The sequence below is a fragment of the Girardinichthys multiradiatus genome, chromosome 5 (genome assembly GCF_021462225.1).
Source record: "Girardinichthys multiradiatus isolate DD_20200921_A chromosome 5, DD_fGirMul_XY1, whole genome shotgun sequence".
Taxonomy (NCBI): domain Eukaryota; kingdom Metazoa; phylum Chordata; class Actinopteri; order Cyprinodontiformes; family Goodeidae; genus Girardinichthys; species Girardinichthys multiradiatus.
In genome coordinates this window covers 1169339-1234581 of record NC_061798.1, presented here as the reverse complement: position 1 = coordinate 1234581, position 65243 = coordinate 1169339, and the positions used below count along the sequence as shown (strand labels likewise).

The following is a 65243-nucleotide window of genomic DNA, read 5'->3' as shown; positions in this document are numbered from 1 at the left end:
TCAAGATGGTGCAGTCGTTTTTGTTAGACACGGAGGCACCTGTGTCAGAGTGCATCAACTCAGATTGAGAAAAGTTACTCACGAGAATGAAGAACCTCAAATTGCCTGCAATGAGGAGAACATTCAAGGACAACATACAGTGGACATCATTCAAGAGAATGTAGGAGAAGAGACTATTGCAGTAAATCCTGAGAATCATCCTTTGCCTGCTCCTGTAAATGCAGAGGCAGAGAGACAGCACACTGGGAACACCATTATAAAGACAGGTCAAATTGTGACATTCAGAAATGCAGAGGGTGTCTCACGAAAAGCTAAAGTGTTGGGGCGTGCCGGCAAAGCAACTGGGAAATACAAGAACTGGTTTAACTTGGAGCTGTTGGAGCCGGCAGAAGTGGCTGGCAACAGTGAATCAGCTGATATGTCACAGTTGGAGGATTTTCAAGTCCAAGCAGATGCTGAGGATATGGATACACACGAGGATGTTTTTGTGAGTAACGACTTGTCGTTTGATGAAGCAAAGAAAAATGAAATAATAAGCTGGAAACAAAACCAAGTGTTTGAAGAAATTGAGGACAAAGGACAAAAGTGTGTCTCCACTCATTGGGTGTGCACTCTGAAAGAAACTGAAAATGGTATAATACCTAAAGCAAGACTTGTTGCACGAGGATTTGAGGAGCTACGAGTTTCTGACATACAAAAGGACTCTCCAACCTGTGCCTCAGAGTCACTGAGACTCCTAGTGGCAGTTATATGTCAAAAACATTGGGAACTTCACTCTATGGACATTAAATCTGCCTTTTTACAAGGAATGCAACTGTCCAGAGACATTTTTATCAAACCTCCTCCAGAGGCCAAGAGCACAGGTGTGCTTTGGAAACTAAAAAAATGTGTGTATGGTTTAGCTGATGCTTCACTGTATTGGTATAACAGGGTAAAAAGCATCATGATTGAAGCAGGAGGCATTGTGTCTAAGGTTGATCCTGCAGTTTTCTATTGGCTGGATGAGCTAAAAAATGTAACTGGTGTACTTGCTTCTCATGTTGATGATTTTATATGGGGTGGATCACACATGTTTTCAGAGTCAGTCATACCTCACCTGAGGTCAAAGTTTAATGTCGGTCGTGAAGCACATAATAGCTTTTCCTATGTGGGGGTAGATCTTGTCACTGAAGGTAAGAAGGTACAAATACACCAAGAAACATACATTCAGCACTTGGAGTCCATACACCTCTCACCCTCACGAGCAGCAGAGTCAGCTTCACCTCTCACCGAAAAGGAGACAGAGCAGCTCAGATCTAAGATAGGCCAACTTCTGTGGGTGGCGAGACAGAGCAGGCCTGATGTCATGTTTGATGCTAGTAATTTAGCATCTTGTCTCAAACATGCTACAGTACAGACCATTAATGAAGCAAACAGAGTTGTGTGTAAGCTCAAGGCCAAGTCAGTTGAATTGAATTTTCAACATATTGGGGAAGACAGTAACTTAAAGATAGTTACATTTACTGATGCATCTTTTGGAAATCTTTCAGATGGGGCACTCAAGGCGGGCACTTCATTGTTTTGATGGGTGACAATGGGCAGTTCTCTCCCATTTCATGGCAGTCAAAGAGAATTAAGAGAATTGTCAGAAGCACTCTGGCAGGTGAAACACTTGCTATGTCTGAGGGGATTGATAATGCCATTTTTCTTTCCACACTCTTTTCTGAACTCAGTACTGGTAGTACTGCATGTCCTCCACCTATAATCTGTGTGACTGATAATTTCTCTCTTGTTGATGCACTTAAGTCAACTAAGTCTGTTGCAGAGAAAAGGTTACGGCTGGAAATCAGTTCAATTAAAGAGCTGATTCAAACTAAGAGAGTTCATCAAGTGTTGTGGTCTCAAACAAAAGACCAACTTGCAGACTGCTTAACAAAGGAGGGAGCATCCACAACCTCACTTCTTAAGGCTCTTTATGAAGGCCTTTGGAAAATTCAATAAATTCATTCACAAGATGTTTCACATTCTATCAGGTTGAAACTGTTCTAACAAAGATCTTTAACGGCTGTGTTTTCTCATAAGTCTTAAAAATGTATGTATCTTTGTTTTTTTTGTTTTTTTTAGAAAAGGTGGGAGATTGTTAATCCTTTGTTTGGTTCGTATTACATGTTCATCCGCTAGGGGCACTGTGGGGAGGGTGTGAAAGTGAAGCTACTGGAGGTAGCAGTGTCGGAGTTGTTCTGGAGGAATGCTCATGGCGGAATAAAGTTACGAAAGGATAAACAAGTTGTTTTCTTTGACTAACAAGTGGTCCAAAGTACTTTTTTCGGATGAAAGCAAATTCTGCATGTCATTCGGAAATCAAGGTGCCAGAGTATGAAGGAAGACTGGGGAGAAGGAAATGCCAAAATGCCAGAAGTCCAGTGTCAAGTACCCACAGTCAGTGATGGTCTGGGGTGCCGTGTCAGCTGCTGGTGTTGGTCCACTGTGTTTTATCAAGGGCAGGGTCAATGCAGATAGCTATCAGGAGATTTTAGAGCACTTCATGCTTCCATCTGCTGAAAAGCTTTATGGAGATGAAGATTTCATTTTTCAGCACGACCTGGCACCTGCTCACAGTGCCAAAACCACTGGTAAATGGTTTACTGACCATGGTATCACTGTGCTCAATTGGCCTGCCAACTCTCCTGACCTGAACCTCATAGAGAATCTGTGGGATATTGTGAAGAGAACGTTGAGAGACTCAAGACCCAACTCTCTGGATGAGCTAAAGGCCGCTATCGAAGCATCCTGGGCCTCCATAAGACCTCAGCAGTGCCACAGGCTGATTGCCTCCATGCCACGCTGCATTGAATCAGTCATTTCTGCCAAAGGATTCCCGACCAAGTATTGAGTGCGTATTGAGTGCATAACTGTACATGATTATTTGAAGGTTGACGTTTTTTGTATTAAAAACACTTTTCTTTTATTGGTCGGATGAAATATGCTAATTTTGTGAGATAGGAATTTTGGGTTTTCATGAGCTGAATGCCAAAATCATCCGTATTAAGACAATAAAAGACCTGAAATATTTCAGTTAGTGTGCAATGAATATAAAATATATGAATGTTAAATTTTCATCATGACATTATGGAAAATAATGAACTTTATCACAATATGCTAATATTTTGAGAAGGACCTGTATATTTCCTGTAGTATGTGTGTGTTCAACAAAAGAACGGTGCAGGGGAGAGAAAAACAGAAGTGTTCCTGACTACACAGAGACAACATTTCTCCCCGGCCGGGTGAATCAGCTTCAACCTCTTGTCCGTGTTTTGTTTTCTTAGACATTTAAGTTTAGTTTTTCTCGTTTTATTTAGAATTAAGATGCTTTGACCAAATAAACGAACACGCAGGAGTTTAGAAGGACAACTCCAACAACTTGGTGACCCCAGACGTGATTTGGGAAAAGCGAGGACTTTTGGCTAAATTAGAACTTCACCAAAAAACTGACACCGGGGTACCCCCGCACTTCTTACATGGTAAGCAGAAACCTGTTTAAAACGAACTCTGCACTTTTGGCATTGTCGATAGGCCTAAATTCTTGGTGTCAGATGTCTGAGTAAGTGAAATGTTCTGCTAAATTTAAAATGTGTAGACCAGTGTGTTAAGATAATATAAAAGAGGTCAAGTAAAGTAAAGTGAGAAAATAAGGTTTGAGGCTTGTAGTTTGAAGATTCTACAAATTCTGTTTCCTGAGTTTGGCAACTCCACATGCTTTCTGACGAGAATTCATGATTTCGCTGGGTTGAAGTCCCGGAGGGTGGGAACCTCCGAAGTGTAAACAGTTTTCTTGAGTTTTGAAAGAAGGTTGTTCATTGTATTCTGGAGTCAGAATGCTAAGACCGGGCAAAATCACAAAGGTTTGAATGCTGTGTTTTATTCGAGTTCTGTCTCAATAAAACCAGATTACAGATGTGGTAATTCATGAAACACATAGTCTGACGTCCCGTGAAGCTATAAGTTACTGTGAACAGTTTGTATTAATCTGTAAGACCAGTAACAGTGAGAGCATGATTGTGAGTTATAAATGACATTTGTAACAAGACCAACATGAGAAAACTATGAGCTGAATAGGATAATTCAGCAAGACTAGTCAGAAACTGGAGCGCATTTAGTGCACTCCAATAATAGATAAAAGTGCACAAACATAAAGACACATAAAATAAATGAGCTGTCCTCGGAAGAATAATCTGTGAGACAGACTTGTTAGGAGGAGTGTGTGAAAAATACGGTGTGACTGGAGAGAGGCGCAGCGGTTCGCCAGACTTTCATTGCGGGTGAATGAATGTAGCATTCCTGTATGGAAACCTAAGTGGTGTCAACAATGACAGGGTGCTGATCGCTGTTTGGATTGTAAGTGGGGAAACTGAGGTGTCTTGAGACGTGTTTATGTCACTCTACCATGGACACAGCGTGCCATATTTTCTGGACGGCCTCAGTTGACCAGTGAATGAACAGAGTGGAGTGAAGAAAGGTGTGAATACTTTTCAGAGTGCCAATACTTTTTGAGTGCTAATACTTTTTTGAGTGCTAATACTTTTTTGAGTGCTAATACTTTTGTGAGTGCTAATACTTGTTTGGGTGCGAAAACTTGTTTGGGTGTGAATACTTTTGTAAGGTGTGAAAACTCTTTAGGGTGCTAATTGTTATACTACCAACAATACCATGATAAAATGCAAAAGATTCATTTTACAGGCAAATAATTCCATATTTGGCTCAGATTGTGCGCATTCTTAATTTTTCCTCTTTGAGAGGAGTTAAATTTCAGCTCTGTGAGGCCACCTTGACAAAGAGATGCAGCTGCCTGAGAACAGAGATAACACTTCTGCACAAAAGGCAGAAGCCTGTCTCTGCGGAGAGATGGGGATTGTAACTCTACCCTGCATGTGTCGGGCCAAAACTGGACTCCAGACGTTTAGTGATTCTCTAGAAGTAGAGCCTTTGATATGGTGATTATGTGTTTGAATGTTATCTTGTCAATCAATAAGCAGTTTTGTCTACATTCTGCCACAATCTGCCTTTTGAAAATGTTTTGAATCTTGCTCTTTATGTAAAAAAAAAAGAAATATTGGCTAAAGTCTGCAGACACAAAATGAACCTGGATTGAAGCTCTAACTATGTTTATTTAATCTGAGATCCTCTCCAAATGCAACAGTATATGTCAGTCTACATGAGATACTAACAACTTCACCTACTGGTATAATATAAAGATCTAATTGAATATGTGAAACAAACAATGATGAAAGTTTTTCAACAGGTGATGCTCACCCAGGAGGAAGACAGTGTTCCTGGGAAATGCAGCTCATTCATTAACAATCAATTTTTCTCCAATAGGCGGAAGTTTTGCTGACTAATCATAGGCTGGATCTATGAAACATTATGAGCTCAGACCAAATGACCAAGGTTCTGACTGACTTATGAACCTCACTGACCTGACAATGATAACATGACACCCAACAGACAACACCTTTAAGGTGGACCCCACTAAGACCACCTTATTGATTCTTGGTGAATAAAAAAAAGAATTGAAGCGTTCAAAACAGACCTAGTGGAAACAAAAGGGGTTATGAGAAAACGATGTGCATTTTAAGAATAATAGAAGTCAAATTATGTTAAAATCTTTGCAAATAAAATTACTCTGACAGAGAAATAAGTAAGTAGTGTGTGAATGTGTGTGAATGGGAATGACTGATTTCATTGTAATGCATCTTTGAGGGACTTTAAAAGCACTAATAAAGGTCTGATGTTCTGATGATCATTGCCAAACTTATATCTTAATAAGGTTTCCAGAATCTTTTCCGAAAAATCATATAGAGATAGCAAAGGTTCTACCTGTATTAAAAATACTGATAACCATAAGAAAGTTCATAGACCCGTCTTCAATTTTTCACAATTCTTTTACAAACACGGTATTTAAACTTTCATGTGGCCAAATGTCTGTATTTGACTTTCTGTTTTTGTGAAATAAATGTTTGTTTCATGTTATGTAAAAATTAGAGTCCTGAACAGTACCATAATAATATTAGGTCAGTTCTCTATGGTAAAACGAAAAGATTTTAACAGACGTTTAGACTTTTTCCAGTCAGGTTCAAAATGATTGAATTACACTCAAACTTAACATAAGATGAAATGAACTGGACTGAAATAGAGAAAACTTGAGTTAATTGAAACAAACTTTAGTTACTTGAACTAAATACAAAGCTGACTGAAACTGTATGTTGTATCTATAAAACTGGGTAAGACAAACTAAGATTATAAAATATAATATGCCCTTCATTTTTTGTGTTCATCAGTGAGTGAGTTTTTATTTTGTATTTTAAATAAGAACTAAACCAAGCATTATTTAAATTAACAGCAACTACCAAAAATAGTTATCTCATTTTTAAATGTAATAAGGACAGCGGCTACAGTGACACATTGGGAAGACCCACGTGTAAAGGGGGGAATATGTCACATCTGGTAAAGCATTAATCCTACACTATAAATTTTTCTGACTATGCAAAGAATCTTTGCAGATCATGCATAATTTGTTGCAAACACGGGGGAAAAAATATTGCCTAGTGGTAATAGATTAACCTAGTTACACATTTCTTCCCCACATATGGTATCCCATAGATTATAAGGTCAGATAATGGAACTCATTTTGTAAATAGTGTAATAGAACTAAGTTCTAAAGCATTAGGGTTTCAGTTAAAGATTAAGGAAAACAATAGAAGAAACAGGGAGGCCATGGCCGGAATGCCTATCCCTGGTTAATTATGGATGAGAATAACTCCAAATCAAACTGGTCTTACTCCATTTGCCACCTACTGTACATCATTGTATAACTCCACCCACTATATTCTGAGTCTGAGATCACGTGACACCAAGTAGCTGATGTAACTTCGTATTCTCAAAGAAATAGTACATGGCAGACCGTTTTCTCTGCCCTCAGACATGAATGAAATAGAGAAAGCACAACAGGAATGGGACAGCTGTTTAAAAAGCCATATTAACAGGAGTTCCTGTTGACATGTGTCAAAAGATGAAAAATAATCCTGATTTGCAGGGAACAGACTTCACAAAGTGGGAAAAACATTTAATTCACCTTTTACATACAGCTCAGGAGGCAGAGAAAAAGAAAAGAGGAGAAAGAGCAGCTGCAGAATCAGCTCCTTAAATTGCAGCTGCAAGAGGCCAAAGAAAAAATTAAAGAAGAGAAAAATGATATACCGTATTTTCCGCACTATAAGGCGCACTTAAAAACCATTAATTTTCTCAAAAAATGACAGTGCGCCTTGTAATCCGGAGCGCCTTATATATGTATTATATATATGGTTAATTGGTTGATCCATACTGGTTGTACACGGCGCTCTGTCAAAATGTTTCACTACGACTGGTAAACTACAAAGCCGCACCGCTTGCAGCATTACGGCTATCGTAGTCAGGGGTGTTGCCGAAGTAATAGCGGTAAACACCTGTACTGTGCTTACTCCTAGTCCAACACCACTTGTGTGTGTATAACAACCCCAAAATTGCACCTTTCAAGAGACACGCTTACGATGCTGAGTTCAAACTCAAGGCTGTCAGCTACGCAGTCGAACATGGGAATAGAGCAGCAGCGAGAGAATTCAACAGTTAACGCTACTATATTGTGAATGTACTAATGTTTGATTTAGTGCATCAAACTGTTTCTTTTACGTGTTTACCGAATCAGGGAAAAGTTCCCTTTCACGTTTTAACCAACGTTAGATTTCAACTTCATCTTCATAGACTCCAATGTGCGGTTGGCTCTATTCAATAGAATTCTATGTAGAGGAGACCTTACCATGAGAGTGAATGGAGTTATCAGAACGCTGGTTTGTAGTGTATTAATAAAGTTTGACTGACTGACTTATCTGACTGTTTTGTTGACATTCTCTTTAGCACAGCTCCATCTAGTGGATGCATAACGCAACCCCAGTCAAACGTTTGACTGCAGTAGCTTCTATTCTATGCGCCTTATAATCCGGTGCGCCCTATATATGAAAAAAGTTCTAAAATAGGCCATTCATTGAAGGTGCGCCTTATAATCCGGTGCGCCTTATAGTGCGGAAAATACGGTAACTGAAAATGTAATGTTAGCTGCAGCTCAAACTGTTCCTCCAGCAGCACACTCCCCTATGTCTATGACTGATCAGTGGCAAGGAGGGGGAACTCCCTCCTGCACCCTATACATTTGAACAATTACAGGTACAGTGTCCCCGATCATGGAGGGGGAAGGCATGTTGGTGGTCGGCTGGTGTGGAGCACCCAGAGGAAGGGGTGGAGCCAGCAGGGCTCTGGGAGATGTGTGCTACAACTGTGCAGCGTGGGCACAGCAGATCCCATGTTGCCTGCAAAGGTGGGAGAGAACTGTCTGCATTTTTTTGTGGACACTGGAGCTACTCATTCCATCATGACACAGCAACCTCCGAAACCACTGCTCTCTACCAAGACTGTTTCTGTGATGGGCTTCTCAGGGGCTGCACAAATTCTGCCTGTGACTGTATCACTTCCTGTTTTGATTGGGACTCAGAGAGTAACTCACCCTTTTGTGCGTTCACCCAGCACACCTGTTAATTTGCTGGGCAGAGACTTATTAGTGAAGCTGGGAGCATCAGTGTTGTGTGGTACTGATGGGTTAACAATAACTTTTTCAGATGGTTCCTTTTTGGCATGTGGACTAATGCTTCAGCATGGACAATATTTTTACAGCCAGTTGCAGAGGCATATGCTGACATCTACTGGAGACTGTTGACCGAACCTCCAAGCAGCATCTTCTCGGTGTATCAGCTGTGGAAACCCTGGATTCAAAGTCTCTGCCTCTACACCTCTCCGCCTGACCCGCCCCATGTCACTCTGTTCTACGACCGTTGTCACACAGAATGGTACCAGATTTGTTTAATGAAACAATAGAAGGTAGGACATGGTTTATTTCATCCAAAAATATTTATGTGGCTCCTGAGGGTGTGGCTGCAGCAGTTGATTTAACACCTGACCAAGCAGAATGGTATTTACTGTCAGATGAAGATGTTCCTCACGTTTCTCTTTCTTTGCAACCTGAGCATCAAGCTAAGGAATAAGGGATGTATGTATGTATGTGTGTGTGTGTGTGTGTGTGTGTGTGTGTGTGTGTGTGTTCCTGCCAGGGCTCTTGTGTGTGTCTGAGTTGGAGACAGGGAGAGAAGAAAGGCACAGTCACATACAGACATATACAGTGGAAGATATACAGAGCTATAAATAGGAGTGAATCAGCCAATCAGCAAAGAGTGTCAGTGTAACTTGACACCTCCAGCATTTGCAGCACCTCACTATCGTCTCCCTGTGGCCTGGGCTTTTAACATGGAGGCATATGCTCCCGAACTACCGCCCATAACTCGGAAACTGTAAGGGCTATCGACGTCATTCTTGGACCGTTTTTCTCAGAACGGACAGGGGAACGAGAATGTTAACACTTTTTTCTTGAAAATATAACATTAAAGACACAACTCTAGGTGAAAGGAAAGGGAAAAATGGAGAAAAACACAAAAATGTCTGAACATGCTCTCGAACAACGTCTAATAATTCAGAAACTATAAGGGCTATCGATTTAATTCATGCAGCAGTCCTTGCTGAACAATTATGGAGCTTCTCAAGTTTCTACAAAAATCTGTCTGGGAGGTGTGACCCTGTGAAAAAGTGGGTAATTTTGACCATTTTTAACCTGAGTGAAGGTGTATTTTTCATTCTCAAACAAACCTACTTCACGAGGAAACCTTAAAAGGTATCCAACATATTTTTGGACCGTAGGTATCAGCAGGGATCGGTGAACAATCTTGGAGATTTTCATGTGTAGGAGATGTGACTATGTAGAAAAGTGGATAATTTTGAAATTTTCCAATTTCTTTCTAGTTCTGATTGAGTTTGGACCTGGTTCTGATAGTGGGTTCCTAACTGGTCCTGATGGAGAATTCCCACTATGGATCAGACCACGTTTCCTTTTTAATGGTCACCAGGAACCTGTAGGGCTTCAGAAACATCATTTTGCAGATTATTAACATTTTGTATGTCTCCAGACTGTAATATCTTCCTCATGTAGTCTGCTAACGTCACATCTTGTTGTGGATCTTTTAGCTCTTTTTGTAGATCAATGATATAATAAGGTCTGCCATGTATTATTTCAAAAGGTGTTAGTCCACCCTGAGCTGATGGGGTTATCCTCATATTAAGTTTTACTATGTCTAAACATTCCACCCAATTTCTTTTTGTTTCTTCCATTGTTTTTGTAAGCTTACTTTTAACTGTCCCATTTGTTGTCTCTATCAACCCTGTACTCTAGGGGTGGTAGCTACAATGTGTTTTCAGGTCAATCAAAACATTTACCAAGTTGTTGTATGAGTTTGTTAACAAAATGTGTTCCATTATCACTATAAATCCTTCTTGGAATTCCAAGTAGGTATTATAAATTTACAAAACGCCTTTTTCACTGTTATAGCATCTGGTCCTTTGCAGGGAAAGATTTCCTTGGGGGTTATGTTTCAGAAATGTCAAACAAGATGCACAAGTTTTTGCTTTTTAATAAGTATTAAATCCATATGTAGTGAATTGTCTGTTTACTAGGCCAACTATCCCCCCTGTTGAGACATGGCTCTGCCCATGGCTCACATTTGCAGCTCATTGAAACATGGATTTAGGCTACTAGTGTGTTTTTGTCGCCATGGTTTTGTAGCTACAAAGATGTCATGCAACCATTCCTACAATCTACTGTTTGAATAAATGGTTGTTCATAGTTTGGGAGTGCTAGAATAGAAGCTGAACAGAAGCTGTTCAAAGTTTTTAGTTGATAAAAGCCCACACTTGTAGAGGGTGCTGGCCAAGAACTCAGTGTTCTCGTGAATTTTGCAGAGACATGTCTTTCTATCATTCTTGTGGGTTGTACAACCCAAAAGGGCCTTGACTTGCAGAAAAAGGAAAAGGACACCTGGTCAAGATTTTCAGTCCGAAACCTTCTGTAGAGGTTTTTGCAAGTATCCAATAACAGCCTTTTCTGCTTCTTTTGCTTCTTTTTAGTGACTGTGTCTTTCTTACCAGTTGTCACTCGTGTGACATCTTCTCTTAAGAAGAAGGCTGCCAACTTCTCCTTTGCAGCTACCCTTATATTCCTTGCTTTCCAGTGAAATGATGTGATCTCACCCTGCAACTTTGTTCTGCTCTATGAAAATCCAAAGGACTTCTGTGCAAGTGTCTGTAATTTATACTTTTAAATGATGTTTCCCACGGTGACTCTGGTAAGCATCTGTTTTTCTCTGTCTTGTTGTGTGTTTTGATATTTATTTCGTATTTCTTTCACAACTGAAGCATGCAGCAGTAGATTCCTGCGTATACTCAGAGGGACAGAATGATCCAGGATCCTGTCAAGGTTTGCTTGGGGTGATTAGTGATAGGTCTTGGGCTGACTCCAAGACCTATCTTGTCTGTATTTTTCTGTTTTTGCTTTTTGTTTTGCCAGAAGAACTGTAAGCTTTTCAATTTCTTTTTCCAGCCTTTGTTTAATTCTTCTTTTTTCACATTGGCCTAACTTTCTTTGCTTAAAACAGAAAAAAATCACAACACATATTTAACATGCATTTCTAGTCTCACGTTTTAAGAATGAACCTACAGTAACAAATAATCCAATGCAGAGTTCTGCAGGTGAAGGGCTTGTAAGTACATTGGAAGTAGGCCTATTGCGAGTATTGTGTGTATTGGGTCAAGATGAAGGACTTGTTGGTGTATTTGGGGGTATTAGGTGTATCGGGTATATGGGGTGAAGATGGTATTACTGCCATGGCCTTTCCCATGGCCTTTTCCCTGGCTTTTGCCTATCTTTCTCTTTCTTTCACTCCACTTTTTCCTCTGGCCACGCTTTTCTTGCTCAGTAAGGTCTACAATTCTTTTCTTTTTTCCTGTCACTCTGTCCTGCTGCCATTTTTCTCGTTCTTTTTGCAGGTACCTAGCTCTCCTCTCTGGGTTTGCATCACGCTTTGCCCTGTACCGACGCTGCAGCTCCACTGCACTAAGCGCTGGTGCCATTTCCTAACAAATGCGTACAATTTCATCATTTTTTTTCAACAAAGCTTTTTTTCCATAATGTATTCTATTGTATTACACTGTTAAAATACATAGATACACATCTGTACATAAAAAAAATATTATGATAATTCAAATTATTACTCTTCACCCATATTTCCCCCGTCAGGTCCCCATTCCATACAGTTGGGTTCAGAGACCTAACAGGGTGAAACCCAACAGGGTGGAATTTTTTTAGCTAATCTAGCTGAAGCTATTAAACTGATCAACAATTAGCTAGCCAACCTTCAACAGAATAACAAACCTTTAATAACTTATTCTAATATGCTTTAATTTTTTTTTCAAGTGAATAAACATATCCCATATTTTCACATAACAGAGTGGAATTTTAAGGTTGACTCATACAGCTGTTGTTTTGGAATAAATCGGATCCAATCCAATCCAATCGTCCAGGTAAACAAAAACAAAAATGTTCAGAAAGACTCTGAGAACGTCATTAACTAAGGCCTGAAAAACTGCTGGTGCATTGCAAAGACTGAAAGGCATTACCAGGTATTCAAAGTGTCCAAGTGGTGTCTTGAAGGCCGTTTTCCACTCATCCCCCTGGCGGATTCTGACAAGGTGATAGGCATTTCTAAGATCTAATTTGGTGAAAATGGTTGAGCCATGTACTGGTTTGAAAGCAGGGGTAATGAGAGGAAGAGAATATTTGTTCTTGATATTTATCTGGTTTAAACCCCTATAATCAATACAGGGACGCAAAGATCCATCTTTTCTACCCACAAAGAAAAAACCCACTCCCAAAGGAGAGGAGGAGTGGCGAATTATACCCGTTGCCAAGGACTCATTCACGTACTTCTCCATAGTCTGATTCTTTGGACTAGAAATGTTATAGAGTCGGCTGGACGGTAGGGAGGGGCCACCGGGAGAAGGTCAATAGCACAGTCGTATGGTCTGTGAGGTGGTAAGGACGATGCTCTGGCTTTACTAAAAACCTGTCTCAGGGAGTGTTATGGTTTGACATCCTGGACCGGGAAATCATCAGCTGCACAGAAGATGGGAGAGGAGTAAGACCAGAGGAAATAAACAGTTATTGTCAAGCCAGCTGGTTACTATGCTTACAGGTGGGTGGAAGCTGAACCTCCAGGGGGATGAGAGATGTGGGGTCTGGGAGCGTGACACAGGAGCTGTTCTGAGGAGGTAGATCTTTCCAAGGGTTAGCCACTCGAAGACACATCCTTAGGAGCTCTGATCCAGGATTGTGTGAGGAGTGTAGGGTGATGGTGTGGAGCATAGGTTGGAGGTACTTGCGTGAGAGCTTGTCGGAGGGTGGACAGGGTTCGCTGATGACTTGTGCCAGAAGGTCAAAGAGCCAGGAAGCGGCCAGCTTGAACTTTGTCCGGAGGAGATAACTGGAGACTTGAATCCTTGTCCGGAAGCCAGAGAACACTCTTTAAGAAGAGTCTGGAAAGAAACTTGAATTCAGCCAGGTCTGGAAGCAACCTGAGGAGGAGGACACACTTGAATTAATCAAAGTACTTGAAGAAACAGGAAAGTAAAACTAGAGCTTGAGCTTGGCGAGAGTTTGTTACCACTGGTGGCTAATACTCAGGAGTCGAAGTGCTGGCAGCTTCCAGCCTAAATACACCTCCAGGTAATAGCCAATGTGAAACATCTGTCACCTCTGCACCTGTGAGCTCCAACACCATCTAGTGACCAAGCAGAGTAAATAGCAGGCAAACACAAACAAACAGCAAACTCACAGACCCCAACAGGTGTAACATGTTTAAGATAAAAAAAGTAGGAAAAAAAATCCCAATTGAGGCTTACCTCCTGTTCCACAGTTGAATCCCTCCAAAATCAAATTATGTCACTTCCTGTAAATGGCTTTTCTGGAATTGTGGTCCTTTTTTGAAGACATATACACACATTCTAACAGGGTGGAAATAACTACTGGGTCATATAGAAAATGGATAAAATAGCAAACAGGAAAAAAAGTTCCACCCAATTAAATTGCATAATGTGATAAAGTTGAGTCTAGTTTATCAAGTTATTTAAGAAAAAATAAAAGTTTTGGAATCATATGGCCTAAATTTACTGAGAAGGTTTATTACTTTGCACTGCAGACACAATAAAACTGAGCGTGTTTGCCTCCAAAAAGGTGTGTAAAATACAAATAAACATTATAAATGCACTTTATTTATGTTCAAGTTGAACACACCTAAAAAACACTATAAAACACTTAAGTGCATAATCAAAGTACTTTGCCGTGAATAGTCGGCGCATTCAATAAAAAATCTGCATAAGAGAAATATGCGGACACAAAATGTTGCTGCAAAAAATAATCACCTTATTATAAGATTAATTATAATTATTTTATAGTATAAAGGAATCATGAGTTGAGTTCATCGCGCCACCGCATTTGCGTACCACAAATAGGTTGCACATATATAAATGTATATTCATAAAAGCATTTTTACTTGGAGCTGGTGCCCTTATAGCAGTATGAGTGCTTGAGTGGGATAACTGTTAAATACCCGACCTATCACTCAGCTTCATCTGAAAAGTTCTGGTTGAAAGGACGATAGCGTAGTGAGAACTGGTACCAGAGACGCACAGTATCTCTTGATTTCCCTCTGTAACACTGAGGCCAGCTTTGTGCAGAGCTCCAAAATAATTGCCCGGGCAATCTAAACCGGCCAATAAGCCACACATAATCATGTGCCAGCAGATCAGTACGATCTGTGAAAAAAAAAACACTCTTTCCAACTTCTTCCTTTGGAGATGTCCTCCAGCTGTGCCACCGTTCCACAATAATATGCAACTTTATGCAGCTATTTATGGACATTTGATTATCTCCAGCTTGTCCACCTTAGGAATCATCAAACCTGACTTGTTTGGAATTAATCTTCTGATCTGACCCAGTTTTCTTTTTCAGTGAGAATTGAAGGGCCCCTAAGATGATTCACAGGCATTTATGCTTCTCAGCGCACCAACCGATGCACATTTACATCTGCAGGTGACAAAAACAGGACCTTTTTACAGTTTCTACCCGACTAAAGTTGTTTTCATCATTTTCTTACGTAATTGTATGAGTCTAAATGTGATTCAGTTTCATCGCTCAGGTTTAAACCATAAAAGCTCAAACCCATGAACATCAGGTTTGATGCTCAATTAATTAAATAAAACTGGATGGAGTCATATTTCAGTGGATTTAGGTGAGTTTATTTTGCTGTAGTTTATTATCGTCGATTAAAAAAGTTTGCGTGGCTTCTGCACATTTTCACGGCAGGTCAAAGGTTTGTGTGGATTTACGCCAACTTTCAAGTCATTTTACTTTCATGTTAATTTTTGTACATGCCAAGTTGTGCGTAACAGTGGAATGATGGCAGCTTTGGCACAGCTAGAGGATGGAAGACGTCAGGGGGAGCGTTTTATTCAGAAATCGTACTGACCTGCTGGCACATGATGATGCATGGCTTATTAGCCGGTTTAGATTGCCCTGGGCAATTGTTTTGGAGTTCTGCACAGAGCTGGCTTCAGTGTTACAGAACGAAACCAGGAGGAACCGTGCATCAGCCGTGTTCTCACTAAGCTCCTTTCAACCGTCAGCCATCCATGAGCCGGGCCATGCCAGCCATATGGGTCGGCCTCATCCGTATGTTGCTCAGATATATAACGTTCCCCTAAACTGTTGCTCTCATTTGCAGCGAGGGGTCGATTTTTTAATATAATTGGAGCTATGGGCTGCCCTGATACATAAGGGTCCCATCTGTAAGTGAATATGAATTTATGAATAGAAAGCCTTTTCATTCAACAAATGCGCAACCTACTTATGACGCCCTTATGTGTCTCACTAATTCAATTGCACATTGGCCTCCTCAACTCATGATTCCTTTATACTATAATAATTTTAAGTGTTGAGAACAAACCTCAGACTGCGCAATGACTGGCTTCCAGGTGATTTTCTAATTTTTATATGGCATCCTAAACTGTTTTAAAGATTTAAAGTACTTAACATAGTGTGTGTGGTGACAGTTTTTCTAATAGAAATATCTGAGGAATATTCACGTCATTATAATGATCAGCATTGAGCTATAATTGGGCTTAGTGCAGCAGTTATAGTGCCGTGTAGATTTGACGCAGACATTGTAGAACTTAACGGGTTCGAGCCAACAACCTTTTTATTTTATGTCAGAGTTGCTGATGTCATTCAAGAAGTTGTTGGTTTGCTGTACCTGACTACAAACATCCCTCATGATCTGCAGACACACTCTCTTAGCATATTCCGCCGACAGGAACCGATTCTTTGACTGTCACAGCATCGTTGCCATGGTTATTTGGACACGTGATGGGTGACTTCCGGCTATTTATACTACTTTGCATATGTATTTAGGGGCGGTCCAAGTGCCATGTGCAACTATGTCAAATCCACCGCAAATTGGGATGTATGAAGGCTACGTGTGCAGTGACATGTTTAGCACAGTTTCGTACATCTGATTTTTTTTCATGTGCCATAATTTCTCCCTACCGCAGTCTTTTAGTATGAAAGCTGCTCACTCTTTCGTACATGAGGCCGCTGGTCCCTTGATGCACTGCTGGGATAAATTCCATGCTTGTTCTCTTGACCAAAGTTCAACAACCAGTTACAGCCTTTTACCTCCACTTCAGAGTCAACTTCCCAGGGGTAGCTGAGAAGAGTGACCCCCTGATCATTCGATGTCACCCATCCTCCGTTATCTTTTCCTTAAAATAGGGATGACCACCCTGGTCTAACAAGCGTTGCCATAGTCTCCTATTCAACACTGAAGAGGCATGCAGCCACTCCACACAGTTCAGAGCATTCATCATCTTGTAACATCTTGTCCATTCCTGGCACCCTGTCTCCAGGTAGCTTTTAACAGCCTCAGATATATCTGTATGGCCCACCCTATAACCACAAACCTCCCTCTACCTGAAGGCATTTATTCTAGTTTCCTTCATGTGCCTAAAGCTGTTCCCCAGAGATCAGTTTTGGGACCACTTTTACTCACTGAATAAACTAACAATATATCATAAAGTATGTCATGTTAGGTTGTTGCATAAAACCCTCATAAAGCTCTCCACCAACTTTGACAATCGTATACTATTAGGTATGTGTTCCAAACTAGATTTAAATTGTGAATTTATGCTGATCTCTAACTCAAACTCAAAGTCCTCAAAAGCTTTCATCTCTTTTCAAAGTTTTGAGACATAGTGCCAGCATGGACACAAATACTTGATGTTTCACTGATTATTCTCGCCCTTCTGAATCTCACATTAAGCAGCTGAAAAAAATAAATTGCTGAAACATGACCTCTTCTGCAGAATTAAGTCTTGTCCCTATGTCTCTGTAAATGTGTATATTTTCCTTATTAAAACATCATATGGAACAAAAACATATAAAATGACACAAATAGCTAAAAGCCAGCATGATGGCAGCAGAAATTCAAAACATATACTATACACAAAGATTATGCATGACTTTTCATACTCAGAGCCAGTTAAAAAAGGTACAGGAAAAAATGAAAATAAGAAGCATTGGACAGACAAGGCATGTGAAAGATGGAATAATGCAAAAGAAGATAATGTTATAGTAAACTAAAACAGCTTTGTACTGTTCATGGGAATAAACCTGCAAAAACTATAAATAATTGTGAAAACCGCTGAGAAATATCCTGGAATTTTACAACGGCAGGCAGTGGAAGAAATACCAAGCAATTAATCACACAGCTCACCGTCTCGGGTTGAATGCTCTTGATGGGATTAATTATTTCAGGTGGAAACACTGAATACAGTATATTAATATATTATATAGGAAAATGAACTGAAGAAATAAAATATATAATAAATCTGTAACAATAGTTCATGTACGATTCATGTTCTTTCCCAGGTAGTGTCTTCCAAAAACAGCAAAAAAAAAAACAACAAACAAACAAACAAAGAAACCCCACAATTGCTACGTAGATCTTAAGACGTGGTTATTTATAGAACCGTTTCTTCACATTAAAGCGCTGTCTTCTTCATGCGTTTATTGACCACAGTACTGCAGGTGGCAGCAGAGGCACGGACTGATGTGACGGCGATAGAAGAAGAAAACATTCTCATGTTCCTTCGCAGAAAACTGGGGCTACAAACACTGAGTACAGACAGACAACACTAACAGGGCTTTTATCGTGCATGCAACAAGGTAAGTTAACACGAAACAACATTGAGCTGAGCTTAAAGGTGGTGGCGATGCACACCTGGGATGTTTGTGTTGGCCGTAAATAGATGCTGCTTCTCGTTGTTTTCTATTTTGGATAAATTTCTAAATATGATCAGAATCACTGATACCTGTGGGCTGCAGTATAAAGTTGTAATAGCAGATGAATGTCTCTATGTGGCACTGAAGTCTGCCGGACTTAAAATTAAATGTGTAATACAAAGGAATTTGTCATTCTGATCATTTAAATTAAACTGATAACTAACACTTTTAACTGTGTTATAGACCTAGCACCCCATTAACCATTCTTCTCTAAATTAAGTAAGTGATAATAAAATCACATGGACATCTAACAAAACCATCATGAAACCACACATGAAACCTTGGTCTTCTTGCTTTTCCATCTATCCACCTTGACGGAGGCTGACAAAATTCACAGTCTTTGGCCCCATTATTTCAACATTTTTCTCTATATTGCACAAATGTGAGAAAGATCAACCTCACCAAAGCTTACATGTGGTACATTGGTAGCATCTGTATGTGTTACAGATCATATCAGTCTCATTAAATAAAATATATTTTTATCGGTTTGAAACCTTTGAAATTATATCTGTCTGAATGGTAAATTCTATTTTTCTTGGAGCCTAAGTTGTGCACATTGAAATTAAGGAATATATTATAAAATACATTTATTCTCAGAATGAGAATATTAAAACTTAAATTGAAAAGTCAGTGATAATATTGCTTCCAGACATGAACAAACATTAAATGTAACTGCTTAAAGGGAATTCTTAACAGGTTGGAGAGTGAACATTCAGGTTTCTTTAGCTGATTAAAATCTAACTTTATAAATGGTCGCTCTTTCTCTTTTTGGAAAGGTACACTTGATTTCCTCACATAGTTTAGATTTCCAATTACCTGATTTAACTTAAGAAAATGTTTTGAAAATAAATTATAAAATCAGAGGAAGGCCTTCAAAGTGCGACAAGTTCTGATGCCTGAAAAAACTCATCAGTAGCCTACACAAATAAAAAGCTCAACATTGTCTCTTTCATCCTTGGAGGTTTCTTTTATGCTCTCCTGCCTGGCACTAGTTTATTGTAAAATTATGTAGATGCGTTGTTATCTTAATTATTATATACGGACTTATACTAGTCATAATAATAAGAGTTTTAAATTTAAATATCGTGAAACCTTAAAATTTACTTTATTTTGAATAACCAACACCGCCGGCTCCTTCCTGCCTGCAAAGCTGCTGCAGTTGTTTGTAGAGGGATGCGAAAGAATTCCACATCCTCCATTCCTCCTGTGTTCTGTTCCGACCAACGGAGCAACTCCGTTGTTATGGTTATTAATGAGAACGGTTCCCCATTCTCCGTGACTACTCCGAACGTCACCGTCAACGAACCCGCTCTCCTTCGTTTTCCGTCAAATTACGCAACAACTCCAATTTTCTGGGAATAAGGAATAAAATCTACTACATTCTTCTTTAGTTTTGCTTACTTTGGTGCATCATAGTATCAGAAGACTTTAACCTGTTTCCTGATCATCAGAGAGGTAATGGTGTTTGGGCTGTTGAACTTTAGTTTTCTTTGTTAACGTTTATAACCAGCTATATGACATTATTAACATCTTTGTGGTATCATCAATCAGCTTGCAATTAATTTTATTGATATGTGTATTTCTTAGATTGGTCACCATGACAACAAAGCGTGGACTGATAACGGACACATTTAAGGTGGTGAAGAAATCAAGGAGAGGGGGAATGAGAGAGAAGAGTCCCACACCTCCTTTATTACAGCAAGGTGAGATTGTGCACTGTGCTCGTAGTTTAAACTGTTGCTTGCCTTAAATAATGAGACCTTTTAATATTTTAACATATTGGTTTCTATAGGTATACATCAACACTATTTTTTGTAAATCTAATCAAATAGTTTTGTACAAAATGAACAGAGCTTTGCGATTGTGGCTTTCAATTATTCTATAACATTGCTAAGCCTATGCTGGTCCAACTTCTTAGCCGGAAATATTGTAGGTTTTCTTTATTTGTCAAAATTATTTTATTAACAGAAACAAAGAAATTGCTAGTGTAAAGCAAATATTTGTTAAAGGTGATAGGAGTAGTGCATCTCTTTTGTTTTGATGCAGATCTGTTTTCAATTTTTTCTGAATCTTCTTATTTGGCCAGATGTTGCTTCAACTATCAGAGAGGAGGAGATGCAGAAGCTCAGACTGTTTGACCTGGACTGGAGATTTGGGCCCTGCGGTATTCCTTAAGTTGCACTGGATCCATGAGCAGGAAAAGTTTAAATCTGTCGCATTCTGAGGTTTAGGTTGACCAAAGCGCACACAAGAGCTAGGCAGCAGCATGTTTAAAGGAGTCTTCTTCTTTATTCAAAGAATAATCCAAAACGTAGCAGAAACAGTGTAGGCACAAACACAAGACGAAAATCCAAAAACTTACAAAATTTACTCTGCTGGAACATAGTAGACACCATACTTTGGCGAGGGTAGTGACCCGACCAGGGTGGGTGGATGGAGGCCTTGGAAGGGGGACAAGAGTCCAAAAACCAAAATAAATCCAAATGGTAGAAGAAACTAGAGTCCATAATCCAGAAAACGAAAACAAAGTCCAGGAGGCCGGTGGCGAAGAAGACGATGGTCCTGGAAACTGGCTGCGAAGGAGCCAGTGATGAAGGAGCTTACGATCAGGCGGCCTGCTGCGAAGGAACCAGCGACGAAGGAGCTTAAAGTCCGGAGGCCTGCAGCGTAGGAGCCAGCGGCGAAGAAGCTGACGGTCAGGAGCCCTGCAGCGTAGGAGCCAGTGTCTAGGCGGTTTGCGGTGTAGGAGCTGGTGTCTAGGCGTTCTTCGGCGTAGCTAGGTTAACTCACGAAGCGAGATCCTTGGAGGTCTATGGTGAGGCCAGGTTAACCCACGAAACAAGGTCCTTGGAGACTTGAGCCTGGCGTCTGGCTTGGACCCAGGCAGAAACCCAGAAGACTTGAACCTGGCGTCCGACTTGAACCCAGGCAGGAACCTAAAAGACTTGGACCTGGCGTCCGACTTGGACCCAGGCAGAAACCCTGAAGACTTGGACCTGGCGTCTGGCTTGGACCCAGGCGTAGCGTCGTCAGGTGTGGAGTCAGGCGTAGAGTCAGCCATAGAGTCAGGCATAGAGTCAGGCGGTCTAAAGTCAGACAGGCGTTGTAAAGACATCCTCCAGTGGAAAACTAGGAGGTGCTCAGGACCTAGTCATTGAGGCGGTCCGTCCCTGGGCTCCTCTGGAACCTGGTCAGTCGTGCCTGGAACATGGTCAGTCAGCTCAGGAGCACAGTCCATCTGGCCAGAAGCCATGGTCAGAGGCGGTTCGTCCTCGAACCCCTCTCGAGAGTCAGGAACTTGGGTCTGAGGCGGTCCGTCCTCGGACCCCTCACTGGACTCTGGAGCGAAGGTGTGAGGCGGTTCATCCTTGAACCCCTCACTGGACTCTGGAGCGAAGGTGTGAGGCGGTTCATCCTTGAACCCCTCACTGGACTCTATAACGAAGGTGTGAGGCGGTTCATCCTTGAACCTTGAGACAGGAGGCACCGGCGTTGAATGGCAACTTCAGCTTTCTCTATCTCCTGGAGTAACATGGGCGAACGTACTATTTCTGCCTCATCTCCGTACTTCTCCCTTCATTTCTCCTCCTGCTATCGCTCCCACTTCTGTAGCTCTTTCTCTTTGTCTGCTTGGTCCGGTTGGCTGGTTCCTAAATAATAATAATAATAACTAGAAACCTGCAAGCAGCTTTGAAAGCCCTCGCACCCCTCAGCGCAACTCGGGCTGTTGAGCGACCGCATTAGCCTGGCATCACCTCATACACGCCACCGACGATGACACTGCTTCACTTCAACACGTCGTCACTAAGTGGTACTGTGAGCAACATGTCATATGATCTTCGGTCATGCAGAGTTTCGGTCTGGCAAAAAGCATTCAAAATTTCGAGTAAATTGGACCTTCCAGAAGGACGCTGCAGTCGCTTGTTTGTTTGTGGGCGGGGCTAAAACAACATCATCAATTGACTGTGTCAAAATGTCCATCATTAACTCATGATCATGTATAATACATTTCAAGTGGATCCGATGATGAATGAGGGAGATATAGCCCTTGAAGTGTCCTAGGGGGCGCTATTGATCCAAATTTAAATGTAATCCAATAGAGCTGTTTGGGGGCTGACAAAGATCAAGCATATTCAGTTTGGAGTGAATGGGACCATGCATGTGTAATTTAGAGGCAAACATATGGCAGTGGCGTGACATCAGAATTCGCCACGCCATCATGGCCACACTCTCCAGCTAAAGCAGTCAGTCCTGGCGACTGTCTAAGACCATCATGTTATCTGTTACTTGGGACAGTTTCACATTGATTATGTGAAGAAAATCAAAAATTGACTCTCTAAAGGAAAATGGGACACTTGCTGTTCTCAGGGGGCGGGGCTTCGATGATGTCAGCATCTGACAAGTGAATATTGTTCAGGCCTAGAGGCAGATCAATCCCAGAAGGTTTCATTTGTCTGTGACTTTCCTTGTAGGAGCTATATCAATTTAGTGTTTTATGGCGAGAAGTCATATTTTGAGGCGTGGCCACGCCCACACGCTTTCATGTATCAAAAAGCTTTTGATAACTTTTGATCCCCAGTCCCTTAAGAGTATACTGAGTGATTTTCAAGTCTCTAAGTCAAAAGCTGTAGGAGGAGTTCGCTCAGATATGCGGGTTAGAAACGGCCAAAACAGGGTCAAAATGGCAACTTCAATCCAAGATGGCCGACTTCCTGTAGGGTTTGGCCCAATGCTCCAAGATACTTTTTTGTAGGTCCTGCGACGTTACATATGTGTACCAAATTTCAGAATCCTCGGTCATAGCATGGCTTGGGGCTGATTTTTTGAAATTTTCTAGGGGGCGCTGTGTACGAATTAGGCCACGCCCACCGAATATGTCATCAGATCTCTGTTGGGGACTGGACAAGGATCAATCACATTGAATTTGGTGCAGATCAGATGATCTATGTGGAAATTAGAGGCAAACGTATGGCCATGGCGTGACGTCTGACTTCGCCGTGCCGCCATGGCCACGCCCTTTTTTGAAAAGTCACTGTGCTTCAAACGAAGTTATACCCACTAGTTATCTGTTTTCTGACTCACTTTCAATTTGATTGGTTCAAGAGGGTCAGAGAGGCACCTTTCCAAGTGAAAAAAGTGACTTCCTGTTCTGAGGGGGCGTGGCTTTGGTGATGTCAGCATATGACCCCATAGGATCGTCGGGAACCGGAAGGTCCTCCTTCATGCCAACTTTGTTGTGATTTGGAATTTGTTTGGGAAAGTTATTGCAATTTTTGACTTTCGGAGCGAATGCCAAGTTCGTGCCCCGGCCACGCCCCCTAAACATGGCCGAAAACTCAGGATTTTGATAACTTTTAATCCCCCATGCCTTAACTGCATATTGACCAAATATGAAGCCGATAGCTGAAAATCCCTAGGAGGAGTTTGTTAAAGTTCGAGGTGAGTAAAAGTGAAAAACGGGCAAAAATTGGCCTTTGACCCAAAATGGGCGACTTCCTGTGCATTTTAGGGCATACCCCCAAGAGACTTTTTTTCTTGGTTTGAGAAGTTCTAGCATTGTGCCAAATTTCAGATCTGTACGACTTACGGTTTGGCCTATCTCACGTTTGGGGGCGTGGCTAAGTGGGCCATGCCCACTGACGACGACATTAAAGAACAAAAATTTCACGCGGGGGACAATTTTGGGTAAAATTTGGTGAGTTTTGGGATATGGCAAAGTCCCCATATTGCGCCGCCAAAAGTCCCCGGAAGAATAATAATAAGAATTCGAACGATTACAATAGGCCTTCGCAGCTGCTTTGCTGCTCGGGCCTAATTAAACCATAACAAGAAATAGGAAAGAAACCACAAAAGGAACTAGGAGCGAGGAGAGAGAAAACAACAAACACTAGGAGGCAGTAGAAGGAAATAAACAAACAACAATGACTAGAAAACCAAACTAAAGTCAAAACACAAACCACAACACAAAATCATTGTTTTACATTTATTTTTTACCAACCTGCATCTGGCCAGAGTTGTTGCTTTACAACGACATGATTCATTTACAATAATTACGAAACACTGATTAACACACTTACTTTTCTGTTATTATCATCAGGAAAACTCATATTGGATATCTACAGCACAAACAAAAAATGTTTTTTGTAAACATTTCGTTACAACAACAAAAAAAAAAAAAACGATAATCAGTCCAGAAGTAAAGGGAATTCATACCTTGACTGTCTAATCATAAGAGAATATTCATATAATGTAGAAGATGCGTAAACAGCGGAGTAGACGATGGCAGGACACGATGGAGAAGAGGATAACTGGGGGCTCTTAGGAAACTGGAGCTGTGGTCTCTCCTCCTGAAGAGCCATCTACATAAAACCATGAAGTCGGAGGTTGGATTTACATAAAAGCCAATGCTTTATATTCACTGTTAGTTACCACATATAGAAGGTGGCATGAAATCCCAGAGTGCTGGGCAGGGATCAGGCAGCGTTTAGTGGGGAAGTCCCAGTCCAACCGCCCGCTTAGATTAGCTTAACTTAGCAGCCAGAACAGCCTGTAAGCGGAGCCCCGCTGCTCCAAAAACTCTGAAAGAACATTTCAACATAGGCTCATTCTTGACTGCCCAGATGAAGTTTTGAGGTCTACTTTCTCACTTAAAAACATCTTAAAACTACTTTTGGTGACAAATTAATGGTATGAAAACAATTAATTTGTATACTCACCGCCGCAATTACCACTGCTAGTGGCGGAATGCAACTGCTGCACACAACCCTGCCCTTTTAAAAATCCCGGGGAAATCTGATAAGTCCTTCCTCAGACCAGGACCTTTTACCCATGAATGTAAGGCCCTGGGAAAGCAAAATTACCTGGGTAAATTTGTATCAAAAAGTCTGGGGCTTTCCACAAGCAATGAAAAAGGGGCTATTGCTACAAAGCCCTGCAAAAGTATTCATACCCCTTTTCATATTTTCTCATGTTACCACCACTTCCCTGTGTGGTTTTAAATTTTTTTGTCACAGACTAACCCAAAGTAGTGCATATTTGTGAAGTAGAAGGAATATAAAAATAAAATTCTTAATTCCTAATTCCCCTTTTACTCTGATACCTCTAAACAAACTCCAGTGCTAACTACTTGTTTTAAAGTCATTTCTTTAGTAAATAGAGTCCACATATGTAATTTAAGAAGATAAAATTAGAGTTGCACAATATTGCAATTACCATCTCAATATTAATGTGTTCAATATCACAATCCCAAAGGGCTGCATTAATTCAATATTTGATAGGACATTGGATTTCAAGCGCCATGCATGCACGTTTTGCATAATGATAATATTTTTGGCCTGTTGGATATGCTTTACTGCCCTCGATGTCCACACCTGATGTTTTTTTAAGTGTCCCAGATACTAAAGCCTAAAGAGAGGTGGGACATTGTAATGAAGGACACGAAAGAAAAAGTATTTGAAAATATGGGTTCATTCTAACATTTTATCTCAATATTCAACAGTAGTTCGTTCGTTCGTTTGTCGTCTTCCGCTTATCCAGGACCGGGTCGCGGGGGCAGCAGACTCAGCAGAGACGCCCAGACGTCCCTCTCTCCAGACACCTCCTCCAGCTCCTCCAGGGGGAGCCCAAGGCGTTCCCAGGCCAGCCGAGAGACATAGTCCCTCCAGCGTGTCCTGGGCCGTCCCCTGGGCCTCCTCCCGGTGGGACGTGCCTGGAACACCTCCCGAGGAAGGCGTCCAGGAGGCATCCGGTATAGATGCCCGAGCCACCTCAACTGGCTCCTCTCAATGTGGAGGAGCAGCGGCTCTACTCCGAGCTCCTCCCGGATGGCCGAGCTCCTCACCCTATCTCTAAGGGAGTGCCCGGCCACCCTACGGAGGAAGCTCATTTCAGCCGCTTGTATCCGTGATCTCGTTCTTTCGGTCATGACCCAAAGTTCATGGCCATAGGTGAGGGTAGGAACGTAGACCGACCAGTAAATTGAGAGCTTTGCTTTTCGGCTCAGCTCTCTCTTCACCACAATGGACCGGCACAGCGCCCCCATTACTGTGGCAGCTGCACCGATCCGTCTGTCGATCTCCCGCTCCATTCTTCCCTCACTCGTGAACAAGACCCCGAGATACTTAAACTCCTCCACTTGAGGCAGGAACTCCCCTCCAACCTGAAGAGGACAAGCCACCCTTTTCCGGTCGAGTACCATGGCCTCGGACTTGGAGGAGCTGATCCTCATCCCAGCCGCTTCACACTTGGCTGCGAACCGCCACAGCGCATGCTGTAGGTCTTGGCTAGAGGGGGCCAGCAGGACCACGTCATCCGCAAAAAGAAGAGACGAAATCCACTGGTCCCCAAACCAGACCCCCTCCGGCCCTTGGCTGCGTCTAGAAATCCTGTCCATAAAAGTTATGAACAGGACCGGCGACAAAGGGCAGCCCTGCCGGAGTCCAACATGCACTGGGAACAGGTCCGACTTAGTGCCGGCAATGCGGACCAAACTCCTGCTCCGCTCGTACAGGGACCGGATGGCCCCTAATAAAGGGCCCCCGATTCCATACTCCTGGAGCACCCCCCACAGGGCATCACAAGGGACACAGTCGAATGCCTTCTCCAGGTCCACAAAACACATGTGAACCGGTTGGGCAAACTCCCATGAACCCTCGAGCACCCTGTAGAGGGTATAGAGTTGGTCCAGTGTTCCACGGCTGGGACGAAAACCACACTTTTCCTCCTGAAGCCGAGGTTCGACTATCGGTCGGACTCTCCTCTCCAATACCCTGGCGTAGGCCTTACCAGGGAGGCTGAGGAGTGTGATCCCCCTGTAGTTGGAACACACCCTCCGGTCCCCCTTCTTATAAAGGGGGACCACCACCCCAGTCTGCCAGTCCAGAGGCACTGTCCCCGACCGCCACGCAATGTTGAAGAGGCGTGTCAACCATGACAGCCCTACAACATCCAGACACTTGAGGTACTCAGGGCGGATCTCATCCACCCCCGAAGCCTTGCCACCGCGGAGCTTTTTAACCACCTCGGTGACTTCAGCCTGGGTGATGAAAGAATCCAACCCCGAGTCCCTAGCCTCTGTTTCCACCACGGAATGCGTGATGGCAGGATTGAGGAGATCCTCGAAGTACTCCTTCCACCGCCCGATAATGTCCTCAGTCGAGGTCAGCAGTCTCCCGCCCCCACTATAAACAGTGTTGGCAAAGCACTGCTTCCCCCTCCTGAGGCGCCGGACGGTTTGCCAGAATCGCTTCGAGGCCAACCGGTAGTCCTTCTCCATGGCCTCACCGAACTCTTCCCATGCCCGAGTTTTTGCCTCTGCCACAGCCCGGGCCGCAGCACGCTTGGCCTCACGGTACCCGTCAGCCGCCTCAGGAGTCCCACAAGCCAACCACAGCCGATAGGACTCCTTCTTCCTTTACTGCCGGTGTCCACCTTACGGCCGCAGCTATGGGCAGCAGCATCGACAATAGATGCAGAGAACATGGTCCACTCGGACTCTATGTCTCCAACATCCCCCGGGATCTGGTCGAAGCTCTCCCGGAGGTGGGAGTTGAATACATCCCTGGCCGAGGGCTCTGCCAGGCGTTCCCAGCAGACCCTCACTATGCGCTTGGGCCTGTCGAGTCTGTCCGGCTTTCTCCTCCTCCAGCGGATCCAACTCACCACCAGGTGATGATCAGTGGACAGCTCAGCCCCTCTCTTCACCCGAGTGTCCAAAACATGCGGCCGAAGGTCTGATGATACGACAACAAAGTCGATCATCGACCTCCTGCCTAGGGTTTCCTGGTGCCAAGTGCACTGATGGACACCCTTACGTTTGAACATGGTGTTCGTTATGGACAATCCGTGACTAGCACAGAAGTCCAATAACAAAACACCACTCGGATTCAGATCGGGGAGGCCATTCCTCCCGATCACGCCTCTCCAGGTGTCACTGTCGTTCCCCACGTGGGCGTTGAAGTCCCCCAGCAGAATAATGGAGTCCCCGGGAGGGGCACTATCCAGCACCCCCGACAGGGACGCCAAGAAGGCAGGGTACTCTGCACTACCACTCGGCCCGTAGGCTGAAATGATAGTCAGAGACCTCTCCCCAACCCGAAGGCGCAGGGATACAACCCTCTCATCCACTGGGGTAAACCCCAACACGAGACGGCTGAGCTGGGGGGCAACAAGCAAACCCACACCAGCCCGCCGCCTCTCCCCGTGGGCCACTCCAGAGTAGAAGAGAGTCCAACCCCTCTCAAGGAGATGGGTTCCAGAGCCCACGCTGTGCGTGGAGGCGAGCCCGACTATTTCTAGTCAATATCTCTCGACCTCCCGCACAAGCTCAGGCTCCTTCCCCCCCAGCGAGGTGACATTCCACGTCCCTAGAGCCAGCCTAAGCATCCGGGGATCGGGCCGTTGAGGTCTCCACCTTCGTCCGCCACCCAATCCTCTTTGCACCGGTCCCTCACGGTTCCCCCTGCAGGTGGTGGGCCCACTGGGGGATGGCCTCGCGTCTCTCGTTCGGGCTTGGCCTGGCCGGGTCCCGCGAGGAGCAACCCGGCCACCAGGCGCTCTCCGACGAGTCCCGACCCCAGGCCTCGCTCCAGGGTGGGACCCCGGCTCCGCCGTACCGGGCGACGTCACGTGCCTCGATATTGTGTTCTTCATGAGGGGTTCTTGAACCATTCTTTGTCTGACCCATCACCTAGAACCTGTTACAATTCAACTAGATATCCATATGTTCTGTGAAGACCTCGGATGTGAACATTAGTGCACAAACAGCATAATGAAGATCAAGGAACACAGCAGGTAGCAGGACAACGAAAGTGGTCAGAGTTAATGGGAAGGTGAATAGAGATGCCTCGAGTGGAACCTCAACTTTCAGCAGGACAACGAACCTACACAATCGTTCTTTGATCTACTGATCTACTGATCTTAGTTAAAAGTAAATACTGTGAGTAAATGCCATTAATTAATTCAATTATTCTCTTTTGTTTTCAGGCATCAACAGGCTACAGAGGTGGGAGAGAGCCAAGCTTCATGGTCTCCACCCATCTGAGGAAATCAGAGAGCTGCTGTTGCAAACACATGCTGACCCTGAGTACTCCCTGAGGTGACTGACACACACAAACACACACACACGTGCGTATAGAGCCTGTGCTGTTGCAGCTCAAAACTGCAAAATGCTTTACCATTGAATGCATGTAAAAACGGCTCCTTCACCTCCTCAAGTTGCTGTATTTGGGTCATCACTTTAATGAAAATGGGGAAATCTTGTAAAACAGAGGTGGGCAACTTCTGTCCTCAAAGGGTTGGTGTTGGATGGGTGCAAAAACTTGTTATCACTCATGTAAAAACCTTGGGTTGGAAGGCACCTGCACTATGCCTTCCTCCCTGTGTGTGTGAGATCATTGTTATCTCTGTGTGAACCAGCCTCCTTTCCGTCTCACACACACACACCCTGTCTGAACTGTCTGTTGAACTGTGTATATAAATAAAGAGATAGGGTGTCAAAACTTTGTAGTTTCACTGCAAAGTGGGCTACCCTTGTCACAAGTAACTATGACTGTATCGTTCTTACCTCTGAGTTGACTAAATAATACCTAACATTTATTGGTCCTTCGAAGCCGGATTAATTCAATAACCTTATTTCTCTTTGCTTTAACAGTGACTCTGGGATCCGTGGGGGAAGCCTGACGTCGAGCGAAGCACCGCTGCACAGCCTCCTTTAGCCGGAGTGGCTGAAAGTCCCGGTGTGTGTGAATTCACACCTGGCCAGTGGTTTATTGCCTTCCTCTGCGCGGGGTGACTCTCCAGGGTCCAAAGAGTCACCAAGAAGTCAACTCCGAGGTGAGACAGTTTTAAAATACAGTTCATAGGAAAAGTACTTAACAGTCGTTGGTAGTGCGTCGCCGGTAAGGACGCTGCATTAGGATGGTTTTATTCCACCGTGAAAGGAATAGTGACAAATTTGGTACAATTCCGCCGTGAAGGGGATTAAAGAAAACGACTGAGGATTATTCTCCTGGGAGGGAATAGAGTAAGCGCTATATAAATAAAAGAAGAAAAGTACTTAAAAGTCGTTGGTAGTGCGTCGCCGGTAAGGACGCTGCATTGGGATGGTTTTATTCCACCGTGAAAGGAATAGTGACAAATTAAGGTAGGGCCCCGCCAAGAAGGGGGCCAAATAAAACGACTAAGGGTTATTCCCCTGCGTGGGAATAGAATAAGCGCTATAAAAGTAAAAAGAACGGAGTAAATTGAGCTCATAAAATAACACCAAGTTAACTTAGAAAAATTACAAGGTACCTGAAACTAACTGTGTGACTGTGTTGTGTGTGTTTGGAGGACTAAGCATTTTAATAGAATCAGCAGGATTCTGCTAGTCCTGTGTTTTCTTTTGCCCAGATTAAAACTACGTACTGGTGACTTTGGAGATTCAGGTCGGATTTCATTCCAGAAAATTAACACCGCTGCGAATTAGTCGCAGTAGAAGGGCGTGTTAATGTCCTCTCCTTAAAGTCTCATGCCAGTGACCTTTTATCTGGGACATTTATACTATAATTAAACTAACATAAAACATAATGGGGAAGAAACAAAGTAAACTAATTGACTTAGAAGGGGAGGTAAAGTTTATGGAGAACTATGTAAAAGGAGCAGGTATGATCTGTCATAGATGGAATAAAAAATAAAAAACATGGGTTTTTGGGAAAATTAGATACAAAGGATGTCTTAAAATTACAAGGGGATCTAAAATTAGCAATAATGAAAACTAAAAAGAGAAAAATAACAAAGAACAATGGGGGAAGAACAGAGAAAAAGCTCTGATTTAACAGGAATATGTGCACGATGGCATAAAAATACGGATTTTCAGGTAACTTAATTATCACTGAAATCCTAAAACTACACGGGGATCTTAAACTGGAGATTATGCATTCAAAAGATTCAAGAGACAATAAAAAACCTTGCCAGATTATAATTTCAAAGGGGACTTTTCAGTCCCTGAGTGCTCACAGTTGATAAACAGATTAAAACAAAAAGATGAATTAAAAAAACAACAATAAGAGCAGCTTTTAACTGACATAGCCATAATACTGAGGCCTTAAGAAAAGCACAGGAAAAAACTTTCAGCTTAACTGAAAACAAATAAAGGGGGGCGGACTGCCACCCATCCCAGTTTAGAATACCAAGGTAGCCCCAAATTATAAAGACTAAGAGCTGGTTTTAGAGGACGTGGTAAAAGAAGTTAAAAGAGGAGGTGACAATGTGGACAACATGGAAACTGTCCAACTGGACAACCCAGTGAACAATGACTAGAGAAGGGAGAACAGAATGTTGTTAAAGAAGTAATCTGAGAGTAAAAGATTTTGTAGGCAAGCATTAGTGAGAAACAGGTGCTTTAAAAATCATTCTATGGTGTTATACTACCAACAATATCATGATAAAATGCAAAAGATTCATTTTACAGGGAAATAATTCCATATTTGGCTCAGATTGTGTGCATTCTTGATTTTTCCTCTTTGAGAGAAGTTAAATTTCAGCTCTGTGAAACGACCTTGACAAAGAGATGCAGCTGCCTGAAAACAAAGATAAAACTTCTGCAAACAGCAGAAGTCTGTCTCTGCTGAAAGGTCTGAAAAAAAAAAAAAAAAAAAATTGTAACTCTACCCTGCATGTGTCAAACTCAAGGTCCGCGGGCCAAAACCGGACCCCAAAAGTTTAGTGATTCTCTAGAAGTAGAGCCTTTTAATATGGTGATTGTGTGCTTGAATGTTATTTTGTCAATCAATAAGCAGTTTTGTCTACATTCTGCCACAATCTGCCTTTTGAAAATGTTTTGAATCTTGCTCTTTATGTATAAAAAAAAAAGAAAGAAAAGAAAAATTGGCTAAAGTCTGCAGACACAAAATGAACCTGGATTGATGCTCTAACTAAGTTTATTTAATCTGAGATCCTCTCCAAATGCAACAGTATATGTCAGTCTACATGAGATACTAACAACTTCACCTACTGGTATAATATAAAGATCTGATTGAATATGTGAAACAAACAATGATGAAAGTTTTTCAACAGGTGATGCTCATCCAGGAGGAAGACAGTGTTCCTAGGAAATGCAGCTCATTCATTAACAATCATTTTTTCTCCTATAGGTGGACGTTTTGCTGACTAATCATAGGCTGGATCTATGAAACATTATGTGCACAGAACAAATGACCAAGGTTCTGACTGACTTATGAACCTCACTGACCTGACAATGATAACATGACACCCAACAGACAACACCTTTAAGGTGGACCCACTAAGACCACCTTATTGATTCTTGGTGAATAAAAAAGAATTGAAGCGTTCAAAACAGACCTTGTGGAAACAAAAGGGGTTATGAGGAAACAATGTGCATTTTAAGAATAATAGAAGTCAAATTATGTTCAAATTTTTGCAAATAAAAATTACTCTGACAGAAAAATAAGTAAGTAGTGTGTGAATGTGTGTGAATGGGAATGACTGATTTCATTGTAATGCATCTTTGAGGGACCTTAAAAGCGCTAATAAAGGTCTGATGTTCTGATGATCTTTGCCAAATTTATATCTTAATAAGGTTTCCAGAATCTTTTTCAAAAAATCATTTAAAGATGGCAAAGGTTCTACCTCTACTGAAAATACTGATAACCATAAGAAAGTTCATAGACCCGTCTTGAATTTTTCCTAATTCTTTTACAAACAGGTTATTTAAACTTTCATGTGGCCAAATGTCTGTGTTTGACTTTCTGTTTTTGTGAAATAAATGTCTGTTTCATGTTATGTAAAAATTAGAGTCCTCAACATTACCATAATAATATTAGGTCAGTTCTCTATGGTAAAACAAAAAGATTTTAACAGATATTTAGACTTTTTCCAGTCAGGTTCAAAATGATTGAATTAGACTCAAACTTAACATAAGATTAAATTAACCTTAACAGAATTACTGGACTGGACTGAAATAGATAAAACTTTAGTTAATTGAAACAAACTTTAGTTACTTGAATTAAATACAAAGCTGACTGAAACTGTATGTTGTATCTATAAAACTGGGTAAAACAAACTAAGATTATAAGATATAATATGCCCTTCATTTTTTGTGTTCATCAGTGAGTGAGTTTTTATTTTTATTTTTAATAAGAACTAAACCAAGCATTATTTATAATAATAGCAATTACCAAAAATAGTGATCTCATTTTTAAATGTAATAAGGACTTACTTTATAATATATGATAAAAAAGAATAATAAGAATTTGGAAAAACAGAGGCTTTAAACCTCTGCAGGAACAGCACTGACACCGTCAAAAGTGGATCCTAATACAGGAATCTGGAAGCTCATTCTGGCGTGGATAGTCAAAGTCCATCCAAGGATACATTTAGATGAGGCAGAGGGACAAATACAGGGCTTAGCTGAGAGCAAAGAGAGCAACATGCATCCTGCCCTATCTGCTGTCCCACCTGAACTGTGGTCCCAATCATCAACTGATGTAGGGCTTATAAAGGGGTTCCCACCATACAAGGTTAAACTAATATCTGAAAAAAGGCCATTAGTCCGTCAATACCCCTTAAAGCCAGAAGCTGAAGAAGGTACTAAGCCAGTAATACAAGATATGTTGAAGTCAGGAATATTAAGAGAAGCACCTGACGCTACATGCAAGACATATCACACTGACATCACTATTATTATCACAGCCAAACATAACTCTAAAAAGATGTGCCCTTTAAATCCAAGTACTCTAATACCTACTGCAGAAGATGGAAAACCACATTCTTATAAAGCAAAAGTTGAAGAAGACACAAAACCCAGAAGAGACATTTCTCAAACCCTTATACCAGATTCATGTGTTGTGTTTGTAGATGGCTCAGCATCTAAAGATGAAAATGGAAAGAATAGAGTTGGTTATGCAATAACAACCATCGACAGAATAATATAAGCTAAATCTCTACCCAATACATGCTCAGCCCAAACAGCAGAATTATATGCTGTAGTAAGAGCATGTGAATTACATGAGGGACAAATACTTACTATATACACAGACAGCCAATACGTGTTCGGATCAGTACATCACCATGATAAGATTTGGCAAAATAGAGGTTTTAAAACATCATCAGGGACAGAACTAACTCATTTCAACCTATTAAAGAGAAAATGTCAGATCTGCTATTTATAGACACAGACGTGCTGAAAGACGCCCAACAGTCAGCACCCAAGACAGAAATAAAGGCCTGGCTAAAGAGAGGAGCACAGAAAAAAGATGACATCTATCAGATAGAAGATAAACCAATCCTCCCAAAACATTTATACAACACAGCGGCTACAGTGACACATTGGGAAGACCCACGTGTCAAGGGGGGAATATGTCACATCTGGTAAAGCATTAATGCTACACTATAAATATTTCTGACTATGCAAATCATTTTTGCAGATCATGCATAATTTGTTGCAAACACGGGGGAAGAAATATTGCCTAGTTGTAATAGATGAACCTAGTGACACATTTCTTCCCCACATATGGTATCCCACAGATTATAAGGTCAGATAATGGAACTCATTTTGTAAATAAATTAATAGACTAAGTTCTAAAGCATTAGGGTTTCAGTTAAAGATTAAGGAAAACAATGGAAGAAACAGGGAGGCCATGGCCCGGATGCCTATCCCTGGTTAAATTATGGATAAGAATAACTCCAAATCAAACTGGTCTTACTCCATTTGCCACCTACTGTACATCATTGTATAACTCCACCCACTGTGTTCTGAGTCTGAGATCACGTGACACCAAGTTGCTGATGTGAATTTGTATTCTCAAAGAAATAGTACATGGCAGACCGTTTTCTCTGCCCTCTGACATGAATGAAATAGAGAAAGCACAACAGGAAACTTCATTAGCTGAGTGGATGAATAAAATGTTGCAGACAAAAGAAGAACAAATGTCCAGTGGTCTGCCGATAATCTCTGCTCCTATCCCACAGAATGAGGCCTGGAGACCTGGTCCTGATTAAGACACTCCACCGGAAGGATTGGAGCACTCCTTGGTGGAAAGGGCCGTTTCAAATACTCCTGACAACGCCCACAGTTCTGAAAATAGCAGAGAGGCCTTCCTGGATCCATAAAAGCCACTGTAAGCCAGTTTTGCCGTTACAGGAGCCAAACCAACCGACGGGGTAGCAGAGGAAGTCCGGGTTCAAAGATGGCCCAGCGTCTCAAACCGGTGAAGAAAACAGCTGATCTGCGCCCAATTATAAAATGGCTCTCTGTAACATGTGGACAGGACTGATAAGCCTGAGCTTAATTCTGGTAGCAGGACTCTTTCTCTATCTAAAGCAGGATCCACAGGAGGTGATACCGAACCAGAAGAGATGGACATCAGACGGGACCCATCTCAGAACACTGACGGAAGAACATGACGCACATCCATTCCTACAGAATTTCTGGTATTGTTCATGGTGGCATATGCAACACTGAACCAGGTAGAAATGCACGAAAATGAAGGGGACGATTATGATGACATGTTGTAAATAAATCACATCAAAAGCCTGAGTGTACTCATACATTGTATTTCATAAAATAACCTTACAGCAGAAAATCGGAAGAAGTTGTTGCTTAAGTGAAATGAGAAAAAGTACAATGATGACATAAACAGGGCAGATTTTTTAATTCTTTTATTTTTATGATTTCAAGTATTATTCTTTTATTTTTATGATTTCAAGTATTATTCTTTTATTTTTATGATTTCAAGTATTATTCTTTTATTTTTATGATTTCAAGTATCATTCTTTTATTTTTATGATTTCAAGTATCATTATTTTATTTTTATGATTTCAAGTATCATTATTTTATTTTTATGATTTCAAGTATTAATCAACATTTAACTTTTAATGGTCGCCGAGGGCGGCGGGGCCGTATGAGTATTTCCCACAAAATATAATCTGTTTACCGTCCGTGGGTTTTCGCTCATACAAAGTATTTTTCTTACTCGTTTTTATATTAAATGTTTTTACTTGTGATAAAAGGAGGGACTGTTGGATGGGTGCAAAAACTTGTTATCACTCATGTAAAAACCTTGGGTTGGAAGGCACCTGCACTATGCCTTCCTCCCTGTGTGTGTGAGATCATTGTTATCTCTGTGTGAACCAGCCTCCTTTCCGTCTCACACACACACACCCTGTCTGAACTGTCTGTTGAACTGTGTATATAAATAAAGAGATAGGGTGTCAAAACTTTGTAGTTTCACTGCAAAGTGGGCTACCCTTGTCACAAGTAACTATGACTGTATCGTTCTTACCTCTGAGTTGACTAAATAATACCTAACAGTTGGTGTCCTGCAAACTTCAGATGTATCTCTGCTTCAACACACCTTAATCAAATACATGATTCGTTACCAGGCTGGTGCAGAACATGACTGCATACTGAGGTGGTATTTCAGCCATTTGATTCAGGTGTGTTGAACCAAGGACACATCTAAACGTTGCTGGACACTGGCCTTAAGGACTGGAGTTGCCCAACCCTTATCTGGAGAGTAACATTTTTGCCGATTCTTCAGTCAGAACCATTGGCACAGTATGCTGCTCTACCACCATGCTGCATTGTAGGGATTGTGTGCTCAGGGTGATGTGCAGAAATTGTTTTTCAGCACATAGTTATGTATGGCACAACATCTGCTTCCATTTGTTTACTGTTTTAGCTACATAACTTGTGGAAAAAAGTCGATAGCTGCTGATTCTTCTTACCAATCTAACACAAAGGTCAGATTTTTGTAGCACATGACTAATAGTTGTCCTGTCTTGCACTCATGGAAGTCTCAGCCATATATTAACCAATTATATAAGACCTATTAATGCTCAACTGACACCAAAAAGCACCAACCTGGCCTCTGAAATTTGTACCACAGATTCATAATATTACAAACCATATGACAAACAAATGCCACCTTAGCTTGAATAACTGTTTTACTATTTATGTGGGTGTATAGCCTTCTTCAGAGCCTCCTCCTGTGCAAACATCCTTCCAGGTAGACCTGAAGTTGTGCTAAATAAGCAGCTCACAACTAGCAACAGGTCTGTTATCTGTGCGGTGATGTGTTAGTGCTTAACTTTCTCCTCCTAATGTCTGCTTCCATGCTACAAACATCATCTAAAACGGGCTATGTTTGTCAAAACATAATTTCTTCAAGTTTCTTGGTTAAGTTTTGATAAAAGTAGAGCCAAAAGTCACTAGCTAATGGACAAGAGGATGGACATCACCAGTTTAACATGTGCTCCACCTCAATGGGCTCAGTTTAACTGAAAACACAGCCCTTTTTTTATTTGACCAACCCCCGTCACCCCCGAATGCCAACCATGTTTTTGTCATAAGCCTTCACTGCTCATGTATCGTCCCTGTGTCATTCTTTCTTTCAGTCTTTGGAGTGAATATCCTTTCTGAAGAAAACATCATGAAGAGGAAAAAGATCCAGACTTTTGTGTCAAGAGTGCTGATATCTTGTTGTTTATGGCAGTGTTTGGTATTTCTCTTCTCTTTCACCCAAAAGTTTTTTATTGTTATACGATCACTAAATCCCTTGCTTTTTGTTTTTGTGATGGATACTTTGGTTGTAGATTCCACTGCATTAGTCAGGAAGCGTCTTTATCACTTATGTATTCTTTTATCCTCTCCTCTATCTCCATATTAGCAAACATTTTTTTCAGACTTTTATTAAGTGATTTAACAACGTAGTTTCCTTTTTCCTCTTACATCTCTGTGAGATTATAGATAATAGAAGTGGGCCAACATGTTATTTAAACCTACACAAACTTCACTTATAAAGTCTTTAGTCTGCTGAATGTTCCTGGGCAAAGAGACTGATGTAACTGGTTTAATTAAAATAATAAGTCATTTGTTTAATTTATTATGTGTTCTTAATTTATTTTGTGTTATTTTGTGAGGAATAATTTTACTAGACACACTGCAGTTTAGAATGTGAAAAATCGGATTGTGCTTACAGAAGTAAAGCAAATCAGTTTCAAAGGGCGGCAACTGTTATAATAGGTATTACTTTAGCCAGACTATTCGAAACGCTGATTGGTTCTTATGCGTGTCAGTTTAGTGTCAGCAGACGCACCTTTCGCTGAGTGGTCAAAACGTAGACAGAGTCAGCATCTTTGTCTCTCATTTCGCTGATTGGTTAAATAGGGCTGTTATGATTTCTCGTTACTATTTGCTTATTTTTGCCCGTGGAAATGTTGATGACGTTCATTGGAAGTTTGGCTGTCGGTCACAATAAACAAGTAAGTTCTCTTTTGTTAAAGCCTGTTTTTGTAATGCGTGACACACAATCTACTATTTACGACATTTGATATATAAAAAGAACAACAGTTTTATGTGAACTTTTTAATAACTGCGGCTCTTATTTTGAAAAAAATCACCGGATCTTGTATTTTATTTTCCCCATATAAGTTAATTTTTACTCAACGCTGTTGGGTGACGTTTGAGATACAGACAGGATGAGGAGAAATAACCAATTATTACACTAAAAAGCCTTCTAAAGCCACATTTAAAAAACTCCTGTTTTGATTTGGCCTTATGTTTTATTTTTTTTAACAAAGATTCTCTTTTGATCATACCGGATTTGATTTGTCACCAAGGAGCGGCGGCAGTTGCGGTGTTACGTCGATTCGCGTTTCCCCATCAGATACGGTTTCCCCAGCGTCTCCTTGAGCTGCGTGAAGCTGACACCCCACCCACTTGAAAAATTCCAGCAAATAGACAGAATGGTTAGTGCTTTGTTTGTGCAGGTTTGTGCCGTTAAAATTTTTGTTTGTGCTGTTTTGGTTTCTGAGATATTAAAGATTATTTTTTAGGTCATCCAGAGGTCACCATCCCCCCATTTTACTCCGAATTCAACCGGAGTGGGCTCATTTTTTAGTGCTTCGTTTGTGCAGGTTTGTGCCGTTAAAATTTTCGTTTGTGCTGTTTTGGTTTATGAGATATTATAAGGTTTAATTTCGGCCGATGACGTCACCATCCCCCCATTTTACTCCGAATTCAACCGGAGTGGGATCATTTTTTAGTGCTTCGTTTGTGCAGGTTTGTGCCGTTAAAATTTTCGTTTGTGCTGTTTTGGTTTATGAGATATTATAAGGTTTAATTTCGGCCGATGACGTCACCATCCCCCCATTTTACGTCGAATTCAACCGGAGTGGGCTCATTTTTTAGTGCTTCGTTTGTGCAGGTTTGTGCCGTTAAAATTTTTGTTTGTGCTGTTTTGGTTTATGAGATATTATAAGGTTTAATTTCGGCCGATGACGTCACCATCCCCCCATTTTACTCCAAATTCAACCGGAGTGGGCTCATTTTTTAGTGCTTCGTTTGTGCAGGTTTGTGACGTTAAAATTTTTGTTTGTGCTGTTTTGGTTTATGAGATATTAAAGAATATATTTTTTTAGGTCATCCAGAGGTCACCATCCCCCCATTTTGCTCCAAATTGAACCGGAGTGGTCTACCTTTTTAATGCTGTTTGTGCCGCTTTTATGTACAAGCTATATCATTTTCTTTCAGGTGATCACTGACGACTTAAATCGATGACGTCTATGGCCTGCGCTGAACATCATCACCACAAAGCAAGCAGTTATTCATTTCGTGTTTTTCTTTCATCATGCAAGTTAAATTGTGTTTTTATCTGATGTTGTAAAATGTATGCCTTGTTATATTGTTTTGCACTTTATTCCTTAATAAAGATTATGAAACTTTTTTGGTCTCAAAGAAATTTGCTTTAAATATGTCTACTAAGTCACCAATACATTTAGCTTTCTACACAGTAATTCAATATTATCCTCTCACAAATGGGGAAAAAACCACCAGCTGCAGCCTACACATTCCTTGCCCAAAACCTGACATGGTCTGCCACTGCTATGATGTAATGTTTATAATTTCATTAACTGTTCTGTTATAACAGTATTTTTTAAAGGTGGTTTTAATAATCTAATTCAGCTTGTGTATGCTGGTCAAAAGCGGATGTGCGAGTAGGTCATTGGCTCAAAGTTCATAACCAAGTAATTTACTTTTTGTTCAAATAAAATTTTAAAATGCGTCAAGCATTAATTTCTAATTTCTGACATTAAATGTAAGAATTTTTAAAAGCGTTTGGCAACTTTGATATACTAAGTTCTCACGCAATGTCATAGGGATTGGCTCCACCCACGTACTGACAATTTAAACTGAGTTTTTGAGTTGTGATAGAATGCTGAAATATCAATGTTTTGTGGCTTTGGGAGATTATATAGGCCAGAATAATATTTTGATTAATGCTAATCAAAGCCTTTTTGTTCTTTAACTAGATGCCTCGACAGCCATCAATAGACAGGGATTCCCTTATTGCAGTTCTCTGCAGTTCAAAAGAAGCTATCCTTCTAAATGGCAAAATAGCCACTCCAGCTGCCACTATTTGGACAGTATTAAGTCAGCAGCTGGAAAACAAGATGTCTCCAAAAGCCCTGTACACTTTTGTAAAATCTAACAGACACAACATCTGGTCATGTTTGGAGATCAGTGAGCAGGAAAGTGATCGTGAGAGCAGTGTGGACACAGAGTTTGACTCTGGCTCCATTTCTCCTGGACAAGACGACTGCTCAGGTTTTCAGCTTGAAGTTCCTTTTGAGGAATGGATCAAATTTGTACCTGAGAAAGTGGAATATAATGACAAGTTTTCATCATCTGGCAAAAGGGAATACATGATTTTGAAGCCTGGCACTTGGAGTCATGTAATTAACCATCTGATTTGGAAAAAGATCAAAAGCACATGTACATTTGTGTTCCAGAGAGCAAAAGTTTATCCAACTGTCACAAACAAATATATAGATATCAAGGGCTTCTGTAAAGAGTGTCAAGGCCATATTAAAATGACTTGTGCTAGAGAGCCAACGGTAAACAGCCAAATGCTGCTTCAGTGCTCCATCGAAGACATTGATATCTCCCTGCACACTGGGCAATCCAAGAGGTTCATGTCTGGAAATCTTCGTGCACAGATTTCAAAAGAACTGTGTGAGGGCAGGATGGAGCTGGTTGTCTGGAGGTCAGCGAAGGCATCAGATTTGATGGATATTGGAGATGCTGAGCCAAGTCACCTTCCAAATTTGGCCACCCTACGAAAAGCTAAGCAGGAGAGAAGAGATTTGGAATTAGGTGACAAAGATCCCATTTTGTCTTTGCAGTTATTAAAATATAGCACACCTCACAGAGGTAGTATAAGAGACATTGGTCTAGACAAGTTCTTCTGCCACTATTGGAGTCAAACACAGCTACATGTGTATAAGGCATTGTCCAAAAAATGCCCCTCAGTAGTTTGCTTTGACGCAACTGGCTCAGTTGTGAGAAGACTGGTGAGACCAAATGGTACATCTGGCCACATCTTCTTATATCAAGGCGTTCTGACAGGGGACAACTGCTCAGTCCCAGTTGTGCAAATGCTGTCAGAGAGACACGACATTAATGCAATTGCAACATGGCTGACAGAATGGCTTCGTACAGGTGCTGCTATACCAAAGGAAGCCGTGAGTGACTTTTCTCTGGCTATTCTTGGTGCTCTGGTGAAGGCCTTCACTCCTTACCCCGATCTGAAGACATACATTAACGAATGCTTCCGTTTGCTACTTGGGAACCAGTCTGCAAAACTTCCTCCTTGTTTTATCAGGGTTGATGTGGCACACTGCATAAAGATGATCTGTCAGTGGGACTGCCTGAAAAACAAGTCACACCGTGTCAAAGATTTCTTTGTCAGGGCAATAGCAAAGCTTCTTCAATCACAGTGCTTGGACCATGCAAAACAGCTAATACATGCCATCACTGTTGTGGCCCTCAGTGAGGCAGAGGGTGATGATAGTTCTGGAGTCCCTCTCGAATCAGAGATGTGCAAAAAATATTTAAAAACCCAGATCACAGAAGACTCCATCATCATTCCAGCTGAAGATCCAAATGAAATGCATCAAGTGGATTCTTTTGACGAGATCCAGACTGACCTACGCGGCTGGGTATCAAACATATGCGAGGAGAGCAGGTCACTCGCTGCAGCCAATGGGGATAGGGACAACATCCATTTCCTCCCTGATATTGTTCCACACATAATAAGACTAGCAAGTTACTTACCACTTTGGACAGGAGTAATGGTCCCCCTCTTCAAAAGCACCAACCTCACAGCAAGCTCAGCCACTGTTGAAGCAGAATTCAAAAATGTAAAGCATGGCCTTTTTAAACACGAGAACTTACCCATTCGAGTTGATCGTTTTATTTCTCATCATCTTTCCTTTATAGAAGGAAATATGCGGATTTGTTCTGCAAAAGCGAAAAATTATGAGGAAACATCTGGATTAGCAAAAGTTTCCGAAACAAACTCTGTATCCATGACTACCCACAGTGCTGAAGCCAAGACAAGAATGGATTCTCACCAATCTGTAGAATCCGATGAAACCACAAACATTCCTCCAACAGATGAAGACGTGGTTGAAAACTGGAGGGGACTAATTCTTCCACCCAAAAAAAGGAAGAGAACTTCTTATCTCACTTCCTGCACTGAATGGCTCCATGCAGATCCATCTTTTGGGGCAAAAAGAGTGAAAGTGGGACTATTAAAAAATGGAAACCTGCATCAACCGATTAGCGTTGGGAAATCAACAATCTCTGTTCTGAACACATGTGCATTTGATGCATTTTGTCAGTGCTTATGCTGTGCTTTCTGTGACAGCTCAGCATTTCAAAATGTTGTCAGGAACAACAGTGACAACCCCATCTTGCTGCTGGTAAAAGCCATTGCTACAGATGGTGTGACCCCAAAGATCTATTCACAGAGGGCAGAGCTGCTTAGTGCAATGTTTGAAAAAATCCAGTTGAGGTCTGGTGCCCATCAAATCGATGCCCAGTGCAATATCTCCACGGTCATTGGAAAAACAATGAGAAATATATCCAGCGTTTACATCTCAAAACACTGCTCTTCACAGTTATGCCAGCTAAACAAAGGAACAACAAGGGAAGTACCATTTGTTTCTCCTGACATTTCTGTGCTGATGGACTGTGGCATGGCTCAGCTTGACATTTCAGTGGAAAATGGACTCTTCCTTCCGGAGTCTCCCTGCCTTCGCCCACTACCGAAGGAATCAGAATGTCCACTTGAATTCAAAACAGGAGCCAGCACCTCAGGAAAAATGCTCTGTGCTGGAACTGTTACTCACAGCTACAGCAAGAAATAACATGGATTGACACTGACCTTGCAAACACAACTCAGTTTCCTTTGAGTGAATTTCCCCCCACTGTTGCTCTCCAAGGAAAGACATTCTCTTTGAGAGGAGTCATCGCTTTCAAGGGAAGCTTGACTAAAGATGGTCTGGGACATTACATTGCATACTGCCGAAGAGCTCCATGTGTGTGGGAGCTTTATGATGACCTGGCAAATATAGTGAAGACTGTGTCTGAAAAGAAGACAATATAACCACATGCAGCGTTATACACAGCAGACTGAATGCTGTGAATCAACACATTTTGGGGGAAAATTTCTGAGAAGCCCAGATCAAAAGGCAAATACATTTTGCCATGGTTTGATATTCCTGACCAGAAATAGGTTCTATTTTAATGTTCTTTGTTACAAGTTCTTAGATGGTTAAGTATGCCATATTTTGCCTGTGGTGATTTATAACATAAAGTTAATTTTCCAAATCAGAAGTGTTTATTCTTCTTTGAAAGTATAATGTAGATTACATTTTCAAACAGTAACTTGGTTATGCGTGATCTCAGAAGTCATGGTTATCTCTCTCAATTAATTAGAATAGAAAACCTTTATTGTCCCACAATAGGAACATTTGAGTGTGTCAGCACCAAACCATAAGGCAATGAAAGTACACAGGTTCATATTTATCTAAAAAAGTAGAAAACTTACCCAAACTAAAAGCTATAAGAAACAAAGTGCAAAAAACAATCACAAAAAGGCTGAAAGGGATTTACAATAAAAGAGAGGAAAAATACAATACTGTGCAGTTATCAGTAAGGTATAGGTTATATATATTAAATTAGGCGTGCAGAACAATCAGGTGACAGTGGTGACAGCATTTATGTAAACACTTGATCAGATAAAAACTTGATCAGATAAAAACTTCAATATTGGCATGAAAGTAGAAAACCTATTGTTTGTTGGAAGCAGTGATGGTTAGTCTATAAAGTCTAACAGCAGCTCTGATCTGCAAAAAAGTACTTTTGTCCACTTAAGGTAAAGCTTCACTTAGGCTAAAGGACCTCTCCATGTCTTTACTAGCTTCATGCATGGGATGGGAAATACTGTCCAACTATGAATATATTGGTCATGTGCCCACCTCATGCCCTGAATAAAGTGCAAAACACTATAACAAGGCATACATTTTACAACATCGGATAAAAACACAATTTAACTTGCATGATGAAAGAAAAACACTAAATTAATAACTGCTTGCTTGGTGGTGATGATGTTCAGCTCAGGCCATAGACGTCATCGATTTAAGTCGTCAGTGATCGCCTGAAAGAAAATTATATAGCTTGTACATAAAAGCGGCACAAACAGCATTAAAAAGGTAGACCACTCCGGTTCAATTTGGAGCAAAATGGGGGGATGGTGACCTCTGGATGACCTAAAAAAATATATTCTTTAATATCTCATAAACCAAAACAGCACAAACAAAAATTTTAACGGCACAAACCTGCACAAACGAAGCACTAAAAAATGAGCCCACTCCGGTTGAATTCGGAGTAAAATGAGGGGATGGTGACGTCATCGGCCGAAATTAAACCTTATAATATCTCAGATATTAAAACAGCACAATCGAAAATTTTAACGGCACAAACCTGCACAAACGAAGCACTAAAAAATGAGCCCACTCCGGTTCAATTCGGAGTAAAATGGGGGGATGGTGACGTCATCGGCCGAAATTAAACCTTATAATATCTCATAAACCAAAACAGCACAAACAAAAATTTTAACGGCACAAACCTGCACAAACGAAGCACTAAAAAATGAGCCCATTCCGGTTCAATTCGGAGTAAAATGGGGGGATGGTGACGTCATCGGCCGAAATTAAACCTTATAATATCTCAGATATTAAAACAGCACAAACGAAAATTTTAATGGCACAAACCTGCACAAACGAAGCACTAAAAAATGAGCCCACTCCGGTTCAATTCGGAGTAAAATGGGGGGATGGTGACCTCTGGATGACCTAAAAAATAATCTTTAATATCTCAGAAACCAAAACAGCACAAACAAAAATTTTAACGGCACAAACCTGCACAAACGAACCACTAAAAAATGAGCCCACTCCGGTTCAATTCGGAGTAAAATGGGGGGATGGTGACCTCTGGATGACCTAAAAAATAATCTTTAATATCTCAAAAACCAAAACAGCACAAACAAAAATTTTAACGGCACAAACCTGCACAAACGAACCACTAAAAAATGAGCCCACTCCGGTTCAATTCGGAGTAAAATGGGGGGATGGTGACCTCTGGATGACCTAAAAAATAATCTTTAATATCTCAAAAACCAAAACAGCACAAACAAAAATTTTAACGGCACAAACCTGCACAAACGAACCACTAAAAAATGAGCCCACTCCGGTTCAATTCGGAGTAAAATGGGGGGATGGTGACCTCTGGATGACCTAAAAAATAATCTTTAATATCTCAGAAACCAAAACAGCACAAACAAAAATTTTAACGGCACAAACCTGCACAAACGAAGCACTAAAAAATGAGCCCACTCCGGTTCAATTCGGAGTAAAATGGGGGGATGGTGACGTCATCGGCCGAAATTAAACCTTATAATATCTCATAAACCAAAACAGCACAAACGAAAATTTTAACGGCACAAACCTGCACAAACGAAGCACTAAAAAATGAGCCCACTCCGGTTGAATTCGGAGTAAAATGAGGGGATGGTGACGTCATCGGCCGAAATTAAACCTTATAATATCTCATAAACCAAAACAGCACAAACGAAAATTTTAACGGCACAAACCTGCACAAACGAAGCACTAAAAAATGAGCCCACTCCGGTTGAATTCGGAGTAAAATGGGGGGATGGTGACGTCATTGGCCGAAATTAAACCTTATAATATCTCATAAACCAAAACAGCACAAACGAAAATTTTAACGGCACAAACCTGCACAAACGAAGCACTAAAAAATGAGCCCACTCCGGTTGAATTCGGAGTAAAATGGGGGGATGGTGACGTCATCGGCCGAAATTAAACCTTATAATATCTCAGATATTAAAACAGCACAAACGAAAATTTTAACGGCACAAACCTGCACAAACGAAGCACTAAAAAATGAGCCCACTCCGGTTCAATTCGGAGTAAAATGGGGGGATGGTGACCTCTGGATGACCTAAAAAATAATCTTTAATATCTCAGAAACCAAAACAGCACAAACAAAAATTTTAACGGCACAAACCTGCACAAACGAAGCAATAAAAAATGAGCCCACTCCGGTTCAATTCGGAGTAAAATGGGGGGATGGTGACCTCTGGATGACCTAAAAAATAATCTTTAATATCTCAGAAACCAAAACGGCACAAACGAAAATTTTAACGGCACAAACCTGCACAAACGAAGCACTAAAAAATGAGCCCACTCCGGTTCAATTCGGAGTAAAATGGGGGGATGGTGACATCATCGGCCGAAATTAAACCTTATAATATCTCAGATATTAAAACAGCACAAACGAAAATTTTAACGGCACAAACCTGCACAAACGAAGCACTAAAAAATGAGCCCACTCCGGTTCAATTCGGAGTAAAATGGGGGGATGGTGACCTCTGGATGACCTAAAAAATAATCTTTAATATCTCAGAAACCAAAACAGCACAAACAAAAATTTTAACGGCACAAACCTGCACAAACGAAGCACTAAAAAATGAGCCCACTCCGGTTCAATTCGGAGTAAAATGGGGGGATGGTGACCTCTGGATGACCTAAAAAATAATCTTTAATATCTCAGAAACCAAAACAGCACAAACAAAGATTTTAACGGCACAAACCTGCAGAAACGAAGCACTAAAAAATGAGCCCACTCCGGTTCAATTCGGAGTAAAATGGGGGGATGGTGACCTCTGGATGACCTAAAAAATAATCTTTAATATCTCAGAAACCAAAACAGCACAAACAAAAATTTTAACGGGAAAAACCTGCACAAACGAAGCACTAAAAAATGAGCCCACTCCGGTTCAATTCGGAGTAAAATGGGGGGATGGTGACGTCATCGGCCGAAATTAAACCTTATAATATCTCAGAAATTAAAACAGCACAAACGAAAATTTTAACGGCACAAACCTGCACAAACGAAGCACTAAAAAATGAGCCCACTCCGGTTGAATTCGGAGTAAAATGGGGGGATGGTGACGTCATCGGCCGAAATTAAACCTTATAATATCTCATAAACCAAAACAGCACAAACAAAAATTTTAACGGCACAAACCTGCACAAACGAAGCACTAAAAAATGAGCCCACTCCGGTTGAATTCGGAGTAAAATGAGGGGATGGTGAAGTCATCGGCCGAAATTAAACCTTATAATATCTCATAAACCAAAACAGCACAAACGAAAATTTTAACGGCACAAACCTGCACAAACGAAGCACTAAAAAATGAGCCCACTCCGGTTGAATTTGGAGTAAAATGGGGGGATGTTGACGTCATCGGCCGAAATTAAACCTTATAATATCTCATAAACCAAAACAGCACAAACGAAAATTTTAACGGCACAAACCTGCACAAACGAAGCACTAAAAAATGAGCCCACTCCGGTTGAATTCGGAGTAAAATGGGGGGATGGTGACGTCATCGGCCGAAATTAAACCTTATAATATCTCAGATATTAAAACAGCACAAACGAAAATTTTAACGGCACAAACCTGCACAAACGAAGCACTAAAAAATGAGCCCACTCCGGTTCAAGTCGGAGTAAAATGGGGGGATGGTGACGTCATCGGCCGAAATTAAACCTTATAATATCTCAGATATTAAAACAGCACAAACGAAAATTTTAACGGCACAAACCTGCACAAACGAAGCACTAAAAAATGAGCCCACTCCGGTTCAATTCGGAGTAAAATGGGGGGATGGTGACCTCTGGATGTCCTAAAAAATAATCTTTAATATCTCAGAAACCAAAACAGCACAAACAAAAATTTTAACGGCACAAACCTGCACAAACGAAGCACTAAAAAATGAGCCCACTCCGGTTCAATTCGGAGTAAAATGGGGGGATGGTGACCTCTGGATGACCTAAAAAATAATCTTTAATATCTCAGAAACCAAAACAGCACAAACAAAAATTTTAACGGCACAAACCTGCACAAACGAAGCACTAAAAAATGAGCCCACTCCGGTTCAATTCGGAGTAAAATGGGGGGATGGTGACGTCATCGGCCAAAATTAAACCTTATAATATCTCATAAACCAAAACAGCACAAACAAAAATTTTAACGGCACAAACCTGCACAAACGAAGCACTAAAAAATGAGCCCACTCCGGTTCAATTCGGAGTAAAATGGGGGGATGGTGACGTCATCGGCCGAAATTAAACCTTATAATATCTCATAAACCAAAACAGCACAAACGAAAATTTTAACGGCACAAACCTGCACAAACGAAGCACTAAAAAATGAGCCCACTCCGGTTGAATTCGGAGTAAAATGGGGGGATGTTGACGTCATCGGCCGAAATTAAACCTTATAATATCTCATAAACCAAAACAGCACAAACGAAAATTTTAACGGCACAAACCTGCACAAACGAAGCACTAAAAAATGAGCCCACTCCGGTTGAATTCGGAGTAAAATGGGGGGATGGTGACGTCATCGGCCGAAATTAAACCTTATAATATCTCAGATATTAAAACAGCACAAACGAAAATTTTAACGGCACAAACCTGCACAAACGAAGCACTAAAAAATGAGCCCACTCCGGTTCAAGTCGGAGTAAAATGGGGGGATGGTGACGTCATCGGCCGAAATTAAACCTTATAATATCTCAGATATTAAAACAGCACAAACGAAAATTTTAACGGCACAAACCTGCACAAACGAAGCACTAAAAAATGAGCCCACTCCGGTTCAATTCGGAGTAAAATGGGGGGATGGTGACCTCTGGATGTCCTAAAAAATAATCTTTAATATCTCAGAAACCAAAACAGCACAAACAAAAATTTTAACGGCACAAACCTGCACAAACGAAGCACTAAAAAATGAGCCCACTCCGGTTCAATTCGGAGTAAAATGGGGGGATGGTGACCTCTGGATGACCTAAAAAATAATCTTTAATATCTCAGAAACCAAAACAGCACAAACAAAAATTTTAACGGCACAAACCTGCACAAACGAAGCACTAAAAAATGAGCCCACTCCGGTTCAATTCGGAGTAAAATGGGGGGATGGTGACGTCATCGGCCAAAATTAAACCTTATAATATCTCTAAACCAAAACAGCACAAACAAAAATTTTAACGGCACAAACCTGCACAAACGAAGCACTAAAAAATGAGCCCACTCCGGTTCAATTCGGAGTAAAATGGGGGGATGGTGACGTCATCGGCCGAAATTAAACCTTATAATATCTCATAAACCAAAACAGCACAAACAAAAATTTTAACGGCACAAACCTGCACAAACGAAGCACTAAAAAATGAGCCCACTCCGGTTCAATTCGGAGTAAAATGGGGGGATGGTGACGTCATCGGCCGAAATTAAACCTTATAATATCTCAGAAATTAAAACAGCACAAACGAAAATTTTAACGGCACAAACCTGCACAAACGAAGCACTAAAAAATGAGCCCACTCCGGTTCAATTCGGAGTAAAATGGGGGGATGGTGACGTCATCGGCCGAAATTAAACCTTATAATATCTCAGATATTAAAACAGCACAAACGAAAATTTTAACGGCACAAACCTGCACAAACGAAGCACTAAAAAATGAGCCCACTCCGGTTCAATTCGGAGTAAAATGGGGGGATGGTGACCTCTGGATGTCCTAAAAAATAATCTTTAATATCTCAGAAACCAAAACAGCACAAACAAAAATTTTAACGGCACAAACCTGCACAAACGAAGCACTAAAAAATGAGCCCACTCCGGTTCAATTCGGAGTAAAATGGGGGGATGGTGACCTCTGGATGACCTAAAAAATAATCTTTAATATCTCAGAAACCAAAACAGCACAAACAAAAATTTTAACGGCACAAACCTGCACAAACGAAGCACTAAAAAATGAGCCCACTCCGGTTCAATTCGGAGTAAAATGGGGGGATGGTGACGTCATCGGCCAAAATTAAACCTTATAATATCTCATAAACCAAAACAGCACAAACAAAAAGTTTAACGGCACAAACCTGCACAAACGAAGCACTAAAAAATGAGCCCACTCCGGTTCAATTCGGAGTAAAATGGGGGGATGGTGACGTCATCGGCCGAAATTAAACCTTATAATATCTCATAAACCAAAACAGCACAAACAAAAATTTTAACGGCACAAACCTGCACAAACGAAGCACTAAAAAATGAGCCCACTCCGGTTCAATTCGGAGTAAAATGGGGGGATGGTGACGTCATCGGCCGAAATTAAACCTTATAATATCTCAGAAATTAAAACAGCACAAACGAAAATTTTAACGGCACAAACCTGCACAAACGAAGCACTAAAAAATGAGCCCACTCCGGTTCAATTCGGAGTAAAATGGGAGGATGGTGACGTCATCGGCCGAAATTAAACCTTATAATATCTCATAAACCAAAACAGCACAAACAAAAATTTTAACGGCACAAACCTGCACAAACAAAGCACTAAAAAATGAGCCCACTCCGGTTCAATTCGGAGTAAAATGGGGGGATGGTGACCTCTGGATGACCTAAAAAATCATCTTTAATATCTCAGAAACCAAAACAGCACAAACAAAAATTTTAACGGCACAAACCTGCACAAACGAAGCACTAAAAAATGAGCCCACTCCGGTTCAATTCGGAGCAAAATGGGGGGATGGTGACCTCTGGATGACCTAAAAAATAATCTTTAATATCTCAGAAACCAAAACAGCACAAACAAAAATTTTAACGGCACAAACCTGCACAAACGAAGCACTAAAAAATGAGCCCACTCCGGTTCAATTTGGAGCAAAATGGGGGGATGGTGACCTCTGGATGACCTAAAAAATAATCTTTAATATCTCAGAAACCAAAACAGCACAAACAAAAATTTTAACGGCACAAACCTGCACAAACGAAGCACTAAAAAATGAGCCCACACCGGTTCAATTCGGAGTAAAATGGGGGGATGGTGACGTCATCGGCCGAAATTAAACCTTATAATATCTCAGAAATTAAAACAGCACAAACGAAAATTTTAACGGCACAAACCTGCACAAACGAAGCACTAAAAAATGAGCCCACTCCGGTTGAATTCGGAGTAAAATGGGGGGATGGTGACGTCATCGGCCGAAATTAAACCTTATAATATCTCATAAACCAAAACAGCACAAACAAAAATTTTAACGGCACAAACCTGCACAAACGAAGCACTAAAAAATGAGCCCACTCCGGTTCAATTCGGAGTAAAATGGGGGGATGGTGACGTCATCGGCCAAAATTAAACCTTATAATATCTCATAAACCAAAACAGCACAAACAAAAATTTTAACGGCACAAACCTGCACAAACGAAGCACTAAAAAATGAGCCCACTCCGGTTCAATTCGGAGTAAAATGGGGGGATGGTGACGTCATCGGCCGAAATTAAACCTTATAATATCTCATAAACCAAAACAGCACAAAAATTTTAACGGCACAAACCTGCACAAACGAAGCACTAAAAAATGAGCCCACTCCGGTTCAATTCGGAGTAAAATGGGGGTATGGTGACGTCATCGGCCGAAATTAAACCTTATAATATCTCGGAAATTAAAACAGCACAAACGAAAATTTTAACGGCACAAACCTGCACAAACGAAGCACTAAAAAATGAGCCCACTCCGGTTCAATTCGGAGTAAAATGGGAGGATGGTGACGTCATCGGCCGAAATTAAACCTTATAATATCTCATAAACCAAAACAGCACAAACAAAAATTTTAACGGCACAAACCTGCACAAACGAAGCACTAAAAAATGAGCCCACTCCGGTTCAATTCGGAGTAAAATGGGGGGATGGTGACGTCATCGGCCGAAATTAAACCTTATAATATCTCAGAAATTAAAACAGCACAAACGAAAATTTTAACGGCACAAACCTGCACAAACGAAGCACTAAAAAATGAGCGCTCTCCGGTTGAATTCGGAGTAAAATGGGTGGATGGTGACGTCATCGGCCGAAATTAAACCTTATAATATCTCATAAACCAAAACAGCTCAAACAAAAATTTTAACGGCACAAACCTGCACAAACGAAGCACTAAAAAATGAGCCCACTCCGGTTCAATTCGGAGTAAAATGGGGGGATGGTGACGTCATCGGCCGAAATTAAACCTTATAATATCTCATAAACCAAAACAGCACAAACAAAAATTTTAACGGCACAAACCTGCACAAACGAAGCACTAAAAAATGAGCCCACTCTGGTTCAATTCGGAGTAAAATGGGGGGATGGTGACGTCATCGGCCGAAATTAAACCTTATAATATCTCAGAAATTAAAACAGCACAAACGAAAATTTTAACGGCACAAACCTGCACAAACGAAGCACTAAAAAATGAGCCCACTCCGGTTGAATTCGGAGTAAAATGGGGGGATGGTGACGTCATCGGCCGAAATTAAACCTTATAATATCTCATAAACCAAAACAGCACAAACAAAAATTTTAACGGCACAAACCTGCACAAACGAAGCACTAAAAAATGAGCCCACTCCGGTTCAATTCGGAGTAAAATGGGGGGATGGTGACCTCTGGATGACCTAAAAAATAATCTTTAATATCTCAGAAACCAAAACAGCACAAACAAAAATTTTAACGGCACAAACCTGCACAAACGAAGCACTAAAAAATGAGCCCACTCCGGTTCAATTCGGAGCAAAATGGGGGGATGGTGACCTCTGGATGACCTAAAAAATAATCTTTAATATCTCAGAAACCAAAACAGCACAAACAAAAATTTTAACGGCACAAACCTGCACAAACGAAGCACTAAAAAATGAGCCCACTCCGGTTCAATTCGGAGCAAAATGGGGGGATGGTGACGTCATCGGCCGAAATTAAACCTTATAATATCTCAGAAATTAAAACAGCACAAACGAAAATTTTAACGGCACAAACCTGCACAAACGAAGCACTAAAAAATGAGCCCACTCCGGTTCAATTCGGAGTAAAATGGGAGGATGGTGACGTCATCGGCCGAAATTAAACCTTATAATATCTCATAAACCAAAACAGCACAAACAAAAATTTTAACGGCACAAACCTGCACAAACGAAGCACTAAAAAATGAGCCCACTCCGGTTCAATTCGGAGTAAAATGGGGGGATGGTGACGTCATCGGCCGAAATTAAACCTTATAATATCTCAGAAATTAAAACAGCACAAACGAAAATTTTAACGGCACAAACCTGCACAAACGAAGCACTAAAAAATGAGCCCACTCCGGTTGAATTCGGAGTAAAATGGGGGGATGGTGACGTCATCGGCCGAAATTAAACCTTATAATATCTCATAAACCAAAACAGCACAAACAAAAATTTTAACGGCACAAACCTGCACAAACGAAGCACTAAAAAATGAGCCCACTCCGGTTCAATTCGGAGTAAAATGGGGGGATGGTGACGTCATCGGCCGAAATTAAACCTTATAATATCTCATAAACCAAAACAGCACAAACAAAAATTTTAACGGCACAAACCTGCACAAACGAAGCACTAAAAAATGAGCCCACTCTGGTTCAATTCGGAGTAAAATGGGGGGATGGTGACGTCATCGGCCGAAATTAAACCTTATAATATCTCAGAAATTAAAACAGCACAAACGAAAATTTTAACGGCACAAACCTGCACAAACGAAGCACTAAAAAATGAGCCCACTCCGGTTGAATTCGGAGTAAAATGGGGGGATGGTGACGTCATCGGCCGAAATTAAACCTTATAATATCTCATAAACCAAAACAGCACAAACAAAAATTTTAACGGCACAAACCTGCACAAACGAAGCACTAAAAAATGAGCCCACTCCGTTTCAATTCGGAGTAAAATGGGGGGATGGTGACCTCTGGATGACCTAAAAAATAATCTTTAATATCTCAGAAACCAAAACAGCACAAACAAAAATTTTAACGGCACAAACCTGCACAAACGAAGCACTAAAAAATGAGCCCACTCCGGTTCAATTCGGAGCAAAATGGGGGGATGGTGACCTCTGGATGACCTAAAAAATAATCTTTAATATCTCAGAAACCAAAACAGCACAAACAAAAATTTTAACGGCACAAACCTGCACAAACGAAGCACTAAAAAATGAGCCCACTCCGGTTCAATTCGGAGCAAAATGGGGGGATGGTGACGTCATCGGCCGAAATTAAACCTTATAATATCTCAGAAATTAAAACAGCACAAACGAAAATTTTAACGGCACAAACCTGCACAAACGAAGCACTAAAAAATGAGCCCACTCCGGTTCAATTCGGAGTAAAATGGGAGGATGGTGACGTCATCGGCCGAAATTAAACCTTATAATATCTCATAAACCAAAACAGCACAAACAAAAATTTTAACGGCACAAACCTGCACAAACGAAGCACTAAAAAATGAGCCCACTCCGGTTGAATTCGGAGTAAAATGGGGGGATGGTGACGTCATCGGCCGAAATTAAACCTTATAATATCTCATAAACCAAAACAGCACAAACAAAAATTTTAACGGCACAAACCTGCACAAACGAAGCACTAAAAAATGAGCCCACTCCGGTTGAATTCGGAGTAAAATGGGGGGATGGTGACGTCATCGGCCGAAATTAAACCTTATAATATCTCAGAAACCAAAACAGCACAAACAAAAATTTTAACGGCACAAACCTGCACAAACGAAGCACTAAAAAATGAGCCCACTCCGGTTCAATTCGGAGTAAAATGGGGGGATGGTGACCTCTGGATGACCTAAAAAATAATCTTTAATATCTCAGAAACCAAAACAGCACAAACAAAAATTTTAACGGCACAAACCTGCACAAACGAAGCACTAAAAAATGAGCCCACTCCGGTTCAATTCGGAGCAAAATGGGGGGATGGTGACCTCTGGATGACCTAAAAAATAATCTTTAATATCTCAGAAACCAAAACAGCACAAACAAAAATTTTAACGGCACAAACCTGCACAAACGAAGCACTAAAAAATGAGCCCACTCCGGTTGAATTCGGAGTAAAATGGGGGTATGGTGACGTCATCGGCCGAAATTAAACCTTATAATATCTCAGAAATTAAAACAGCACAAACGAAAATTTTAACGGCACAAACCTGCACAAACGAAGCACTAAAAAATGAGCCCACTCCGGTTCAATTCGGAGTAAAATGGGAGGATGGTGACGTCATCGGCCGAAATTAAACCTTATAATATCTCATAAACCAAAACAGCACAAACAAAAATTTTAACGGCACAAACCTGCACAAACGAAGCACTAAAAAATGAGCCCACTCCGGTTCAATTCGGAGTAAAATGGGGGGATGGTGACGTCATCGGCCGAAATTAAACCTTATAATATCTCAGAAATTAAAACAGCACAAACGAAAATTTTAACGGCACAAACCTGCACAAACGAAGCACTAAAAAATGAGCCCACTCCGGTTGAATTCGGAGTAAAATGGGGGGATGGTGACGTCATCGGCCGAAATTAAACCTTATAATATCTCATAAACCAAAACAGCACAAACAAAAATTTTAACGGCACAAACCTGCACAAACGAAGCACTAAAAAATGAGCCCACTCCGGTTCAATTCGGAGTAAAATGGGGGGATGGTGACGTCATCGGCCGAAATTAAACCTTATAATATCTCATAAACCAAAACAGCACAAACAAAAATTTTAACGGCACAAACCTGCACAAACGAAGCACTAAAAAATGAGCCCACTCTGGTTCAATTCGGAGTAAAATGGGGGGATGGTGACGTCATCGGCCGAAATTAAACCTTATAATATCTCAGAAATTAAAACAGCACAAACGAAAATTTTAACGGCACAAACCTGCACAAACGAAGCACTAAAAAATGAGCCCACTCCGGTTGAATTCGGAGTAAAATGGGGGGATGGTGACGTCATCGGCCGAAATTAAACCTTATAATATCTCATAAACCAAAACAGCACAAACAAAAATTTTAACGGCACAAACCTGCACAAACGAAGCACTAAAAAATGAGCCCACTCCGGTTCAATTCGGAGTAAAATGGGGGGATGGTGACCTCTGGATGACCTAAAAAATAATCTTTAATATCTCAGAAACCAAAACAGCACAAACAAAAATTTTAACGGCACAAACCTGCACAAACGAAGCACTAAAAAATGAGCCCACTCCGGTTCAATTCGGAGCAAAATGGGGGGATGGTGACCTCTGGATGACCTAAAAAATAATCTTTAATATCTCAGAAACCAAAACAGCACAAACAAAAATTTTAACGGCACAAACCTGCACAAACGAAGCACTAAAAAATGAGCCCACTCCGGTTCAATTCGGAGTAAAATGGGAGGATGGTGACGTCATCGGCCGAAATTAAACCTTATAATATCTCATAAACCAAAACAGCACAAACAAAAATTTTAACGGCACAAACCTGCACAAACGAAGCACTAAAAAATGAGCCCACTCCGGTTCAATTCGGAGTAAAATGGGGGGATGGTGACGTCATCGGCCGAAATTAAACCTTATAATATCTCAGAAATTAAAACAGCACAAACGAAAATTTTAACGGCACAAACCTGCACAAACGAAGCACTAAAAAATGAGCCCACTCCGGTTGAATTCGGAGTAAAATGGGGGGATGGTGACGTCATCGGCCGAAATTAAACCTTATAATATCTCATAAACCAAAACAGCACAAACAAAAATTTTAACGGCACAAACCTGCACAAACGAAGCACTAAAAAATGAGCCCACTCCGGTTCAATTCGGAGTAAAATGGGGGGATGGTGACGTCATCGGCCGAAATTAAACCTTATAATATCTCATAAACCAAAACAGCACAAACAAAAATTTTAACGGCACAAACCTGCACAAACGAAGCACTAAAAAATGAGCCCACTCTGGTTCAATTCGGAGTAAAATGGGGGGATGGTGACGTCATCGGCCGAAATTAAACCTTATAATATCTCAGAAATTAAAACAGCACAAACGAAAATTTTAACGGCACAAACCTGCACAAACGAAGCACTAAAAAATGAGCCCACTCCGGTTGAATTCGGAGTAAAATGGGGGGATGGTGACGTCATCGGCCGAAATTAAACCTTATAATATCTCATAAACCAAAACAGCACAAACAAAAATTTTAACGGCACAAACCTGCACAAACGAAGCACTAAAAAATGAGCCCACTCCGGTTCAATTCGGAGTAAAATGGGGGGATGGTGACCTCTGGATGACCTAAAAAATAACCTTTAATATCTCAGAAACCAAAACAGCACAAACAAAAATTTTAACGGCACAAACCTGCACAAACGAAGCACTAAAAAATGAGCCCACTCCGGTTCAATTCGGAGCAAAATGGGGGGATGGTGACCTCTGGATGACCTAAAAAATAATCTTTAATATCTCAGAAACCAAAACAGCACAAACAAAAATTTTAACGGCACAAACCTGCACAAACGAAGCACTAAAAAATGAGCCCACTCCGGTTCAATTCGGAGCAAAATGGGGGGATGGTGACGTCATCGGCCGAAATTAAACCTTATAATATCTCAGAAATTAAAACAGCACAAACGAAAATTTTAACGGCACAAACCTGCACAAACGAAGCACTAAAAAATGAGCCCACTCCGGTTCAATTCGGAGTAAAATGGGAGGATGGTGACGTCATCGGCCGAAATTAAACCTTATAATATCTCATAAACCAAAACAGCACAAACAAAAATTTTAACGGCACAAACCTGCACAAACGAAGCACTAAAAAATGAGCCCACTCCGGTTGAATTCGGAGTAAAATGGGGGGATGGTGACGTCATCGGCCGAAATTAAACCTTATAATATCTCATAAACCAAAACAGCACAAACAAAAATTTTAACGGCACAAACCTGCACAAACGAAGCACTAAAAAATGAGCCCACTCCGGTTGAATTCGGAGTAAAATGGGGGGATGGTGACGTCATCGGCCGAAATTAAACCTTATAATATCTCATAAACCAAAACAGCACAAACAAAAATTTTAACGGCACAAACCTGCACAAACGAAGCACTAAAAAATGAGCCCACTCCGGTTCAATTCGGAGTAAAATGGGGGGATGGTGACCTCTGGATGACCTAAAAAATAATCTTTAATATCTCAGAAACCAAAACAGCACAAACAAAAATTTTAACGGCACAAACCTGCACAAACGAAGCACTAAAAAATGAGCCCACTCCGGTTAAATTCGGAGCAAAATGGGGGGATGGTGACCTCTGGATGACCTAAAAAATAATCTTTAATATCTCAGAAACCAAAACAGCACAAACAAAAATTTTAACGGCACAAACCTGCACAAACGAAGCACTAAAAAATGAGCCCACTCCGGTTGAATTCGGAGCAAAATGGGGGGATGGTGACGTCATCGGCCGAAATTAAACCTTATAATATCTCAGAAATTAAAACAGCACAAACGAAAATTTTAACGGCACAAACCTGCACAAACGAAGCACTAAAAAATGAGCCCACTCCGGTTCAATTCGGAGTAAAATGGGAGGATGGTGACGTCATCGGCCGAAATTAAACCTTATAATATCTCATAAACCAAAACAGCACAAACAAAAATTTTAACGGCACAAACCTGCACAAACGAAGCACTAAAAAATGAGCCCACTCCGGTTCAATTCGGAGTAAAATGGGGGGATGGTGACGTCATCGGCCGAAATTAAACCTTATAATATCTCAGAAATTAAAACAGCACAAACGAAAATTTTAACGGCACAAACCTGCACAAACGAAGCACTAAAAAATGAGCCCACTCCGGTTGAATTCGGAGTAAAATGGGGGGATGGTGACGTCATCGGCCGAAATTAAACCTTATAATATCTCATAAACCAAAACAGCACAAACAAAAATTTTAACGGCACAAACCTGCACAAACGAAGCACTAAAAAATGAGCCCACTCCGGTTCAATTCGGAGTAAAATGGGGGGATGGTGACGTCATCGGCCGAAATTAAACCTTATAATATCTCATAAACCAAAACAGCACAAACAAAAATTTTAACGGCACAAACCTGCACAAACGAAGCACTAAAAAATGAGCCCACTCTGGTTCAATTCGGAGTAAAATGGGGGGATGGTGACGTCATCGGCCGAAATTAAACCTTATAATATCTCAGAAATTAAAACAGCACAAACGAAAATTTTAACGGCACAAACCTGCACAAACAAAGCACTAAAAAATGAGCCCACTCCGGTTGAATTCGGAGTAAAATGGGGGGATGGTGACGTCATCGGCCGAAATTAAACCTTATAATATCTCATAAACCAAAACAGCACAAACAAAAATTTTAACGGCACAAACCTGCACAAACGAAGCACTAAAAAATGAGCCCACTCCGGTTCAATTCGGAGTAAAATGGGGGGATGGTGACCTCTGGATGACCTAAAAAATAATCTTTAATATCTCAGAAACCAAAACAGCACAAACAAAAATTTTAACGGCACAAACCTGCACAAACGAAGCACTAAAAAATGAGCCCACTCCGGTTCAATTCGGAGCAAAATGGGGGGATGGTGACCTCTGGATGACCTAAAAAATAATCTTTAATATCTCAGAAACCAAAACAGCACAAACAAAAATTTTAACGGCACAAACCTGCACAAACGAAGCACTAAAAAATGAGCCCACTCCGGTTCAATTCGGAGCAAAATGGGGGGATGGTGACGTCATCGGCCGAAATTAAACCTTATAATATCTCAGAAATTAAAACAGCACAAACGAAAATTTTAACGGCACAAACCTGCACAAACGAAGCACTAAAAAATGAGCCCACTCCGGTTCAATTCGGAGTAAAATGGGAGGATGGTGACGTCATCGGCCGAAATTAAACCTTATAATATCTCATAAACCAAAACAGCACAAACAAAAATTTTAACGGCACAAACCTGCACAAACGAAGCACTAAAAAATGAGCCCACTCCGGTTGAATTCGGAGTAAAATGGGGGGATGGTGACGTCATCGGCCGAAATTAAACCTTATAATATCTCATAAACCAAAACAGCACAAACAAAAATTTTAACGGCACAAACCTGCACAAACGAAGCACTAAAAAATGAGCCCACTCCGGTTCAATTCGGAGTAAAATGGGGGGATGGTGACGTCATCGGCCGAAATTAAACCTTATAATATCTCATAAACCAAAACAGCACAAACAAAAATTTTAACGGCACAAACCTGCACAAACGAAGCACTAAAAAATGAGCCCACTCTGGTTCAATTCGGAGTAAAATGGGGGGATGGTGACGTCATCGGCCGAAATTAAACCTTATAATATCTCAGAAATTAAAACAGCACAAACGAAAATTTTAACGGCACAAACCTGCACAAACGAAGCACTAAAAAATGAGCCCACTCCGGTTGAATTCGGAGTAAAATGGGGGGATGGTGACGTCATCGGCCGAAATTAAACCTTATAATATCTCATAAACCAAAACAGCACAAACAAAAATTTTAACGGCACAAACCTGCACAAACGAAGCACTAAAAAATGAGCCCACTCCGGTTCAATTCGGAGTAAAATGGGGGGATGGTGACCTCTGGATGACCTAAAAAATAATCTTTAATATCTCAGAAACCAAAACAGCACAAACAAAAATTTTAACGGCACAAACCTGCACAAACGAAGCACTAAAAAATGAGCCCACTCCGGTTCAATTCGGAGCAAAATGGGGGGATGGTGACCTCTGGATGACCTAAAAAATAATCTTTAATATCTCAGAAACCAAAACAGCACAAACAAAAATTTTAACGGCACAAACCTGCACAAACGAAGCACTAAAAAATGAGCCCACTCCGGTTCAATTCGGAGTAAAATGGGGGGATGGTGACGTCATCGGCCAAAATTAAACCTTATAATATCTCATAAACCAAAACAGCACAAACAAAAATTTTAACGGCACAAACCTGCACAAACGAAGCACTAAAAAATGAGCCCACTCCGGTTCAATTCGGAGTAAAATGGGGGGATGGTGACGTCATCGGCCGAAATTAAACCTTATAATATCTCATAAACCAAAACAGCACAAACAAAAATTTTAACGGCACAAACCTGCACAAACGAAGCACTAAAAAATGAGCCCACTCCGGTTCAATTCGGAGTAAAATGGGGGTATGGTGACGTCATCGGCCAAAATTAAACCTTATAATATCTCAGAAATTAAAACAGCACAAACGAAAATTTTAACGGCACAAACCTGCACAAACGAAGCACTAAAAAATGAGCCCACTCCGGTTCAATTCGGAGTAAAATGGGAGGATGGTGACGTCATCGGCCGAAATTAAACCTTATAATATCTCATAAACCAAAACAGCACAAACAAAAATTTTAACGGCACAAACCTGCACAAACGAAGCACTAAAAAATGAGCCCACTCCGGTTCAATTCGGAGTAAAATGGGGGGATGGTGACGTCATCGGCCGAAATTAAACCTTATAATATCTCAGAAATTAAAACAGCACAAACGAAAATTTTAACGGCACAAACCTGCACAAACGAAGCACTAAAAAATGAGCCCACTCCGGTTCAATTCGGAGTAAAATGGGTGGATGGTGACGTCATCGGCCGAAATTAAACCTTATAATATCTCATAAACCAAAACAGCACAAACAAAAATTTTAACGGCACAAACCTGCACAAACAAAGCACTAAAAAATGAGCCCACTCCGGTTCAATTCGGAGTAAAATGGGGGGATGGTGACCTCTGGATGACCTAAAAAATCATCTTTAATATCTCAGAAACCAAAACAGCACAAACAAAAATTTTAACGGCACAAACCTGCACAAACGAAGCACTAAAAAATGAGCCCACTCCGGTTCAATTCGGAGCAAAATGGGGGGATGGTGACCTCTGGATGACCTAAAAAATAATCTTTAATATCTCAGAAACCAAAACAGCACAAACAAAAATTTTAACGGCACAAACCTGCACAAACAAAGCACTAAAAAATGAGCCCACTCCGGTTCAATTCGGAGTAAAATGGGGGGATGGTGACCTCTGGATGACCTAAAAAATCATCTTTAATATCTCAGAAACCAAAACAGCACAAACAAAAATTTTAACGGCACAAACCTGCACAAACGAAGCACTAAAAAATGAGCCCACTCCGGTTCAATTCGGAGCAAAATGGGGGGATGGTGACCTCTGGATGACCTAAAAAATAATCTTTAATATCTCAGAAACCAAAACAGCACAAACAAAAATTTTAACGGCACAAACCTGCACAAACGAAGCACTAAAAAATGAGCCCACTCCGGTTCAATTTGGAGCAAAATGGGGGGATGGTGACCTCTGGATGACCTAAAAAATAATCTTTAATATCTCAGAAACCAAAACAGCACAAACAAAAATTTTAACGGCACAAACCTGCACAAACGAAGCACTAAAAAATGAGCCCACACCGGTTCAATTCGGAGTAAAATGGGGGGATGGTGACGTCATCGGCCGAAATTAAACCTTATAATATCTCAGAAATTAAAACAGCACAAACGAAAATTTTAACGGCACAAACCTGCACAAACGAAGCACTAAAAAATGAGCCCACTCCGGTTGAATTCGGAGTAAAATGGGGGGATGGTGACGTCATCGGCCGAAATTAAACCTTATAATATCTCATAAACCAAAACAGCACAAACAAAAATTTTAACGGCACAAACCTGCACAAACGAAGCACTAAAAAATGAGCCCACTCCGGTTCAATTCGGAGTAAAATGGGGGGATGGTGACGTCATCGGCCAAAATTAAACCTTATAATATCTCATAAACCAAAACAGCACAAACAAAAATTTTAACGGCACAAACCTGCACAAACGAAGCACTAAAAAATGAGCCCACTCCGGTTCAATTCGGAGTAAAATGGGGGGATGGTGACGTCATCGGCCGAAATTAAACCTTATAATATCTCATAAACCAAAACAGCACAAACAAAAATTTTAACGGCACAAACCTGCACAAACGAAGCACTAAAAAATGAGCCCACTCCGGTTCAATTCGGAGTAAAATGGGGGTATGGTGACGTCATCGGCCGAAATTAAACCTTATAATATCTCAGAAATTAAAACAGCACAAACGAAAATTTTAACGGCACAAACCTGCACAAACGAAGCACTAAAAAATGAGCCCACTCCGGTTCAATTCGGAGTAAAATGGGAGGATGGTGACGTCATCGGCCGAAATTAAACCTTATAATATCTCAGAAATTAAAACAGCACAAACGAAAATTTTAACGGCACAAACCTGCACAAACGAAGCACTAAAAAATGAGCCCACTCCGGTTGAATTCGGAGTAAAATGGGGGGATGGTGACGTCATCGGCCGAAATTAAACCTTATAATATCTCATAAACCAAAACAGCACAAACAAAAATTTTAACGGCACAAACCTGCACAAACGAAGCACTAAAAAATGAGCCCACTCCGGTTCAATTCGGAGTAAAATGGGGGGATGGTGACGTCATCGGCCGAAATTAAACCTTATAATATCTCATAAACCAAAACAGCACAAACAAAAATTTTAACGGCACAAACCTGCACAAACGAAGCACTAAAAAATGAGCCCACTCTGGTTCAATTCGGAGTAAAATGGGGGGATGGTGACGTCATCGGCCGAAATTAAACCTTATAATATCTCAGAAATTAAAACAGCACAAACGAAAATTTTAACGGCACAAACCTGCACAAACGAAGCACTAAAAAATGAGCCCACTCCGGTTGAATTCGGAGTAAAATGGGGGGATGGTGACGTCATCGGCCGAAATTAAACCTTATAATATCTCATAAACCAAAACAGCACAAACAAAAATTTTAACGGCACAAACCTGCACAAACGAAGCACTAAAAAATGAGCCCACTCCGGTTCAATTCGGAGTAAAATGGGGGGATGGTGACCTCTGGATGACCTAAAAAATAATCTTTAATATCTCAGAAACCAAAACAGCACAAACAAAAATTTTAACGGCACAAACCTGCACAAACGAAGCACTAAAAAATGAGCCCACTCCGGTTCAATTCGGAGCAAAATGGGGGGATGGTGACCTCTGGATGACCTAAAAAATAATCTTTAATATCTCAGAAACCAAAACAGCACAAACAAAAATTTTAACGGCACAAACCTGCACAAACGAAGCACTAAAAAATGAGCCCACTCCGGTTCAATTCGGAGCAAAATGGGGGGATGGTGACGTCATCGGCCGAAATTAAACCTTATAATATCTCAGAAATTAAAACAGCACAAACGAAAATTTTAACGGCACAAACCTGCACAAACGAAGCACTAAAAAATGAGCCCACTCCGGTTCAATTCGGAGTAAAATGGGAGGATGGTGACGTCATCGGCCGAAATTAAACCTTATAATATCTCATAAACCAAAACAGCACAAACAAAAATTTTAACGGCACAAACCTGCACAAACGAAGCACTAAAAAATGAGCCCACTCCGGTTCAATTCGGAGTAAAATGGGGGGATGGTGACGTCATCG

General features: G+C 41.0%; 1 protein-coding gene and 1 long non-coding RNA gene across 8 annotated transcripts; one reads left to right on the top strand and one right to left on the bottom strand.

Moving 5' to 3' along the window:
- Positions 1–18139: 18139 nt before the first annotated feature.
- Positions 18140–38670, top strand: pold4 (DNA polymerase delta 4, accessory subunit). Its single transcript, XM_047364582.1, has 6 exons — positions 18140–18277; positions 19982–20097; positions 20481–20555; positions 21878–21883; positions 29378–29489; positions 37790–38670. Exons 2-6 carry the CDS (start codon positions 19992–19994, stop codon positions 37812–37814), a joined length of 324 nt encoding a protein of 107 aa, XP_047220538.1. The 5' UTR covers positions 18140–18277; positions 19982–19991; the 3' UTR covers positions 37815–38670.
- Positions 38671–41611: 2941 nt separating this feature from the next.
- On the bottom strand, positions 41612–48916 carry LOC124868688. 7 transcript variants are annotated; one of them, XR_007038366.1, is made up of 6 exons: positions 48872–48916; positions 43624–43825; positions 43395–43501; positions 42809–42956; positions 42295–42695; positions 41612–42103 (listed from the first exon to the last, which is right to left on the bottom strand). It is a non-coding gene; the product is annotated as an uncharacterized LOC124868688 (long non-coding RNA). The 7 variants fall into 7 exon arrangements; XR_007038361.1 differs by lacking the exon at positions 42809–42956 and having other exon boundaries at positions 42295–42390; positions 42510–42572; positions 48872–48894; XR_007038364.1 differs by lacking the exons at positions 42809–42956; positions 48872–48916 and adding an exon at positions 47122–47143 and having other exon boundaries at positions 42295–42390; positions 42510–42572.
- Between the last annotated feature and the right edge of the window lie 16327 nt (positions 48917–65243).

Bases quoted from the DNA above. Each gene is read 5' to 3' on its own strand.
- pold4 (XM_047364582.1), top strand. From the start codon at position 19,992: ATGACAACAAAGCGTGGACTGATAACGGACACATTTAAGGTGGTGAAG. The intron at 20,098-20,480 runs GTGAGATTGTGC...TTATTTGGCCAG, and splicing joins ACCTCCTTTATTACAGCAAG to ATGTTGCTTCAACTATCAGA. The intron at 29,490-37,789 runs GTGACTGACACA...TCTTTCTTTCAG, and splicing joins GACCCTGAGTACTCCCTGAG to TCTTTGGAGTGAATATCCTT.